This window comes from Triturus cristatus, chromosome 3_1 (genome assembly GCF_964204655.1).
Source record: "Triturus cristatus chromosome 3_1, aTriCri1.1, whole genome shotgun sequence".
NCBI lineage: Eukaryota > Metazoa > Chordata > Amphibia > Caudata > Salamandridae > Triturus > Triturus cristatus.
In genome coordinates, this window is record NC_140583.1 from 843,263,367 (window position 1) to 843,335,455 (window position 72,089).

Sequence of the window (72,089 nt, forward strand, 5' to 3'; positions counted from 1 at the left end):
CAATAACTGGATCATTAGGTCGAGTACAATCATTATCAGATTGGTATGTAAAGATGGGCTATTTTAAGCACAGTGCTGATGCACAGAAAAAACAGCACAAAAGCTTACCAGCAGCAACCCTGAACATTGAGCGGATGGTCCAGGCCTATCTGGACGACCCAACAGAGGTGTACGTTGATCAAAACCCAGTGCAGTATTGGTATAGGAAAAGGTCTGAATGGCCACAGCTCAGCAGGCTGGCGATAAGCTATCTGGCTTGCCCTGTCGCAAGTGTCTCTTCCGAATGTGTTTTCAGTGCTGCTGGTTCCATTGTAACCTTGAGAAGGACCAGTCTATCTCCAAAAAACGTGGAGAGGTTAACAATGATCAAAATGAATCAGCACTTCATACCACCGAATTACACAATGCATGAATCAACAGAGGAAGATGAGGACAGCGGCTCAGGTGACGGAAGTATTGTGTCAGATGATTACCTACTACTGGAAGATCCCCCAGAGTTTGAGGACGAGCTATACTTCCCTGACAATTAGGCTCGCACTTACTGTCTTCCTCCCTTTTTTCCCCCTTTGTTTGTGTCTGTTGTTCCGGTTATAAACTTGTGAATCGCAACAAATGCATTATCACCGTCTTCTACTCTTCTAATTTAAGATACAAGTTTCAGGTGTCTGCCATTTGACACTACAGTCCTCAGAATCCAGCTCCTCCGCTCGATCATACTGCATCTCCTGCTCAATTCCATTTCCCTCATGAATGATGATTGGATGATGGTAACAACAAATTCAAACTTTCCTCGTCCTTCCAAAACAAGTGGACCATGAATCTGATGACTTCTATAGCTAGCCTCCTTCAGAGCCGAGAGAGACTGGCCATTAACTGAAAATAAGATGCAACAGGTAATGATTGATGCCATGCATTGGCCGCAGAATCGCAGACTGAATGATGTAGATTTTGTTGTGTGTGTTGCGCATGAATTGATGTAATTGTGCACTGCCACTAATCAACTTTCTACAGAACACACTAATTTTCCCCTTCTTGCAAACAAGAAATGTGTACTTCTCCTGCATCTTGGTGATACATTGCTTTTAATTCAATACAGGAAGGGGAAACATTCAATCTGCGCAATGCAAATGACTGTGACTTAACAGTACCGTCCATCATGATGATGGCGAAAGAGACGGCCTGCAGCGTTAACGAGATGAGATGCAACAGGTAATGATTGATGCCATGCATTGGCCGCAGAATCACAGACTGAATGATGTAGATTTTGTTGTGTGTGTTGCGCATGAATTGATGTAATTGTGCACTGCCACTAATCAACTTTCTACAGAACACACTAATTTTCCCCTTCTTGCAAACAAGAAATGTGTACTTCTCCTGCATCTTGGTGATACATTGCTTTTAATTCAATACAGGAAGGGGACTCACTCAATCTGCACAATGCAAATGACTGTGACTTAACAGCACCGTCCATCATGATGATGGCGAAAGAGAAGTCCTGCAGCGTTAACGAGATGAGATGCAACAGATAATGATTGATGCCATGCATTGGCCGCAGAATCGCAGACTGAATGATGTAGATTTTGTTGTGTGTGTTGCGCATGAATTGATGTAATTGTGCACTGCCACTAATCAACTTTCTACAGAACACACTAATTTTCCCCTTCTTGCAAACAAGAAATGTGTACTTCTCCTGCCTCTTGGTGATACATTGCTTTTAATTCAATACAGGAAGGGGACTCACTCAATCTGCGCAATGCAAATGACTGTGACTTAACAGCACCGTCCATCATGATGATGGCGAAAGAGACGGCCTGCAGCGCTAACGAGATGAGATGCAACAGGTAATGATTGATGCCATGCATTGGCCGCAGAATCGCAGACTGAATGATGTAGATTTTGTTGTGTGTGTTGCGCATGAATTGATGTAATTGTGCACTGCCACTAATCAACTTTCTACAGAACACACTAATTTTCCCCTTCTTGCAAACAAGAAATGTGTACTTCTCCTGCATCTTGGTGATACATTGCTTTTAATTCAATACAGGAAGGGGACTCACTCAATCTGCGCAATGCAAATGACTGTGACTTAACAGCACCGTCCATCATGATGATGGCGAAAGAGACGGCCCGTTAACTTAAGATGAGAAGGAACAGGTAATGAATGATGACAATTAATGGCATGCATTGGACACCTGACTCTGAGCTATTGGTCTTTGTGTTTGCGTTGTTTGTTTGTTGTGCACAAAGTGATGTCAAAGTGTACTAGTAGTAATCTATCTTTCTGTACACAAAGAATGACTCAAGTCAGTAATATTTATATTTCTACTCTGGTTGTGTCATAAAAATTATACTTATACTGCAGGCCGATCTTCAGTCAGTAAAAGTATCAGAGATGATGATGAAGTCAGAAGGAGGATGTTTCAGGAGTGGCATAAAATGGAAAAGCCTAAAGGTAAACACGTCAACAACAACCACAGCAGACCCAAATGTCTGTGTAGAAGTTGAATAGAGTGTAGCGGTGGGATGACTGCAGTGCATTGATTTTACTAACTTTAACTGTAAAATGCTATGTTTGGAATGGATAATGTGCTTTGCGTTTGTCCAACTCTTTGAGAGAGAAAAAAAGGACTCTAAAGTGTTAACGTAGGATGTGCTAATGGTAAGCACTGTGGGCCTGATCTCTCCTGTTACTGTTGAAGGTCAATGCTGGAAACAGACTAGAGTAGAGATGATGCATATGCATACATGCCACCTCGGAAAGTGTTCTTGTTGCACTACACCATCACTTGTGCATTTGTTTTCACTTTCTTTCTCAATATCCCCTTTGGTTTTCAATCTAAAATTACAGGCCGGGCCTTGGCCAAAACTTTGTAAAACATTACAATGCATATTAATTACCTTACCAATCAATCACCTTTTTTTTCCAGCCGGGCAGTGGCGAGGCGACACACCCAAGATTGATGGACGAGAGGAGCAAGAGGAATGCCGAGATGCAAAAAACCAGTCCACATTTTTGACCAGGATAAGACAGTAACAGTATCCACTTTTAACTTCTTTTAAATAATTTGATTAATATCTTGTATACAATCTTTACAACAGTGTGTTTTTGGAGTTGTTATTATCAATCATCATTACGTTTGCTATGTGTTTACGATTTTTCACTACCAATATTTAAAATTTCTATTTGCTATCTGTTAAAGTATTAAGGCCGGAACAGAACAAGAAATAGAAGTGTATGTAATCCGGGTCTCATCATCATGCATGCATTGCCTTTTTCTCCCTTAACATATGGAATGGATATGGTATGGTAGTCTTCAATGATTGTCGTTTGTTTGTCTATGTATGCATACTGTTTTTCTATGTCAAACCTTACCCAAAATCCCCCTTCCCATCCATTCAACAAACCCTAACCCTCTTCCCCCGGGCTGTGTGACTTATTGTCGAGGTGTAACTAAATTAAATGTACACCAATACTTAATCACACACTTGCTGGGGCGGATGTGGTGAAAGCAACACTACTTCAATTTCAATGCAGAGCGATGATCTTCTTCTGCTTGCCCACCCATGAGTAGGATATTTCAGAGGTTATTTTATTTAACAAAGGAACATATACCTCAGCATGATTTGCCGGCATTGATTGGATTTGTTTGTTGTCATTCCTCATATACAGCACTAACTGTTAGACTGTAGGCATAGTCAAGTGACTCGAGTCGACAAAACTATAGTTTGTAACTCTGTCTAGTAGGCTATCCTCATAATAACCACCATTCAGAAAGTTCGAATCACAACAAATCCATCACCACCGTCTTCTAGTCTTTTTATTGCCATGTTGGAGGTGCAGCTGTCTGCATACTGAAGTCCACTACTCCGAGTGTTGCTCCTCCATCCTCCTGATTAGCCCTAAATCCATTTCCCTCAAGCCAGATGATGATTGGATGTAGAATAATAAAAGTACAAGCAACAAAATGTTGCCTCGTGGAGTCCCTCCAAAAGAAGTGAAACATGATGACTACTATAGGTATCCTCCTTTCCGAACCGAGAGAGGCTGCCCCTTAACTTAAGATGAGAAGGAACAGGTAATGAATAATGGCATGCATTGGATGCTGACTCCGAGAATGATCGGTGTTTGTGTTGTTGTTTGTTGTGCATGAAGTGAATTCATTGTGTACGATTATTATTTAATCTACACAATAAAAGTAACTCAAGTCAATGTTTCCCTTCTTGTTGTTTAATAACAAAATTGTACTTCTACTGCAGGCCGATCCATTGCATTTTTGAATATGGAATTTGGACTCACTATGTTCACTGCACTGCACACTGAGTTGGACAACACCATGATGATGACCACAGTGACATAATATCTTCGCAGCCACTCAGTAGGATCGGAGCTGATTGATGGAATAACTCAGGGCGTTTCATGAGTAGCAGAAAAGGTAAACAAGTCAACAACAACCACAGCAGACCTACATGTCTGTGTTGTGGTGGAGTCGAATGTAGTGGTATGATTGACAGCGGTGCATTGATTTAGTCAATTCATTTGGAAATTGCTATGTTGCTGTATATGTGCTTTGTCTGTCTCTGTCAAAATGTAAGCTAAATGGAGGTTGGGTCACGGGTGCCGTGGGCCTGCTCTGTCCTGTTTTTGTTGTAGGTTAATGCTGGAAACAGAGTAGACATGATGTATCCATGCCGCCTCTGAAAGTGTTCTTGTTGCACTCCATCGTAATTTATGCATTTCTTTTCTCCTTGATTTTTCAATATCCCTTTTGTTTTTCCATCTACAATTACAGGCCGGCCCTTACCCTGTGCTATACTGGGAAAAACAACTGACACTTACCTTACCAATCCGCATCCTCCAGGCAGGCAGTGGTGACACCCAAGATTGATGAACGGAGAGTCCATGGAAGGGAGGACCAAGAGGAATGCCGAGATGCAACTCCCCAATTTGACCAGGATAACATACAGTAACAGTATCAACATTCATCATCTTTTAAATAATTTGATTCATTTTTTATCTTCAAACATTACGACTGTGTGTTGTTGTTATTATGTTTGCTCTCTGCTTATAATTCATCCCTATAGCTATTTTTAATTTTCTTTGCTATCTTTAAAAGTAAGCCCGGTACAACAGAACAGAAACTGTCTGTAATTTGGGTCTCTCTGAGGGCAGACAGGCAAGGCAAATTACATAATATACTGCTGCCCTGTACTGTCTAATTGTCTAGTAGTAGTTAGTAAGTACTACTTATCATTAACCATCAAGTTATCATCATCATGCATGCATTTGCTTTTTCTCCCTTAACAGATTTATGGATATGGTCATCTGCCAAGATTGTGTTTTGTTGTTCGTCCACGCATAGTGTTTTTCTTTGTCAAACCTTTCCCCAATCCCCCCTTCCCAACCATACATCAAACCCTAACCCTCTTCCCCCGGGCTGTGTGATTTATATTGAGGTGTGACTAAATTAATTGTATACCAATATTTGATCACACGCTTGCTGGGGCAGATGTGGTGAAAGAAACACTAATTCAATTTCAAGGCAGGGCGAGGATCTTCTTCTGCTTGCCCACCCATGCTCAGTATATTTAAATTGCAAGTCTATTTTATTTCCAAAGGAACCTAATCCATCATAATTAATTTCCGGCATCGATTGGATTCATCAACATCCTCCTACACAGCACTAAAGGTTACGCTGACACAACTACAGTTTGTAACTTGTTGTACTAGGCTATCCCCGTCACCGTTATGTTTTATTTACTTCAGTCTACTCCTCCTCCCAGAGTCTCTCTCAGGCGACTGACTGTCTCATTTTCTTTTTTTGCCAATACTACTTTCAGTGTCTACTACTACCACCACAGCCATGGCATCTCCATTCTCTTGGGAAACCAAACCATCATCACCATGCAGCCATCGCTGTGCCTAACTTAAACATCAATCACAGGTTAGATAAGAAGTTTGGGGGAGGTATAATAATGGACTAGGAGGAGAGACTGACAGTACTAGTAGGACAAGTCACTCAGTGAGGGGTACCGCATCTATCTGTTTGTGTGTTACAAAATCGGCAGATTATTTAAATCAAACCCTGGCTGCGGCCCTGCAGCAGCAAGGAAACCATGTGACGTAAAAGAGTAACCCCCCCACAAAATATTAACAATGTATGCTATGTTTAAGTATTAATATAATGTAATACCCTAACAAAAATAAACTATGTAAAAAATCCCACAATACCCGCCCCACCCCTCTCCCTAACCCCAACCAATGTCCAAAACGAGAAAGTACAACCAATGTCCAAAATGTCCATAATAATAAACCCCAACGCCCAATTCCCACCCACCAAAAAAAGGATTAAAAAAGGGGCACTCCAACAGGGTCTTAAAGTTATCGACTGGCTCTTCTGATTTCCTTCTCCAGGACCTTGATCTTCTTCTTCAGCTCCTCTAACTACTCTTCTAGATGCGCATTTTGGAGGAGCATAAGGCGCGCATATGCTCTGATGGTGCATCCACAAGGGGGGGCAGCAGTGCTGGATGTTGAAGTGCGGCGGTGGGTGGCTGCTTGAACGCGGTGCCATACCACTGGAGGGGCCTGGCCGGAGCCCGGGGCATTGGAGGAGGCGGCAGCTGCTGCCGCCTCCTCCTCCTCCACCTCCGCCAGAACCACCAGCTGCCGGTATTCTTGGCAGATGGCCTTCAGCTTCCTGCGCTGGGCCATGGCTGCCAACTCCTTCATGGTTGGTTTTGCTTGGGAAGGAGGAGCTATATCAAGAAAGAAAAAAGACTATTGTAACCAATACTCTTAGCAAAACAGTAACACAAAATTAATTCAACACATAGTGGCACAGTAGCACTAGCAAGCACAGTACATAACATTTGTGGTATGTATCTATCCTCCCACTTCCTCGGCCTCTAACATTTGTGGGAGTTTCAGGCATTATACTAGCACTATGGACTCGAGTACACAGTACACCAGTCTTCTTCTTCTCTCTTGTTCCGTGAAATTACGTAACCTTGTTGTCAGCTTGCGCCCAAGACAAACATACTCGAGTCATGACGCAGACTCTCGTTAGTTTTATTTACTACTGTCTGCAGGTGGGGAAGCTCTTATTTTTCTATTACGGGTGGCACTGGCCATACTCTGTTACATCAAGGGCAACTGCCCAATTTCACTTTCACCCTGCCCTGACTACTACAAAAAGGCAGATGATATCTGATCCAATGATCATTGCTTATATTTGGGACGACATGAGGTACTTTGTTTTGATTGATTGTGTAACCAGACGATAGGCCACCCATGGCAGGCTGGCTCACACTGTCAAAAATAAATTAACATAGGTAGGGAGTGATCCTCAGAGTCGGAGGAAGGCGATGATAACTACATACATACACAATATATATGCTGTGCTTGAAAACTACTGTGAGTCAAGGGAGTATTCTGAAAACACAACTTATATTCTCCTCGGCTTTGCTACTCTGGCGCGGTTTCTTTTACATTCTCTTCAAACTAAGACTCTTCATCCAGTGACAGTCTTCACCTATGCTATCTATGATGAATACCACCCAGGTATCCATCCATTCAAAGTAAACGTCTATCATTCTTCTTAATCTCTCAACAAATCTTAGTTTGTTTCACCAACAGCAAACATTTATTCTTTTTTTTAAACCACCACCCATGCATCCTTCCTTCCTTGCTTGCCTTGGCTTTGAGTTTGACCCAAACACCACTGAGGATTCTTGCTATTCACCCATACAGTTTTACCCACCCAGGCAGGCATCTTTTCTTTCACCTTCCACCCATCCTTCAACCACCCATGCATCTGATTCCTATCAGACACCTATGCATGCATCCCATGTATCCTTCTCTGCCAGTCATAAATATTACTTCTCGCCCATCCTTCATCCTTCCACCCTTCTTTCTCTTTTCGTTCAACACATCCATCAAGGTCATCTGATCTGACTTTTAGTCTTCTCCATAAACCTTTCACAGCTGAGTTGAAGTCAGATAGAAGAGGCCATTGGTTACTCAACTCCCGCTGCTAATGCTATTGCTAATGCTAAGTAAAGGGTGTCTTCTTCAACCGTTGTTCACAACAACTTCTTACTTACTAAGTCTCAACAGTACAGTGTACACCCTTGCAGCGAGTGTAATGTCAATAAGTAAGGAATATAACTTACCACCGCCTGCCACTGCTGCTGGTTCACCCCCTGCAGCTCCTGCAGCTGCAGCATCTCCTGCTCCCTCCGAAATGGCCGCATCGCCATCGTCGCAGGCCCCGGCACTGGTGGCCGGTAGTACGCCAAGATAAAACATTACACATTTTTTAGATGCCATACACACCTCCCCCAATTTATTCTTTTTCACTAGCAAGATTGAAAAAAAGTTAATACATACATATGCAACATACATCACTAGTACAAATCGGGTACTAGAGTAGAGTAGACACTAGTAGTGTTATATGCTCCATAGCGTCATTCTAGTCTTTGCTAAGTTAGTCTGAGCCATGCAACCATTTTAGCTTTGTGTCTTTTATTTTTGCGCACGTTACCTCGCAGCTTGTTGTGTAAGACGCCTTTAGAGCCCACATGAGCTCATACTGCTACTGTCTGAGCGCTGCGTACAAGGTCAAAACACAAGCCACTTTGTTATGAAGTCCTGGTCAGTCCGTATTGATTAGCCATAACATGCTATACTTTTTGGCACGACTGAGAAATGCTTGCATTATACTAATGCTCACCATTTTTCTCATAACAGGCGGAAGATTCCTTTCTACGAACCAGAGCTTTGCAGAGCTTATGATGTAACCAATACTTCTAGGTTCTAAGATGAGGGATCCCCCAGAATTCGCTCAGAGATCTTCATTTATAATTTTATATAAACTATATTCCTACCAAGGGGAGGGTGGTTCTTCCACCACTGTTCAGTTATCATGATTTCCCCTTTTGTCTTCTATGGACTTGTAGTTGTAACAATGTTTATTGTTTTAATCTTATGCATTTTGCTGTTGGTGCTGGATCGTATATGGCATTATAGAAAAACGTACAGAGCTTGTTAGTTGAAAATAAACCTTTTGAACTTACATAGACTCTCTGGTATTTGGTGTGGACTTACACAAGTGAGTGAGAGAAAGGGTGTGCATTGCTTCCGCGACTCTGAGAGGTTGGGAGTGTTATGTTCTGGGCTGTATAATCATTGGGTATCTTCGGGGGGTTCGGGGAGCTAATGAGACACTATAGTGGAAGAGGTGTGGTGCAGCGGCCAAGGCGACTGACTCCGGAACCCGGGGGCACATGGTTCGATCCCTGGTGCCGGCAGCAGATCAGCCCAGCACCATGTGACTCTGGGCAATAGCTAGCTTAATCTTCCCGACGGCCCCCAGTGCCTTGACACCTTTGGGTAATTGTTTGCGCTTTACAAATACTGGACATTTACATTTACATTTATAGCTAGTCGGTCAGGGGATTGTGGTTTCAGAGGTGTGAGGAAGGTCCAACCTCCCATCACCAACGTTCTATTTTCTTGTGCATAGTTCTGTATGTGCAGAACCCCTACAACAGTAGTAGTATGTCCTATCCTATCAAAAATAGTAAAATATCTGGTTGGGCATTTTGTTGGTGGGAATTGTCGAAAAGCCTCAAGATTAAGAAGACTAGGAGAGGACAACCCAAAGGATTGAATTTAGTGGCTCGAGCTATTGGTGAATCTGAGTTTTATTTAAAACCTTTTAAATAAAGAGTGGCCAACTGGGCAAGCTTAGCTACAGAAAGACTAATAGTATTAGTACAGAGAGGATAGCAGGGATAACAAGAATTTAGAAACAGGTAGTCTAGATCGAAGAAGATTTTGTAAAAAGTAGAATTAGGAAACCGTTCGGAAAAAATAAGGTGCAGTAAAAGTTAGGGAAGTATAATTATTAATATTAACAACAGGAGGACTTACAGGGGCCAGCAGCAGAGCCCTCTGTAGAGGAGCGGTCCTGGCCATCAGCTGCTCCCGCCAACTCCGACGACCCCGTCTTCTTGCCCCTGGGTGCTGATCATGAAAGATGTAAGAAAGAAAGAGACAAACATGGATGATTGGTGTGAAACAAATAAAAAAAAAAAAAAAAACACTCAAAAAAACATTTATGGAAACAACAATTGTAATAAAATTGACCTATCTAATCTGGTCGGCAAGTATTGCAGGATTCGCAGACCATCTTGTTATTATTTATGAACACTAATCCAGTGTTCCATTCTGATTCCAGAATACTAACTAAGCCTAAGTACCACCTAACCTAGCCCACCTATTCCAGATGGGCCAATTGTTCACTAAGACTGCATTTCCATTTATTTTAGTCCTCAAAAATGCATAGATGGAGGACACATGCATACAGTTTTGCATCCAACTAAATTGTTTGTTGGTTGCTGCTGATGTTCTGCTAGTGATAAGCCTATTACCACTCACTAAACAAACTACAAAAGGTTCTACTAAGGACTGGGGTAAGCAGCACTCCTCAGCACGTGACGTGACAGAGGATGTGTCACACAGACCACTAAAAAATTACCAGCTAATACTAATAAGTAACTAAACCTATCAATCCACAACAATCTCTTCTTTTCGGCAAAAAAATATATTCGCAATAAATTGAAAAAAATATAGAATCAAGAAAACAGAGAGATAGATAATAAATAAAAAGATTTTTTTTAAAGTGTACAGAAACAAAGGATTGCAAAGATAGGAGGAGGATAGAAAAGCAGGCCCAGAACCATAGCAATAGAGTGAAAAATAAGATGGCCGTGCCCATTGCAACCGCATGGGCAAGTTCGCGCGATAATTCCCCCCCGAGCATGGAAAAAGTGTCGCGAACACGTAATACGCATTCCCGAACAGGAAATAATCATCGCGAAAGGGCGGGAGCATGCAATACGCGACCCGGAACAGGAAATAACTTCGCAAACGGGCGGGACAAGTGAAAAACAAGATGGCCGCGTCCATTGGCGACCGCATGGGCAAGTTTGCGAGATATTTCCCCTTGAGCACGTAAACAGCGTTCCCGAACAGGAAAAATACATCGCGAACGGCCGCAACAAGCAATTCCGCGTGCTTGCAGAATTCCGAATAGCTCTCAGTGATTTTTTACCGTTTTGTGGAACTTTGCGTAACGCAACTATGCAAATTCCGCCCACCCCTACTTTACAGTTTAAGAAATATTTGAGTATCATCTGCATACTTACTGCATGTGAGTTGAAATTCATTGATCATTTTCGGTAATGGCTTTATGTAGCTGTTGAAAAGTATGGCTGAGATAGTAGAGCCTTGAGAGACCCCTGCTTTTGTGAAATACGATTTGGATGAGAAAGGGAAAGTAAGGATGACACTTGTTCTGTTTCAAAGGCAAGATTGGTCCAGTCTAGAGAAGTCCCCTCTATGTAGGGTCTTTGGATTAGAGTGTCACTGTCAACTTTGTCAAAGGGCAGCTGAGATGTCCACGAGAAGTAGTGCAGCAACCCCATTCTGGTCAAATGTGTTTTTAAGGTCATCCCAGATGGCAATGAGGGCAGATTGTATACCTCTTTCTGGATGGAATTCTGTTTGGAAGTCGAAAAGAATTTTCAATAAATTGTCATATCTTGGTGCATATTGCTTTTCCTATCAGTTTGCCCAGGAAAGGTCCATTTGTAATAAGTCTATAGTTGTGGGGTTCATGTGGGTCCAGGCTTGTATTGTTAAATAATGGGTGAATGTATACCTTTTTTAAGTCTTCAGGGAAGAATCCTGTGGTTAAAGAATTATTGATGATTTTTCTTACTCGTGTGGCAGCAGAGGTAGTAAAAATAATGTTCTTGAAGATTTGTGGTGGACAGGGGTCAAAAGGACAGCTTGCTAGCCTGCTTGCTTGGACAAGATTCATAAATTCACTTTGTGATAGTTGTTTGACGGGATGCAGAGGCTGGATTAGCTAACTCTAGGAGTGGATTGTTGGAAATGGGTTGGTGCTGGTAGTTTTCCTTTGTTTTAAATAGGAGTCCAACGTGTCTGCTGTGATTGTGTAAAGATTTTTGCCAGTTTGTCAGAAAATTCTTGAGTAATGGGATGAGTTCCTTCTGTGCATTTCAGTTTATGAAATTCTGTGAGAATTTTATAAACACATTTAACATTTTGAATTCTGTCTGAATAGTACATTTTTGTCGAGCTTTTTGATTGTTGACTTGTATATTCTGTTAAGTTTGTTTAGGTGAAGTTTGTCTTGATTGCTATTTGTTTTGAGGCAGGTGTGTTGTGGCTTTGTAATTTGTTTTTTAATCTTTTTTAGTTCTGCATTCCTCCAACGCACCTTTTTGTTTTGGCTTCTTTTTCTTATGATAGTTAATAATCTCCAATCATACATGTTTTTCAAGTTTGTCCACATTGGCTCACTGGAAAAATGATATCCTTTGTTATGTGTCATTTTCTCATTTTTCTTCTCATCTCTTTAATGTATTTTGAATCAAGAAGATGTACTTTAGCAGATCTTTCCGATGTGTATTGTGGTTGAACAGACATGACATAGACATGCTTTCTTTGTCCAAGCAAAGGTTCTGTAGCAGAATGCGAATTGGATTTGGACATGAGAAGACATGTTTCCAAAATGTGTTATTCAATTTAATTCCAGAAGACTTTTTGTTTGATGGCTAAGAAGTAGTGCAAACTTGAGCTGGAGTGTAGGCCAAGCCAATTCCTAAAACTGGTGGCATATTAATATTTGCCACCAGGATTGAGCTTCTTGTGTTGAAATTGATCCCTGAAAGGTTTTAGAATTGGACAAATGAGCAGTGATTGTAGTTTGCTGGTAAATCACCTGTCAGAAGGAGACAATCAAGGTTTTGGTGGCTATAACGGTTAGGGGACTTTGCATTCATTGATGTTGTGAACTCATGCGTGGCCTACATGTGAAAAATATTCCTTCTTGGAGGATCTATTAGTGACTCAAGTAACAGTAATATGTAAAAACTAGGAGCATTGAAGCATACACTGTCTGTCGTAGGGTCAAAAAAATGTTGTTAATCAGAGGTTTAGCTTGGCAGTCACAGTGCTGTGTCACCTTATAGAACCAATCCAATGAGCTAACGAGAATGATGCTTTGTTAAACGTATCTTGTCAGGGGGTATGCCTAGGGCACTGATTTTGGTTTGAAATTGGTCTTTAATTTGCAAACTTGCAAAAATTGTGAAATTCTAACAAAGCCAGCTAAAGTTGCCTGGTAGATGGATATAACAAAAACAAAAGAGGATCACCTGATGACATTTTATAAGTTTTCAACAATTAGTCCATCATTCACTATTTTGGCAGATGAACCATTCACATAAAAAAGTGGAGAGGTTGCAGGAAGGTGAATGGAAATTTGCTTTCCAAGATAACGAAAGTCAGGGCAGAGGGCTGTGCTTTTTCTTATCTTGCCCCAAATATCTGAACCAGCTTCCATTACCTTTATGGACCAATCCATACTATGTTTTGCTCTTCCACAAACAAGGGGGACATGTTGTCCCCCTCTACCTGGACAGATTTGGGGGATAACAGCATGATTCATACAACCTCAATCAATGAATCATGGCGGATTGAAAGGAACTGACTCACCTCCATCACTCTGCTACATTGCTAACAGAATGTTAGCTAAATTATCTTTCCAACACAGTGTCACCACAGCCCCACCTGCCTCCATTATGTCAACTTCTCACCCGTTGAAGGGCAGCAGGACATGGTCTTCTAGTCTCATCTTTTGAAGATAGGGCAACACCTTTAGCAATGATCATCTCCCGTGAACTGCACAATGTTCAGTGTTCACTTTGATTCTGTCCAGAACAGATAAAACATTTCCAAAACTTCAGGACAGTTTGCGCCTATTTATCCAATCCATGCATAAAAAATGTTTTAGTTCTTAGAGTTGGAATGTGGGTTATTAGTAGTGCTAAATATATATTTACCACTGGCAATAAGACCACTATAGGGCTCAGTATAGGTCTTAAAAAATTATTCCCATGCTCAACTTTTGGTAGCTGTACTTCGAGCAGATAAGCTTAACTTCAAAGACAGGTATATAAAGCTTTTAAAAACAAGTATTCAGTCAATAATTAAGATACAACACACAATAAAATCCAACACTAATTTATAACAATAGGGTATATTTTTATCTTTAAAATGACACCCAAACAAAAAGAATCCAAATTAGGGAATCGGAGATATGATTTTTTAAAGAGCACTGTATAGCATATAGAAACCTATAGAGCCTATTGGGACATCTGGTCGTGCTAGACCAGGACAAAGCCAAAGTTTCAAGCCGACCATGATGGAGCCCTGCATGGCAACCCCTCGGTGTAGGTCCCAGTCAAAGTGTTTACTTTCTGACTTAGAAACTTTTCTGGAGATTTTCTTCCCGGGGTCCCTCGAAGCTCTCAGCCAATTCCCAGTCAAACTCTGGAAGTCAGACCTCTGGAGCTTTTCAGCAGGACGAACCTGGACAGCAGCCTGGCTCATGGTTGAGGGTCTTTGGCTTGGCTGGCCAGATCAAGTCGGTCCACTTATTGAGCTTTTTTTCAAAGTTGCTCCAAACTTCTGGAACTTCTTCCTCAGAGGGTCCCAAAGTGTGCACAACAAACTCCAAGGGTCTGGAAGCTCCAAGATGGTCCTTGAAAGTTTAGGACTTAAGTTCCCACAATCCACTTGGAAAAAAGCCTTACAAATCCACTGGTAGTAGTCCAGGTTGGGGATTCTTGGTGGTGATGGTCCAGGTGAGCTATGCTAACCTGTAGCTTGAAGGGAATCCACTATTTGGTCCTTCTGAAGCAGGTTTGATCCACAAGGCTCTAGTTCCTGATTGTGCAGCAATGGCAGTCAGTTAGGGTGCAGGGCCTGGTAGGTGCAAATCAAACTTTCAGCATAGGCCCTTCTTCTTCCTTAAGTTTCAAACAGCAGATCTGAGAGGCTCTGCCCCTCTCAGATACTTATTCCAAGTTCTCTGGGACAAGCAGAAGAGCACTCCTGTCCAATGAGGTGCAGGGCAACACCCCAGGGTATGAACGCTTCCTCCAAAGTGTGGCACTATGTTTCCCAGAGAGCACCATTTCCCCAAAATTCGTCATGGCTGATTTTCCAGCAGAGAGAAGAGCTAACTAAACCAGCCTACATGATGGTTCGTCTACATACACTCCCTCCCCTTTCAATCTGGAAATTCCTGCCTTAAGCCTGCCAACTGGCTGAGTTCAGAGGGTAGGGCTGTAACTGGACCTGACTTACACTGTCTGTCTCCTCCTCTCTTTGAAGAAGGTGTTTTATGACCCCTCCCCCTGCCATAGCATTCCTATGTAGCAGAACCCAGTATAGCTCCCTTACCCCCTGGGCTACGTATCACCTTATCAAGGCAGCCTGGCTAATCCACTCAACTCTAGCCAATCAGATCGGAGCACTAGAGGGCTGAATGTTGGCTTACAGACAAGAAAGCCCTATAACTTCTTGTCTGTACATTTCAGGATAAATTCAACAATACCATATTCTTTGAATTATATTTTTATCACCTCCTCGACATTTGTTATTATTTAATAACTTCTTGCCATGTTAACCAATGTGGCTTGGGATCTGCAATGAGGAAAATGAAGTGGGCAATTTCTTCAACATGAAGGCTTATAAAACATCTTTTATAAGGACCCTGCCTATATGTACAGTAGCCCTCGCCCCTGAAAGACCTAGGGATAGTTGAGGGGTTCTGAATATGTACAAATATTGCAGATCCTTACTCCACAGTGCTCCTAGCACAAAAGTCAATGTTGGGATGCACTTTACCGCCATGTTGGTAGTAAAAGGTGCAATTTCACTAAACCCAGGGCATTTAAAGCTCATAAGGGTCCTACTTATAAACACCTGTCTCCCCCCACCCCTGGGACACCTAGGGGAGACCCTGGGGGTTCCTAATATGCCCAAATATTCTAGTTTATCAATTTTAAGTGCCCCATAGATCTAACTCGAGTTTGGGCACAATTTACATTTTAAAAGCAATACTGCAACACAGGGCTGCTTTTAAATTGACCTCAGGCTTCAGCAGTGCACGCATGCAAGTGCAGAAAAGGTGCTGGCCTTTAAACTGCCATGCCCTATTATATGCTAGGGTCTTAGAGGTAGTTTTAATCCCCCTGCCCTACTATGTACTAGTGCCTTATAGGGGAGGTCATGCCAATCATAGGGGCACCCTAACTCATAACATACCCTAGTGTATGTAGGTGTTTTCACTGTGTTTTGTCAATATAGCACTGTCCCTGGGCCTGGTTAGGCAGAGCCCAGGGGCAGTTAGAGCCAGTTACCACCAGTACCAGTCAGCAAAAAAGGTGGGGTGCCCAGGGCACAGGATGATTTTACAAATCTTAGGGCCCGATTCTGATCTCGGCCGGAGCGGCTTCTGACAGCATCCATGAGGAGCGACTCCGTCTCGTACGCACGATTTCCGGCCGACTCCTACTGCTGTACGAGCATGCAAGTATGATGCGAGGATATCCTCGCGGTCAACGGCTCGTACTCGTCTGCGACGCCGTCCGGACGACTCCGACTTCTTCGCCGCGCACCGCGCAATGGGTCCGATTCCCGAGCGACCAAGTACGATGCGCGGGTCGAGCAGCCGGATCGACTCGGACCCTCTAACTCGAAAAAGCTCTGGTAAGCGGACATTGGGGATCCGTAATGGGCCCCCTTTCACCCAAGGCCCTACGACTCGATCACTGGGGGTGTCCCAAGGGTCCCCCCTACACATGCATGCATGGTGCAGGAGGTTCTGAGGCGTCCCCGTGACAGGGGGTGCCCTTATCTGAGACGTGCGTTTTTTGTCTATTGGAGCCTATGTACGCAACGTACACCAGGCTCCCATAGACTTCAATGGGGCTCCGAGCACTCGAGGCCATCAGCGCTGCAGCACATCGTACTCTGTCACTCGGAGCCCAGGTGCACAAGTCGGTCGGAAAGCTCTACGGGTGCGAGTCGGCCATAGGGCTTTTCCAGCAAGATCGAAATCGGGCCCTTAGTGTATAAAAAAAAAATTGTGATAGCTTTAAATCAGAACAAACGTGTTCCCCCACAAATAGATCAACAAACATGTTTTTTTAATTTGTTATTAAAATGAAGAAAAAAGAGATAATTAGAGAGTTGTGCCGCCATATTATCATGCAAAGCTGAAATTTGCCTGAGGTGAATGCAATCTTTAACATACCCCCACTTCTATGTGCTGGCAGGTTCACAGGAGGTGGTAGGATTCCTCTCATACATCTAGCTGCTTTCACATTGCTGCCAAGCGGCATGGTCAAATCATGCACATTCAGATCACGTTTGAAAGGCTGAAACTGCTTTGAGTGCAAGTTCAGATGGAATTAAAGCAGGAATCACTGAGCATACATTAGGTGAGCATGTTTACAGTGTGATCTTCAAGGGAAAAGAGCAAAATGTCGGACTGACCTTGCCGCCGCTTAATGTATTGTTTGAATGAAAATGATTGTTGCTTTTTCAGGTTCATTTTAGGATGAAGTTTGAAAACGTGGCTCTATCATGAATAATATAATTTGAATTGTTATTTTACTTATTTATGGAAATCTAGATTAATGTTGCAATTCTAGACATGTTTAGAAATACGTTCTCAAACAGTCCCTTTTTAACAGCACGTAACCGCAGTTAATTTTTTTAACATAATAAGATTTTTAAAGTGCACATGTCAGTCTTCTTGGTTTTCATGGTAGAGCCTAGAAAGACGATATCAGAATCCGTCTAATGTTTTGTTTGCGATCATTCAATAGAGTATCCAGTGTATGTTGCCTGTATGGATCAACATGTGCAATTAGCTTTCTTTCAATAATCGAAGTTCGATGCATTGTTCGAAAAGTGACCTATCACTTAGGACTCACTAACAAATTGTGTCTAAGACAAAGTGGTCTTTCAATAATGGGGCAGTTGGTGACACGTTTCCCTCACTGTTGACGGGCATCAAATCAAGCATAAATTTAAGCTACAGTGAATATGGTTTTCTATGGTTTGTGTTTTTAGGTCGAGCATTCGAGACCTCTTGTATATACTTTAGTATATACTTATTAGGTCGAGCATTCAAGACCTCTTGTATATACTTTAGTATATACTTATATGTGTATGTACTTTGTGGGCTCTGGAGATCAGCCCTAGGACTTGTCTGCTTTCGCTTAGGGACTTTTTTTTCTGTTCAACTGCTTGTATTTAACCCCTTCCACGCGCTGCAAATTCCGCCGCGGTGCGAGGGGGGGTGTGGCTGGGCGTGGCGCTCAGGTACTAAGGACGGCTCCCGGCCGTCATAAATCACAGTGGGTGTGTGATCATGACGGCCGGGAGCCGTCCGAACTCCTCCCACTAATTAATTCGCCCGCACAGGCGGGGAATTTGCCGCGCATGGGCAGAGCGGCAACGGTCGGACGGCTCCCGGCCGTCATGAGCACACGACTACCGTGACTCATGACGGCCGGGAGCCGTCCTGAGCAAGGAAGTGGTTAACTGTCTTGATAGAAAACAACCAGCAGAGGTCAGTTAAATACCAGAATTGCTTTCTGCTGAGGTACTTTCTGTTTTTTTAATTTTTCTGGCAACTGCCTCTATTTAGCTTTCTTGTTAGAAAACGACCAGCAGAGGTCAGTAAAATACCAGAATCACTTTAGCATTCACTAGATTCCAGTCCATAGAAATTGTCTTCCACAAGCACCCATAGACAATAATATTTTTTTCAAATCTTGTGTTTTCAGTGAAAAGACCACCGAAGGCCCTGATTTTATATTAAAAACAGAGCTTTGGACTATACCATTTCCCACTGAAAGGCAATATTTCTCTCCATGTGTTCCCATACCTGGCATGTCTCACAGTTTGGTGCTTACTTTACCCCCATGTTAAAGAACAGAAGATGTTTCAGGCTAATATGCTGCATAGCTAAATACATATAAGGTCCCAAAGGCGAGACCGAGTGCATTGCAAATGCTTGTTTTATATGCAGTTTGTCTGTTGGTGTTACTTAAACTCTGTTTTCAGCCATTATGACTTGTATCAATATCACAGCAGCAGGTCAGCTTTGAGAGTACTTCTCATTAGGTCTTCTTAAGGTTACATCGTTGGAAAAGTAGATAGGGCGTGTGTCCCTAACAGGTCTGCTGAATGATATAGACAAAGCCAAATGGTATCCAATGTGCTTCATGAACAAGAGCCGGGTCTGCAATCGGTGGACGTTTGGAATGTTATATTCAGAGAGTGATTCTGGCCGGAAGTGCATCTGGCACGAGTCACTGTACAAATGACTTCTCTGATAGGTGGAGAGGTTAATTCTGAATGCTCCCTTCATCAGCAGGGCTACAAAGCTTGCCGATTGTATACAATATGTGGGGGAGGGATCTTCACTGATTCACGGGTGCTTGAGGGTTCAGAGACATTGTAAGTAAGGTTTGATTGGAAGGGCTGGGTATGCTTATAGATTGCCTCGAACGGAGTTAAAATAGCAAAATAAACTGGTAGCGCGTGTCGCCTCGCATATGTAGAAATATTTATTTAAAAAAAAAAATGCTTAACGGCATAACATGGTAACGGATGACGACTTTCAAACAGAACCCGCAGCGGCGAGATGTTATTTGCGGAATCAGTGAGTGTTTGTTAGAAAATGTTTTGAAAAATGGCAGCTAAGTTGGCAATTGTAATCACCCTGGAAAGAACATTCGATTTTCACAGCATGTTTCTCTGGAAGAGCTGAGAATCAGCGAAAGGTTTAATGAGGACACGGCTGGTTTCCATCCTCCTTGAGAAATCTCTGAATTAAAGTGCTCACTTCGCGGTTGGTATACGTGCACGCGTGGCTGTGCTGGACTTCTTAGCCAGTACACTGCTTTATTAGCTGAGCAGAACTCCCGGCGTCGGCGTGAGGGTCATACATTTACATATTGGCGGTGTCACGGTGTGACAGTGCATCGACGTTTTATTCGAGCTCAGACTTATAGACCTGTTCCTCTGCAGTGACCCGTGCAGCCGGGGGTTAAGCCAGTCTGGCGGAGCCTCGTGCACGGGCCTTGATTGCAGCATGTGTGACACCCCTGGGATATTACAAGACGCAGGCACCAAACTCCTCATTATGGGGTTCGAATGATGCTTTACATTGTGATGACGCGTTAGCATTCTTACCGTTATTTAACTTGTGTTTGTGATCGTTTCCAAATCTAGAAAAACGGGAGAACATGTCCCTTTTTGATGTACATGTTCCTTCAGTACCCTAATGCGAATTCCCTTGGGATGTATCGATGTAAGAGGGGCGGATAACCTATTCCAGCCACACAATAGACGTTGGCCAAACATACCAGCCGGTAACATATGCACAGCCAGGGGATCAAAGGTTCAATCTCCAGCAAGGTCACACTGGTGTTGTTGCCCTTAAAAGACCCATAAAATGAAAGTATATCGTAATTGGGTTAGTTAATATCAGCATATACATCACTTCGGACGTAGACATGTTATTAATACTCAACAACATTTAACAGCTGTGAAATAAGGCATCGCAGCATATGAAGTTGTTCTGTTCGTGATAAGTCGAATTTCATCCATGGTGCTTGTCAAGATGCCGAATGCCTTTGTCAAAAATACGAAGAAACTGACAGGGATGAGCATGGTCAATGGGAAAACAGAAATATGGGAAATACTAGAAGAGGCAGCAACAACCTTGCTGGATAGTGTATCCAGTGTAATCTAAGCACAGAGGAGCATTACAGTAACTTCTACCAGGAAACACAACCAAAACATTCTTAGTGTTCATGATAATTTTTATTCTAAGAAAAACATATGCTAATATACACATTCTAGCCAGTACAGGTGTGGCTATTTTTGTAGCACAAAAAATGTGACTTCAAAACTCATATTTCACAGGACTGATGTTATGCCCACGAATTAATTTCCAAGCCTAAAATATGTAATAGAATTCCAGTGAGTTATGGAATTCATCCACTGGAGACCTAGTTTCAGTTTCATTTACCCCCATCCATCTCATTAGACTCTAAGTATTACAGTTGTTTTCGATACTGACAGTTCTAAACCACATTGCCGAGGTTCAACATTGCCGTTTGTTTAATCAGAATCTCTTCATGTACGCTAAACCAGTGCTTAATTTGTAAAATATGAAGTGCAGGTGCTCAAATCTTTGTCGGAGGCCACACCTACTTTTCTCTGGATACACCCACTTCCTCCATTGGCTCCACCCACTTTCTCTATTAGCTCCACCCACATCCTCAACTGGCACTGCGAAAAGAAGGCCATTACCTGCAATTTGATGGCATTTGCAACACATGCTAAAAAGCATCTGTATATTACTGGTGACTCCCTGGCATGTATGACAGCTCCCTGCTAGTACTGGCAGCATCTCACCATGTGGAAAGGCACCTTCATGCCACAGAGAGCATCTAGTTCTTTCAGCAGCCACATTGCATTATTAACTACTAGATGACAGGAGAAAACCACTATAATGCTGGTGGCCTCATCCTGGCACATAGTGCAAACCTAACATTCCAAGCAGCATCTTCACACATTGAGCAGCGCCCTGACAGTGCCAAGAGATACAGAACGGAATGCTGATGTTTGCGACTCCACCCTGATCCTATTGGTGCCGGCTATTGGAAATCATTGCAGCAAATCGGACTTGATGTTATCTTCTGGTATTTTCTCGGTCAACTGACAGATCGGAACATTCAGAGACATTGACCCACCTACACCTCAGACAACAACACAGAGGCATCTCCACACCAACGACAAGCAAGCCCTGTGCAGGCTCTCCATCACCTACAATGAATCAATGCACACATATTCCCCCACACAAAAACGCCTCAACCCTCTACTGAAAGGTACCAGAGTAATCAGCCATTTGATCCATAGCGTTTCATGCCAGACGTCTGCTGTTTCTAAGCGCTATTAATAAAAGAAGTCACTATTACCCACTTTAACAGTACTCAATATCCTGACCTTGGAGGCATTGAAGCAAGGTCTGCCTTAACTCAGTGCCTCTGGATCTCTGTGTGTGTCAGACTGGCCTCTTCTCTTTTGTGAAATCATAAATCCACACTTCTGTGAATTTCAGGCTGGCTCTTCATGTCACCCGCTTCCCTCCCCCCCCTCAAGTGTTGCACACAGTCACACTGCGGCCTCAGTGATGCTGCGAGCCCCCCTGCCTTCTACCGGGGCCGGGCACACTCTGCGTCTGCAGCCTCAGTGTGGTGATGTCTCCCTGCCCTCTGAGAGTCTTGCCCGGGCCGGGGTTACTACTCAAAGCAGTTTGTTAACGACAACGCCACCACACCTGAGTCCGACCCGAGAAAGGGAAACCATCGGGATCGGGCCACGGAAACCTAATGTGTGCGCGTCTGTGCGCACCAGCCACCTGAATTATCCAAACTTCTTTGGTACATACACTCTAGAGAAAGGTAGGCTTAGGCTAATTGCAGTTAGGGCTATTTCTGCATTTTACATACATTTGCGTTAATGTTTCATGCAGTGAGAAGAAGAACCTGTTATTGTGGTTGTCCTTAAAATTCCCTTTCCATTGTATTCATTAATGCAGACTTTGCAGAGACTGCGCTGCGGGAATCAATTTGAAAAGTAAAATATATATTATTGCAGCATAAGCATCACTATCCGTGTTGCGACAACGCCACCACACCCGAGAAAGAAAGTGAAATCATTACCATCGGGATCGGCTGCGCGCACCAGCCGCCATGTTTGGGCAAGTCAGCAAGCGGCTGGGCGGGTAGGCTAGGGCAGCAGGGCCTAGCCCTAGTTTTACTTATTCCCGCAGCCTGCGCAGGCCAGTACAGTACAGTACAGCGGCGCCAGTACGATTATACCGCTAGGGCCGGTGGGCCTTCAGCAAATCTGATTCTCTGAATGAATGAAAACATAGATGCATTGAATGCATTTGCATACTACTATTCCTAATAATCAGTAATATATTATCGTATCTTATGGAGCTGCCTCCCCCCCGTCCCCCGACACACACGCCGGTGATCTTGCAATCGGACCAGTCCCTCACTCACACTACCAAAACTATAAATACAGCGTTGTTTTTTTTTTGCGCGGTATTGGAATGGCTAGTAGTTAGTTGGCTAAGCCGCTTAGTTAGCCTTGCTCACTCAGTAGTTTACTAACTAGCTCACTCACTGTTTTATTTAACGTCAATCCTTACCGTTACTCGTGGTGGGCGGTCCGACTCAGTGAATAACTGTTTTTTTACAATTAGGCTGCCTGGTGCACATCGATGCCTGCCTGCATGCCCTGCACACAGGCTCAGCCTCAACGTCATCTGTCGGGGGCAGTTCGGGCAGCGCCGGCGGCCCGCGGATGTCTCAACAATGGAGGATGTCCTGGTTAGCAGTGAGCTGCGGTGGTTATGCTGGGGCGTGGCGCACAAGTGGTCACGTGAAATGAAAAGATCTACGCACGCCGCGCGCTGCGCGTACAGCCCCTATCCCCTACCCGCTATAAGAACAGAACAGAAACCAATTCCAGCCCGCCCCTGGTGCCCCAATAAATCAGTGTGTGTGTCACACAGTACTACTGCTGCCGCCCGTGTGTGTACTGGCCCCGCGGCCGCCCACCTTCAAGCAATGCGCACGCACAGTCAACTGGGCACGCACGCACTCACCGTGAAGTAACCAAGGGCTGCGGCCGCCATGATCACAAGCAAGCAACTGCAACATACATCATTTATTCTCTTGGACGAATGGAAGTCACCGAAGGCAGGCAGACAGGCAGCCTCAGGGCAGCTATTGTTAACCGCTCGCTGTGACCTGCATGATTGAACACGCTGAGCACAGAGTATTATTACAGTCAGACTCGGTAAATTAAAAAAAACATTAATGTGCATGTGTGACGCACGTGTGAGATGCGTAGACCCGGCCCTGTCAATTAAGTGCCGGTGCTAAGCACCGGAAAGCACCGGCACAAACTAAGCACTGCGCTAAACTATGTCTGACCATTCTAATTACAAGCAGGGACAATTGCTAGACACTCCTTGCAGAATGCAGCTTGAATATATGTCACTCCTACCAACGAACTGTGCGTCTTATTGCAGCAAAATGTATCTTCAATAAAACTCCACCTTCTGAACAACATGATTAAACATGTTATTTTATTTGTACTGCAGATAAACAGTGTTGTCCTTATCTACACACTGCATGTTTATGGGCTTTTAATGCACAAAAGCAGGGGGTTCCCAACATTTATTTCACAAGAATGTAATGCTGTTTTACTGCTTCCAGATGAATACAGATTTAGGCCCTGATTTAGATCTTGACGAGACTGCGATGGAGTGGGCTTTTTTGGCGGTCTGCCCACCTGCCTAACTGGCGGTCCGACCGCCCGATTTAGATGCTGCATTGCAATGAGTGAGAAGACTGCCGTGGTTCTGCGGACTCCGCCAAGACTTTGCACCCGCCCCTTCAGCGGGATGGGCTGCAGCAGGCTGCGGCGGTACTCCAGCAAGGATTCCCTCCTTCTTCAAATTGGCGGAAAGTAACAAAAAAGGTTGAATACTCACCTTTTTCGGGGTTCAGGCTGTGGTGTCCTCCTCTTCTGCTTCGTCCAGGCCGCCCTGTCCTGCTGCAACTTGACACAACAGACCTGCACCCCATTTTGACAGACTGGAAGGTACGTGGTGGTGGGTGCGGGCATACATTGCATGATGTGTGGATGTTGGTGGGGGATGTGCAGAATATACACATAATGCACATATCACATATCCCACAGACACAGATGTACACATACACAACATAGATTGATTTTATTAAAAAAATAAATGTCACTTACCTTTCTCCCTATCGCGACAGTTGCCCCCCCGTTCAGACTTTGCCACCAGGACACCGCCAACCCCACAGGAACATCCAAATCGGCTCGGCTGTACCCCTCCGTCAAGAAGGTGGGAGGCTCACCAGCACAGAAGACCACCAACACGGCAGTCTTCTCTGTGTTGCATATGCATCTAAATATGGCGATTGGAAGACCATAGACTCGACAGAGTACTGAGGACCGTGACAGCGGCGGCCCATTGGCAAGACCGCCAAAATTGAAATCAGGCCCTGAATCCAACAAGAGGCACAGACTCTCTCTGATTTTCTTCCTTCTCTTAATTAATCTATAAGCATGAAGGTATGGTCTGAAAATATGAATTGTAAATGCCCAGAAAGAAAAGAAAAAAATGCTAAGAAAATGTAATAAGAAATATAAATTGGATGAATAGGGATGGCTACGGTTAAAGGTTTGTATAGCTTCAATGTAAAATTTGCCTTGTAAATTAAAATAAACTTCCTAGATTAGTATTCTTTTAAATTGGTAGCAATTGAACTGATAGTAAATGCAGGACAAAAATGTTTTTTTCTTCTTGCTTTCCTTCCACCTTTTAAACTTTTTATGAAAACATGTAATCTGTGTAACACACTTTGATTCAAAATATGACATTAAATTGAATTGCACTCTAAGCCCATTGGGCATACTTACAAAAAAGAAACAGTGCAGCACAGCAAGTCACCTTGCTGCATTTCACTGCGTGACAGGGAACGGGCCATAATACACTGTATTTAAGGCACTATGGTGCATTCCTGCCTTTTCCCCTGCACTGCTGCCCTTTTGGCAGCCTGGTGCCAACAAAGACACCATTGCACCATTGTGCAAGGATGTCTGCATTGCATGCAGGTTTGTTTTTGTGCAGGAAGGGGCACCTTCCTGTGCAAAAACAACCCTAAGAGGCATATTCCTCTTTCTGCACTTATTGCAGAATGCAGCACTCACAGAGAGAGGAAGTAACAAGGAGAAATAAAGATATTTTTCCTTGTTCGCTTCTCCTGCGAAGACGCATCTTTTGGTGCATTCCCAGATCTACCAGTTCTGGGAATGTGTAAAAAAAAATGGGAGTTGCATGGGAACACTCATATTACGGCCATGAGAGGCTTTCCCAGGACAGAGTAAGGCAATGCAGCACTTTGCGCTGAGTTGCCTTACTCCAGATTTATGGAGCCACTCAGGATAATGCAAAGTGACCATGTGTGGCTTCATAAATCTTACTAAAGGTTTGCATTACACATTTACCACCTTGCATGGTGCTAACACGACGCAAACCATCTTGTAAAGAGGCCCTGTTTTTTTTTAAATATTCTTCTTATTTCTTGTTACTTAAAAAATGATATAGTAGTCCATTATATTGACAAAGCTTGACCACAGGACTATAGAAATGCATAGCTCCCAACTGAGTGGACAGTCGACCACTGCAGAATATACCCTTCAGCCTTGTGCAGCAGAAGTTGACCACTGTTTCTGGGAGTATGTAAGAATTTTATACCTAGTATCCATACTATTCACACATTACACAATTGGTTTTATTACTATTTTGGGGTTAAAGAAATAAAAAGTTTACAACTCTGACTTTGATGTTTCTTGATATACATCTTATTTTTTATCAATAATAGAACGTTTTAAGAAGAGCCCTTTTGTGTTAAGTTTTTTGTTGTTTGTCAAATGTTTGTTTTTCTTTTTCTTTTTGACCAGAAACGTAAGTCAAAATGTCCACTCCAACACAGGAACAAAAATAGAATGGACATTTTCGGGAGAAGCAAAATAAGAATAAGGATATATTGTGGTCATTTACCATCTTTATTAAAATTCTCTTATTCTGTTCACAAAGGCTTAATGTCATACCGTCAAACAATCATGAAAGGACCATATTCTGCATGGTTCCCCACAATCTGTTTCGCTGGATTTAGAAACCTGTGCAATTTACCACTGCTAAACATGAATAATGTGCCTGTTATTCCACTTTAAACATGGTTAAATTGGCTTAATCTAATTGACTGATTTAACTTGCCTATAAGTCTCTAGTATATGGTTTAGAAAATGTATCCAGGGCCTGGAAGATAAATGCCCCTATGGAGTGCAACACCCATTATGTTATGTTATGTTATGTCGGGTATTGATAGAGCGCGCGGCTACTCCAGGGAGTGTCCCGGTGCTAAGAATAAAGAACCCACATCCGAACAACAAAGAGATGAATCAAAATGCCAGACAACATGTCAAAATAACCCTGTTTGACATGCAGGAACCTCTGCTTTTAAATATATATGAGTATACAAGACAGTGATGTAAGGAAAGCTTGAATTATTCTCAGCCACTGGTAATCACTCTGGGACACAAACCAATCCACCGTTATTTTGCAAACCCTACCACCTTAGATTGGACGCAGCTATATGCAAATCAGTCTTGACCCTGCTGTAATAGGAACAGTCCAGCCCAAACTGCCAAGCCAGGTCTTTTCTGAACAGGAACACAAGCAACCCAGGAGGAATGATTTCGCCCTAGTTATGGGCTCATCAGCTGGGTACAGAATACCTGTCCCACTTAGGGTGACACAATAAGTATACTAAACAGTGATGGAAGGAATGCTTGGTATAATCTCAGCCACTGGTAATCACTAGGACCACATCCCAATCCATCGTTATTTTTCACACCATGCCACCTCAGTTTGGTCCCGCTATATGCAGATTAGTCTTGACCCTGTTCCAATGGGAACAGTTCAGCCCAAATTGCCAAGCCAGGTACTCCCTGACCCTGGAACACAAGCAACCCGGGACTGCTTTTGACCTGGGTACAGCTCATCAACCGGGTACAGCTTGGTTTCAGTGACACAGAGTGCACAAGACCCACATCTGGGCATACCCGACACACGTAGGGTGACACAATATGTATCCAAAACAGTGATGAAAGGAATGCTTGAATTAACCTCAGCCACTGGTAATCACTTGGACTGCATCTCAACCCAGCGCTATTTTGCACACCATGAAACCTCACTTTGGAAGTAGCTATATGCAAATCAGTCTTGACCTTGCTTCAATAAGAATAATCCTGCCCAAACTGCCAAGCCAGGTCTTCCTGAACAAGAACACAAATAACCCAGGACCAGTTTCACCCTAGTTATGGGCTCATCAGTTGGGTACAGCTTGGTTCTAGTGACACAGTGTGCACGGGATCGACATCTGGGGATACGCATCCTGCTTAGTACAACACAAGTATACAAAACAGTGATGGAAGGAATGCTTAAATAAATCTCTGCCGCTGGTAATCACTCAGGCCGCTTCCCAATTATTTTGCACACCATGCCACCTCAGTTTGGATCCGGCTATATGCAAACCAGTCTTGTAAAATAATGATGGATTGGGATGTGGCCCTCAGTAATTTCCAGTGGATGAGATAATTTCAAGCATTCGATGCATCAGTTTTTTTTGTTGTAAACGTTTGTATACATTTAAATATTTATAAGGCATCCCTAAATACTTGTTGTCCACATTCATATTTAAAACTGGAACATGTCTGAAATTAAAATTGGCATGTTTGGGGGGGCGTGGCTTGCTGCCGAGCGCGATGGTCGCCGCCTAGAGAAGCTCTGGGGACGAAGTCGCTTCCCCGAACAATCCGATATGTAATCTGGACAAACTACTGATCCAGAGGACCCGCAACAAAATCGAGGCGCGGGTGTCCCGAACGAGTGCTTTCACGGTGTGAACTTCGTCCATGACGCCGTTCGGACCAAAGGACGAGGAGCGGCCTAGAAACGCACCGGGAGCCGGGGACTGACTTGATCATTGGATCCGGCAGCGCGGCGCTCTGCTACGGCTTTGGGGGGCGTTCTGTGCGGACCCGGTGGCCGCTCCTAGCGGCGGCGGAAGAGTGTGACCTTTCCTTCAGTCGTCCCCCCCCCTCCCAGTGGGGCCAGCAGGGGCCGAGAGGAGTGTTGTGGACAGCTGGGAAGCTCTGTTACTCGGACGGTGCTGTGCTGCTCGCCTGGGACTAACTGCTGGCGAGGTGAGGGCCCAGAAGAGTGAGACAGGCGCCCACAAGGGGAAAAGTGCTGACTACTCCCATTAAGGTCGCAAGGCTCCACCAGCGAAGTGCCCGCGGGTGGGGGAGCACGGTTCCGATTGCCTGGTGCCAACCGTTGACGGCCTGGTTGAGTCGGCGTGTGCCCTAGACGCCGACATTGAGGACAGCGTGTGCATGCAGGGGAGGCCCTCCACTGGCACTGTTGGAACCTCGCCGTGGAGCACTGAAGCTGAAGGGTGCTGGACAGCTTGAAGCCAGACATCGGCGCTGACTCTGCCCCCCAACGCTGGCGCTGGGTGGACTGGTGCGCAGCTATCCCTGAAGTGACTGTTTGAAGACCCACAACCTCTGACGGTGCCCGATCGGCGTGGTGTGGAGGCACCCGGGATCCTTGTGTGCCTGACCGGAGTGAGCCCGTAGCCTCAGAGCCTTCCAGGTGCCTCCGCGGCGGGAAACCCGACAGGTCGCACGAGGGACGAAAGCCCTGTGGCTGGCAGCGGTGACTACCGACTGCGACAGAGCTCCTCATGGAAAAATGGGAGGCAGGGGCCCACGCGCGAACACCCAGGGCAAACTAGAAAAATATGCCTACTCAAAAGAAGCACCGGCTCCAATGGTCAGTAAAGATTCGCAGGAAAAAGCGTCGAACCATGGAGAAGCAAATAAGGTGACGCTCGATGACATTATGACCGCACTCACTCAGGTCCAGTCCACGGTGGGCACCATTTCTACTGATGTGTCTTTCTTAAGGGCTGACTTTCAGAAAATGGCGGCGCGAGTCACGGAGGTGGAACACACAACGAAATCCCTGGTGGGAGATACGACCGCACTGCTTCAGAGGGTGACCCACCTTGAGGCCGAGAATAAAATTATGGCGGCGAAGCTCGATGACCAGGAGGGGCGCTCCCGCCGCAATAAGTCCGCATTACGGGCCTTCCCGAGAGTGAAGGGGGTCCGGCCCTGGACCTTTACATTGAAGAATTCATCAAGACACGACTTCAACCGAGGGGGTTATCCACCTTTTTCTCGGTTGAAAAGGCGCACAGGGTGCCGGGTGGCAGGCCTAAACCAGGGGAACCCCCCAGGCCGGTGTTGGCCCGCATCTTTAACTTCCGTGACCGAGATGCCATATTGCAGACAGCAAGAGTGGCCCCACCAATTCGCGTTCATAACTCGCTGATCTCCTTTTTTCCGGACTTCACAGATGCCGTCACCAAACGCCGCAGGAGCTTCCTTGAGATAAAAAAGGATCTCCGGCGTAAGGAAATTACCTACTCAATGCTATTCCCGGCGAGGTTACGAGTTGTTGCCGATGGCAAAACGGGGTTCTTTGATCACCCGGAGGAGGCCCGAGAATGGCTTGAGGGGTGGCGGCGAGTGGAAGGACGCAGGCGACCAGAGAAACACCAGCAGCGGCGACGAGTGGAAGAGGGCTCCGAGGATCACGAACAGGCACGGGAAGGAGACACGGCGCATGGGGCGGGGGCTCAGAAATGAGAAGAGGAACCATGGCTCACGCATATCGGCAAACACAGAGACGGAAGACAATGGTAGTATAATGCTACCCAGGCCGTTGGACGGTGGAGGCTCCATGTGGTCCTCTATACACATTAAACGGGTGGGTGAGGATCCACTAGTGCAAGGTCTACACGGCAGCCGCAGAACGGTCTCACAGAACAATGGTCCTAAGGAAGGGGATGGACTAAGGTGCTCATCGGACTTCTCACCCCGAAACGCAAGTACTGTTACTGGGAATGGGTATGAAGCGCTCTGCAAAGTTGGGGTGGCGAGTAGTTTTAAGTCCGTCTAGCAGGGAGGCAGGCTGGGGGGTGGAGGGGGTGGTTTTGCTGTTATGGTTTGGTTTTCTTTGTTCACGTTTTGTATGCAGGCACTTGGGTATGACATGTCCTCAAATGGGGGTGGCAGGGACTTCGCACACGCTCATCCGCCCCATTGACTACGCGTCTTGACGGTCATGGCTATATCACACTCGCTGTCTACTGAGCGGGGGCATATGCCGGACACAAAGGTGAGATCCCTAAGACTAATTACGTGGAATGTGCGTGGCCTTGGGGATAAAAATAAGATGGGTCTGGTGCTGCAATGTCTTAAGCGAAGTTCCCCGGCTGTTGTCTTACTGCAAGAAACGCACCTCACTGGGAGTGCATGTTGGGTGCTAGACAGATGTGGGTTCAAGATGGTGGCCCACTCAGAGTTCACGTCGGGGTCCAGAGGGGTGGGTATCTTGGTACGTAAACAATCACCACTCATAATACATGGAACGAAGAAGGACGCAAATGGCCGCTTCGCGGCTCTGGTGGGACAATGGGAGGGACACCCTATCAACATAGTGTTGGTCTATATTCCCCCGGCGCTATAGGCAGTTGCGCTTCCGGCCCTGAGTGACTTCCTCTTTGATCTCCCGGAAGGAGAACTGCTGATTGGAGGAGACTTTAATGACGTGGTGGACGGGGACATAGACCGGCACCCTGTGAGGGAGCGGGCGATGGGGGGGTCACGTCTCGGGGGCTTTCTGGAGGCAATGGGGCTTGTGGACGTCTGGCGGCAACGGCATCCCATGGCACGTCAATTTACTTTTCATTCTGCGGTACATAATAGCTTGTCGAGAATAGACTACTTTGTAACCTCCTCGGAGAGCCTCAAGCACGTAGACACAGTTGACATTCGGCCTAGAGGTATTTCAGACCACTCGCCAGTGGTCTTAACGTACCCGTATCACCAAGGGGGTCGGCGGCGAATATTCCCCATATTCCCTGGATACTTGAGAGTTCCCAAGATCATGAAATCCATACGTACCTCGACACAACAATACTTCAGGGAAAATGACGGGTCGGTCCACTCCCCGTCCACCCTTTGGGAGGCCTATAAGACTGTACTCAGAGGGCAAGCTATCTCTTCTATAGCAGGCTATAAGTGAGAACAGCGGCGGGAACTCACTGCCTTGGAATCGGAGCTCCAGAAGGCTGACACACAGCATTCGCAAAACCCGACTCCCATCACGGCCCTCAACCTGCACCTCCAACAACAACTACATAGGGAACATTTGAGGGGGATGACCGCACTTAGACTTTCGGCAACGAGACATAAGGTATATGAGGCCGGCGATAAAGCTGGGAAGCTTCTGGCGTGGCTCGATAAAAGGGAGCGAGACAGAAAGTGGATAGCGCAGCTACGAATGATAGATAATTCAATGGACACTGACCCACGGGCCATAATACATAGGCTAGCGCTGCACTTTCAGCAGGTGTACACATCACTGTCAGCGATGGCAGTGGAAGAGGCCCTGACCTGTATCAAGGATATTGCAATGCCCAAGCTTGCACCTGAGACAGCCCTTACACTAGAGGCGGATCTGACGACAGAGGAGCTACAGGTGGCAATTGGCTCCTTACAATCCGGGAAAGCGCTAGGACCTAATGGAATCCCCGTAGAACTTTACAAAAGGCTGGCGGGGACAGTGGCCCCGCACCTGCTCAATATGTACCGGGACAGTTTGACGAAGGGAGAACTCCCGCAGGATCAGCGTGTAGCCGCAATAGTGGTGATCCCGAAACCCGGGAAGCCTCCGGAAGACTGTACATCATACCGCCCCATTTCCTTAATTAATGCTGAAGCCAAAATATTAGCAAAGGTCCTTGCGCTATGGCTTACTCCGCATCTCACAACCCTGGTTCACCCAGATCAGTCAGGGTTTATGCCTAGTAGAAACACAGCGTTAAATCTGAGGTGACTGCACAGAGTGATGGCCCGTATACCTTATCTTCAGGAGCCAGCAGTTATCCTGTCATTGGACGCCCGTATGGCGTTCAACATGGTGGAATGGCCCTTCCTGTTTGCGGTTCTGACACACTTGGGGTTCGGCCCAAAGTTCTGTGCGTGGGTATGTCTACTCTACACAAAGCCACTGGCCCACGTAGCGGCTAATGGGCACATATCCAATGACTTCCCACTGTCCCGAGGCACACGTCAGGGTTGCCCACTGTCGCCGTTACTGTTTGTGCTGGTGCTGGAGCCACTGGCGGCATGGATCAGGTGGGAGGCCCAGAGCCGCGGCCTGCGATGGACAGCAGACTGGGAAGATCATATATCGCTGTATGCGGATGACATTCTGCTTTATTTGACCTCAACCAGGCGATCCATCCTGGTACTAAATTTATGTGACCAGTTTGGTCGTGCGTCGGGCTATACTATCAACTGGTCCAAATCAATACTTTTTGTGCCTGCCACAGCTCCCAGAGGACTGTCCACTGCAGATCTCGGTGGCGGCGTTCCGATATTTGGGAATCTACATCACGGCGGACCCGGATGAATTCTTTCAAAAAAATCTTATGCCTCCCCTGGAACGTCTAAAAAGAGATGCCGCCCATTGGGAGACACTCCCCCTAACATTGCTGGGGAAGGCAGCGCTTTTTAAGATGATGGCATTGACAAATGGGATGCAATTGGAATATCGACAGTGGGCGATAAGTGGCATAAGGGAGGAATAGCCACGTTCGAGCACCTCCGGGCGCAATACGACCTGGCACCCTCTGAAGGCTTTAGATACCTGCAGATCAGACATGCGCTGTAGGCGGCCCTACCACCCGGCACCGAGGTCCCTGAAGCCACCCCCTTAAAGGATAGGCTGTTGACAGACTGCATGTATAAGCGAGCTACCTCTTTCACATACCGAAAGTTAGTGAACAATCTCCCAGACCCCAACGGGGCACTCAGGGGAAAGTGGTCACGAGATGTGGGCGATTTCGACGACTCTCAATGGCGGGAGGCGCTTGCCTCACTGCGGGAGGTGGGGATACCGTCTAGACTTAAACTAGTGCAACTAAAAATTTTACATAGAACTTATTACACTAGATATATCCTACACACAATAGGGTCGGCACCTCATCCGTACTGCCTGAGACGCTGTGGGGAGGAAGGTACTTTCCTTCATACCTTGTGGGAATGTCCCAAGATAATGGAATACTGGGTAAAAGTGATGAGGACTATATCACAGGTGGTGGAGATATCGTTGGCTCCCGAGCCTAGGAGATGCATTCTAAATGTGTGGGAGCCGAACGATCTTACACGCCCAGCACAGGAATGGGTAACAATGGGGATAATGGTGGCAAAGCGCAACATCGCACAAAAATGGGGTGCGAGAGAAACACCGTCGCTTACCGCCTGGTGGGGGGATCTTGATGTGGCCATGGTGGCCGAGAAAGCAGTGTTTGTAAATCGTGGCTGCCCGAGGAAATGGAACAAGGTGTGGGGGGCCTGGAATAAATACAGGGGATACATTTGTGAACCCCCCGACATAGGAGCAGAGGAGGACTCAGACACTGAAAACGGAGGGGAGCTGGAAATGTAATGTGAAGAGGGTTCTCATCTGTCGAGACATCTATGAATCTATAACGCCAAGTGCCATAATTTCCAACAATGCAAATGTAATGTTTATAAGTATTTGGTTAATGTATTTGAATTGTCTGTGCCCTGAATACAAAAATAATAAAAAGTTTTCCCCCCAAAAAATTGGCATGTTTGTCCAGTGAGTAGACCCCACAAGCTATTTTCACTGGCAGGGCTATAGTTGTATTCTACAAAATGTCAAAGTACAGATTATAAATTTTAATCTCTAATTTATGACTGAAAATGGCTACAAAAGTCATTAAAGAACTATTTTTCAAAGTAACGTAGAGAATTAATTAAAAGTAATTTAATTACATTTTAATAAAAATTCAAGTTGCATTCATTTATAAAATGAAAAATGGTTGTTTAAATATTGTATAATTACATAATAAATATGTTTTATGTACAGATATTTTTTAACATTAAAATATATTTATTTATATTTTCAACTATTTTAAATACTTTAATTTACTTGAATATTATTTGCTATGGGGTTTTATTTTAAGTCTCTATCTCCAATAATTTCTATGGGAGGCTGTCGTGGTGCCAGTTGTTGGCCTTGTGTGGTGCTGGACTTACTCCAGCTCCAAGCTGCAGTAATTTACTACTATTTAGGGTCTCCTTTTGGATGTAGTTACTTTAGAAGTGCAGTTTGTGAATATTAATGAGGTTACCCTGTTGTGAGTTAGTGTTTGTCCCTCCCTGAACCCTTCCCTAACCATACCTAACCCCTCCTTCTCTCTAAAACACTCTTATTCAGTAGTAAGTATCCTCCTTTTTCTAGCCACTCCCCTAGTCTTTCCCACATTTACTACTAAGTTATAAACTTACATGTGTGAGGATCTCCCCTTAGAAAAGATAGGCGAGATGGAGGTGAGGATTTGCACTTAATAGTACTATTATTGTGCTAAAAACGTACTACAAAATGCAGTTTGTGAATAGTCCCCTAAGTCTAAAGGTAAAATCTTTGTACGGGATGAACTAATTTGGTTTATTTGACACATGTTGAATTTTAGTCTGCCTGAAATCTCGACTAGGTCTCAGTCTGTGGCTACCATAAATCTCATCATTGCCGCTTAGTGGTTTTTGGGCAATACTTTTACTTGAAGCTTTAAAAATTAATATCTCTGGTTACATTTAATGGATTTTCCTTAGTTTATTCTCAATATGGTAATTAGTTTCTACTCTTTGTTTCTAATTCAGTTGGAGATTTTAATTGTTTATTGTTTTGAATTTATTACTGGTTTGATAAGGTGTACATTCGTTACACCTTGCCCTAAGTTAACCTTGTCTGCTCTGTGACAGAAACAGCCTCATAAATCCGAAAAATAGATTTTTTTAAAAGTCTGGTAAACTGAAAAAGAAAGGAAAATATTAAAAACTGTTGGAAATAACAAAATATACATTCCTTAATTAATACAAAACATAAAAAATGGGAAATGCGACTCCACAGGAGATGCTCTTCAAGAGCACTCTTTGGTGCCTGCAAAAATTAAGACATTTTATATCTTTTCCCACTCCCACCAAAAGAACTTCAAAATCATACTAATTTACACAAATACTCAAACAGTGCAGCCCCACATGTTGGTAATCACCCCAGTAAAACCATTAATTACTAATAGCTCACACCCATACATGGCTTACCCTAAAACATCAAATATGCACTATGCTAATACTAATACAAACTATCCGACATGATTTCAAACAATGCATTAGACTAAAACTAACTTACAAATAGCCATCATATTTAATTCAAATGTTCAGAAATAAAGTTTCTCACTTGTTCCCACAGAAACAGAAACTGCCACCACCTTCCTCAAAGTTCTTTGGGTAATAAAATCAATCAATCTGTGGGATTTATAATGCGTGGTTTGTCACCTCGGGGGTCTCCAGGTGCTAGAGGGATAAGTGAGTCTGGGTCGGAGGGCGTATGGTGGTTGAACAACCATGTCTTGAGCTGCTTCCTGAAGTCCTTCAGAGATGGGAAATTGCCCAATTGGATGGGGTGGTCGTTCTAGGTCTTGGTGGCGAGGTAGGAGAAGGAGCGACCTCCGCAGTTGCTATGACGGATGCAGCGGATGTGGGACAAATCTAGGGTGGATGATCAGAGTTCTTTGGTTGGTTGGTGAAATGTCAGGTGATTGTTGATGTAGGCAGGTCCGGATTTGTGGAGAACTTTGTAGGCATGCATGAGGAGCTTGAAGAGGCATCTTTCCTGGATGGGGAGCCAGTGGAGAGCTCTGAGGGGGGTGGTAATGCTGGTTCTTCTGGGGAAGTCAAGGATGAGTCTTGCTGCCGAGTTCTGGATGGTCTGGAGTCAGTTCAGGAGCGGTTTGGTGGTTCCAGTGTACAGTGCATTGCCGAGTTGAGTCGGCTGGAGATGAGGGCTTGGATGACTGTCTTCCGGGTTGAGACAGGGATCCAATGGAAAATCTTGCGAAGCATGCAGATGGTGTGGAAGCAGGCAGAGGAGACAACGTTGATCTGTTGCTTCATGATCACGTAGGTGTCCAGGATGATTCCGAGGATGCGTGCATGGTTGGTGGGGGGTCGAGAGCAGAGATCCTCCATGTATCGCTGCAAGGGGAAGGCTTGCTCCCGAAGATGATGACCTCAGTTTTGTCCAAACTTGAGTGTTAGGCAGTTGTTCTTCATCCAGGTGGCGATGTCGGTCATGGTGTTTTGGAAGTTGGCTCTTGTGGTGTCAGCATCTTCTCTGAGGGATAGGATGAGCTGGGTGTTGTCAGTGTAGGAGATGATGTTGAGTACGTGGGTGCAGGCGATGTCTGTCAGTGGCGTCATGTAGGTGTTGATGGAGGAGACCTGCGGGACGCCACATGTGGTGGAGTCTGGTGACAAGGGTGTGGTGAGAGATGGTGTCGAAAGCTGCCGATAGATCAAGAAGGATGAGGGCAGCTGTACCACCTAGGCTGAGGAGGCATCTGATGTCGTCCGTTGCTGCTATCGGGACAGTCTGAGTGCTGTGATTGGGCTGGAATCTGGATTTGAAGGGGTCGAGAAGGTTGTTTTCTTCAAGGTAGTCTGTGAGCTGGCAGTTGATGGATTTTTGCAGGACTTTGGAGGGCAATGGGAGAAGCGAGATGGAGTGGTAGTTTTTTGGTTTGTTGGGGTTGGCTTAGGGTTTCTTTAGGAGGGGCTTTACCTCAGCTATCCTCCATGAGCTGGGGACAGTGGCTGTGGTTATGGAGGTGTTGAGGAGTTCTGCGAGTTAACATCCGATTACTACACTTCCCAGGTTCTAGATGTGGTGTGGGCAGGGGTCCCTGGGAGATCATGAGTGGATGGAGTACATGATGGAGATGGTGTCTTTGGTTGAGAGCTGCTTTCCAGTTGGCGATTCAGTAGGGGTGGGAAGAAGCGATGGTTTGGGTGTCGAGGTGGTTGAGGTCGGTGGTTTGGGGGTCAAAGTTGCTGTAGATGTCAGAGATCTTGTTGTGAAAGTAGTCTGCTAGAGTGTCACAGAGGGCTTGGGGGAGGTGGATTGTGTTCTCAGTGGCAGAGGGGCAGGAGAATTATTTGACGATGCTAAAGAGTTACTTGGTGTGGTTGGTACTCACCTTGATATGGGTTTTGAGGGCTTCTTTCCTGGTTTCTCTGAGATGATGATGATAGCTGTTGAGGGCGGGTCTGTAGGACTCGAAGTTGGCGGGGTCTTTCTAGTTTCTTACAGTGGCGCTTGAGCATCAGTAGCTCTGGAGTGGTGGTCTGCTGCCGGTGGTGTTCTTCAGGGGGGCAATGGTGTCAGAGGCCTTTGAGAGACAGTTCAAGAGGTTTTGAATGCCAAGTTTGAGGGTGTGTGAGGGGACGGGTCTTGCTTCTTTGAGGGTGGCGGTCCCCTGGTGTTCTGTGACTTTGCCCCAGTTGCGGCGGGGGTGGGTGGGAGGTCTCGTCAGGGCATCTTGCGGGCTGTCGATTGTGAAGTGGAAGATGCAGTGGTCTGTGCAGGACAACTTGATGGTGTGGGAGAATTTGGCTCTGTCGTTGGTGGAGAAGATGGGGTCCAGTGTGTTTCCTGTGCCTTGCATGGGGGCTGTGAAAAGTTGTGAGAGGCCGATGATACTCATGTTTTACAAAAGAGTGGTGGAGTTGGTGTCAGTAGGGTCTTCTAGATGGAATTTCAGGTCTCTCAGAAAGATGTAGTGGTTGAAGTCAATTGCCAGTAGGGCGATGAAGTCAGGGATGGCCCTGCAGAAGCTGGGCTGGGGGCCAGGGGGTCTGTAGGCGAGGGTTCCTCTGATGATGGTTTTGGCATCTGGTTTGACTGGAAGTTGAGATGTTCCATTATAGGTGTTGTGTCGTTGTCCAGGGCAGTGCAGTTGTGGGAGTCCTTCTGGGTGATGGCGATGCCTCGGGCTGTGGATCCAGGGGTCCTGGCACTGGGCATGGTCCAGGCATGCATGGGCACAGAGGGCTTACCTTTGGGGGGCTGGTGGTACAACCATGCAGCGGCCTTCCTTATGTAGCTGTGGGAGGTGGGAGGGGCAGTCCCAGAGGCAGGAGGGCAGGGGCTGGGTGGGGAGGAGGGGACCGCATTGAACCGGTTGGCAGCGGATAAGGAGCATGGCAAGGTGGGTGGGAGGGTGTAAGCAAAGAGACTGGGGGCGGCAAAGGCTAGAGAGGAGGAGCAAAGAATAAGTGAGGAGAAAGGTGGGCAAAGATAAAGAGAAGGAGCAACAGAAGAGAACAGGGGCAACAGTAAGGGAAAAAGAGGAAGAGAGAAAGGAGGGCAGAGATAAGAAGGAACAATGGGAGAGAGAGAAAAGTGAGAAAAACAGCAGGCACAGGAGAAGTGGAGTGTAGAGCAAACTCCAAGGAACCACAAAAGCAGGGGTGGGCAGAGTTGGCTGAGTGGCACTAAGCAGAATTCCACGGAGTTGCCTGAAAACTCTGTGGAATTCCGCTCCGCTCTGCCCTCCTGCCGCCACACAGAACTCACCTCTGCTCAGCTGGCGGTCCTTCAAAGCTCCGGGCTGCCTGCCTCCTCAGCACAGGAGGATTCTTCTTCTCCTCCTCCAGTGGGCTGTAAAATGGAAACCTCTTCCTGCAGGACTCGCGAGGACTGCGCATCAAGGAGTTCGCCCAACCCACCAGCGAATCGACTGACATCCCTCCCTCACAAGAACTCTGCGACAAACTCAACACCTTCTTCCGCCACAAAATAAAAAGCATCTACGACAACTTTGAGGACGACAACCAACACATAGAACTCCCACCAACCACCCCCGACATCCGGAAACGAACGATAGACAGATGGACAGTCCTCACCACAAAAGACACTCTTAAGACCATGAAGTCAATCCACTCTGGGGCCCCCACGGACCCATGCCCCACCACATCTTCAACACCATCGTACCCATGCTCCGGCACACCATCAACTGCTCCCTGGCGACCGCTTCTTGCCCCGAGGACTGGAAACACGCCAAAGTCAACCCCCTCCTGAAGAAACCCTCGGCTGACCCCACCGACCTCGAAAACTACAGACCCATCTCCCTGCTCCCGTTCCCGGCGAAAGTCATTGAGAAAGCCATCAACAGCCAACTCACTGCTTTCATGGAAGAGCATGACATCATCGACTTCTCCCAATCCGGCTTCAGAACAAACCACGGCACGGAAACCGCACTCCTCGCCGCTACAGACGACATCCGCACCCTACTGGGCAAAGGAGAAGCAGTAGCTGTCATCCTCCTCGACCTCTCAGCGGCCTTCGACACGGTCTCCCACTGCACCCTAATACGCAGACTTCATGATGTAGGGATACAGGACAAGGCCCTAAACTGGATGAGATCCTTCCTCTCCGGCAGAATGCAGCGAGTCAGACTCCCCCCTTTCTTATCACACCCCACACCAACGACCGGCAGCGTCCCTCAGGGGTCCTCCCTCAGCCCGACGCTCTTTAACATCTACATGGCATCACTCGCCCCCATCGTCAAAACCTATGGACTCAACATTGTGTCATACGCAGACGACACCCAACTTATCCTCTCCCTAGCCAACGAACCCAACATCACCAGACACAACTTTCGAGAAGGCATGGAAGCTGTAGCCAAATTGATGAAAAACAGCTGCCTTCAACTAAACACCAACAAGATGGAAATCCTCATCATGGGACCCAACCCCAACGCGTGGAACGACACCTGGTGGCCCACTGCCCTCGGAAGCCCGCCCACCCCCACGGACCACGCACGCAACCTAGGAATCATCCTGTACTCCGAGCTCAAAATGGACCGCCAGGTCAATGCGGTCACGTCCTCCTGCTTCCACACCCTCCGCCTCCTATGCAAGACCTTCAAATGGATCCCCCTTGAACACAGAAAAACAGTCACTCACGCCCTGATCACCAGCAGACTTGACTACAGCAACGCACTCTACGCTGGAATAAACAATAACCTCACCCACAAGTTACAGAACATCCAGAACGCCACAGTAAGACTGGTCCTCAACCTGCCCAAACACACTGCACTGTCTCCCCATCGAGGCACGAGTCACCTTCAAAATGCTCACCCACGCACACAAAGCCCTACACGACACCGGACCAGCATACCTGAACAGCCGACTCCAATTCCATGCACCCCAGAGAACCCTGCGATCAGCCCAGCTCTCCTTTGCCATGGTCCCACACACCAGAAGAACCAGATCGGGAGGCCGCTCCTTCTCCTTCCTCGCGGCCAAGGCATGGAATGCCCTCCCGCTTCACCTCTGACAAACCGCAGAGCTTCCCATCTTCGTAAGAAACCTCAAAACCTGGCTCTTCGACCGACCCCTTCCCTGATGGACTGGAGCCTGCACCCCGCCACCCACAGCGCCTTGAGATCCTTACGGGTGAGTAGTCATGCTTAATAAACCAATGATTGATTGACTGATTGATTGATTGAGTCCTGTAGGAAGGGGAATCCATTTTACACCCCACTGGAGGAGGAGAAGAAGAATCCTCCTGTGCCGAGATCCAGGTAAGGGGAGAACAACTTTGCAGCATGGGCTCCACTCACCTGTGTCAGTGTGGAGAAGCAGGGAGCCCCAAGGAGAAGCTGTCATGAGCGTCCCCGAGGAGGTGCTGCTGAGGGCACAGAAGGTGGACCCACACCCCTGGGATAGGATGAGCACCCAACTGGGACTCGAGACTCTGTCTGGCTGCCTGATGCTGCTGCTGCTCTCGGGCACCCCGCTGGCCGGTTGCCTGCTGCTCAGCGCTCGCACAGCCGAGCTGCAGGGCAGGGTCACTGCTGTGGAGGAGCAGGGGTGACTGAGCAGCATCCCCAGGGAGAAGCCGCCCGCTGTCTGACCAGGAGGTATGGGACCCATGCAAGAGTGCTTGCTCTGCTGCAGCCCAGACTCGACTGACTCTAACAGGAGGTTAGTGAACTCCAAACTAGGGGTGGGTGCAGGGGGGAAACTCCGCTACGTCGCGGAGTCAGAGTTTTTTGGCAACTTTGCACTCCCAGCGGAATGCAGAGTTGATAAAACTCTGCAAACTCCGCTATCAAAGTGGAGTTCCCCACCCCGGCTTGCACAAAAGAAGGAAGAGTAGTCACAGAGGCAAGACGCGAAATACAACAAGAACTCGGCAGGAACCGGGCATGAACCACAGCGGCTCAGATGGAGGGCCGGGAGCGGTGTCTCTGTGCTTTAGCAGTGGCGGGGGAGTGGCTGTTAAGACCAAGTAAATGAATAAGATGACCCTACAATAAACATAGGGCCTGATTTGGATGTCAGTCTGTAAGCCTCCAACCACTCGTTGGAGGCTTACCGATCCACATCCTTGGTTTGTTGGGATTACGATGTCGGTTTCCGACAGCCTTTCCATGTCGGCCTTTCCGATATGGAAAGGCTGTTGGAAAGTGACTTTGGGGGCCCCCCATCCCTCCAAGGCCTCTAAATCCCTGCACTGTGTGGTGCCTGCCACAAGGTGCAGGGATTTACAGAAAATCCAATTTCTCTATGGGAGTTTGTGCTGTGGCTGGTGTCAGACCGCCGCACAAGCTTCAATAGAGAAATGGGAGTTTGTGACCGCATCATGTGCGGTCACATCACAATTGCGGTATCGGGACTGCCGACTGGAGGTCGGTCGGTTCGCAACTGCAGAGATGTCGGTCGGAGGCAACTCCAACTGACATCATAATGAGGCCCTTAGTGCTGCAAAAATTGAGGCAAAATAAAAATGAAAGTAAGGCTAGCAATACATTGCAATCAATGTAAAAATGTGTAAAAAAAACGGTAAAAGAGCAGCAATTTTGTTAATGAAATTTGCAATTTGTTTAGTATTTTTTTTTAAATCTAATGAAATATTGTTTAATATTTTATATTTATTTAAAAAAACCTAAAGTACAAATATAATTGTAAAATGAGCCTGTTAATTCTAAATTATGAGTCAGAAACAAACTTTTCAATTAATTTAATACAATCATTATTTTTGTAATGTAACAACAAACAGTCAGCTTCAAAAAATAATTTAATCAGGACGTGGTATAAAAATGAGTACTCTATCTCCAGTCCAACTGACTTTGAAGACTGTGTATGGGGAGCAAATAACCTATTCCAACTATAGGTCCGTGAAGATTTGGGGAAGTACATAATATGTAAGGGCTATAATAATTTTTATAACTGCTATATGACAATTGTTGTTGAAGGTGTATAATTTGGAGGTGTGGGAATAAACCTAGCTATTATAATTCCAACAACAAACTGCTGGGCAAAGTTCATAAAATGTAGGGGATAGCTGTACTAGTCTAACTCCAGTCCAACAAACATTGAGGATTGTGTTTAAATTGGTAAAGAGAAAATATCTTACTCAAGCGTCAAACTGCCAAACATTGTTGTAAATGCTTAATTTGGAGAGAAAAATGTACTATTCTAACTCCGGGGCAAATAACTTTGGAAAAAGCTTATAATTGGGGAGGGTTGCTATTTTGCCTCCAGCGCTCAAAATATTGGAGAGAGAGCATCATTTGGAAGGGTTAGATTTATTCTTCTAACTCCGATTCAACAAACATAGGGGAACATTAAAAAAATGGAGCGTGCTTGAAAATAAACTCTTCTGACTACAGGCTCCAAAACAATTGGGAAAGTAGATACTTTGGAGGTGTAAGATTTACTATTCGAACTCCAGTCCAACAGAAATTGGGGAAATATTATACATAGAATAGGATGTCAAATATATTATTTTAATGCAAACCTCCCAAAATATTAGGAAAGTGCATTAAGGGGTAAAATGTACTATTGTAACTCGAATCCCGCAAACATTGAGGTAAGTGTACAAATGCATGGAAAATGTGTTGGAAAACATAGTATTCTAACTCAAAACAATCTAACATTGAAGAAACTATGTAAGTTGGAGGAGTTTGATTAACTATTCTAACTGCAATAGAACACATATTGATGAAAGTATATAATAAGGGTAGGAAATATATTATTTTTAACTCAAAACATAAATATTGTTTACATTGTATGATTTGAATACACAATACATTCATAAAAATACTGAGAAAAGTCAATAAATTAATATTTCCAAAACCTAATCCTCACCAAATTTCACAAATATACATAAAAATGATATTATTTTAATTTGTAAAAATAAACCTTGAAAACAACTTAACCTACTCATTTATATTTTAAACCTTTGCAACCATCAAACAATATTTGAAATGAAGCCCCAAAAAGGAAATCTAAATTTAACAAACATTAAAACACGATCCCTCCATTTTGCCAACCCCATACCTTTAATATTGCAAGTATACAACCAAAAATGTACGAACTCAACATTTTCCTAAAATTAGACAAAAATATATTTCTTGAAATAAAATACATATTAATCACCTAGAACTTAAATTGTTATTTCATTTAAATTTTCACAATTTTATAACTTTAACACTGTCCTGCAGAACATAACCAGCCACACATTTAAAAAAAAATAACATTAAAATATTGAATATAAAAATAAAAACATAATTGGAAATGAACCCCTTAAAAAAATCTAACATTAAAACACTACACAACCAATCCCCAAATAAACCCTTCAATATCTGATATATATAATTTGTCTACCCCAAAATACATGAACTCCAACATTTAGGAAAACATAACATATTAAAAAATAGAATAGAATAGAATTTGAAATCAAAACACTAACAACCCAAATGCCTAAAACAGCACACAACCTTTTTTAATAACAAAAAAAGATATATTACCTACCAAAAAATGACACCTGAGGAGAAGCATATTTATAAAACAACATAAAAATTAACATTTGAAACATGGCATTAATGGTAAGTTTAATAAATACGACAATATTTGAGTAAATAATATTAAAACCAACAATATTATTTACACACATAGAAAAATGATATACTTGCCTTCAAAGTCATTTCCCAAATATTTTTGCAGTAAGAATAATTTTACCATGATATTGGGTCGTTACTCGAGTACCTTTCACAAAAGTAGATTTGCATGTTTCACTCACTAGAGTAGAGAACCTTTTTCCCTCATAACTACGACCCTCTTTAGGAGACAATTGACAATTTTCAAATATACTAGCCTCTGCAGGGGTGCACATTGACTACTCAGGCAATCAAGAAGTGAATTCAATACAATTTCTCAGAATCCAATCCTTGACAAAGGAACACTTCTTTTTAGGTTTATACTTATTTTTTGTCTTTTTAAAAAAAAAATTCTGTTAAGGCTGTTTTGTACAAACAAACTATAACACAAGAGGTGAAAAAGAAAGAAATATAATTAAGTATGAAACTGCTTGTTTTGTTCTTGCACACATTGCCTAACTATGCTTGTGTTTTTTTCATGATACCAATTTTGAGTCTTGCACTTTTTGCACTGAATGGCCATTCTCCCCCTCTCAGGGTCCACATCATCTTCTGTGTCATGCACTATTTTTCCCATTGAGGGAGCTGGGCCTTAAGTACTGGAAGACTTAATTTTTGATACCTCCAGGCTTTTCTTGTCATTTAGCTGCCATGCTGTCAATATCGGAAGAGGGCTGTTGTCCAAAATTAATATATTTTTTTTTTCTCAGCACAGCGCATTTTAGCAGAGTTTGCAAACTAACTTGAAGGCATTTAGTTTTTTACGTGGAGGATGGAAGAAATGTTCCTATACCCAAGATTCCTCACTGATTTCTGTCTTTTTTGTTAACTTTACTTTTTCGCAATATTTCCTCCACTAGGGAAGCTTTGATACCGAAAAGTGTGCTTCTTTTTTTGGCTGCCTTGCAATAACATCTTTCTTTCTTTCTTTCTTTCTTTCTTTCTTTCTTTCTTTCTTTCTTTCTTTCTTTCTTTCTTTCTTTCTTTCTTTCTTTCTTTCTTTCTTTCGGAATATGCTGGCTGGCTATTTGCCAGCAAGGCCAGTGAGTCTATTTACTAGCTAGGCCAGCATGTCCACTTGTGGTAGGGTTGGGAGGGCTAGTGCAGGCTGTCTGTTTCTCTTGGTGACCAGACTGGATCAGGGTCCTGGAATGCTAACCCTCTCTATCGCGCCTTCTCCCAGAGCCTTAAATATCATTCACTGGAGATACTCCAAAAGCAACCTTTTCTCACTGCAAACCTGTGTCACAAAGGTAAGTCATGAGATGATAACTCATTTATACAACATCAACCTATTTCGTCCTAAGCCAATCCCAGATCACACATCATCCACACCTTTCCTTCTTACCCTCCTAATGGTTGGTTCAACAATGGCCTACTGAAAATGTGCTTCTAGGGCGAATTGCCATTGAAATTAAAGACCTCATCCTAATTGGGCAAATAAGTGTATTCACAATTACTGAAATATGATTTAATGTGAGCGAAGATCTGGCCATGTTCGAAACAACTCCCAATGACTATTCTGGGTTCTGCTCCAACAGCCTTAAAGACAAACATGGTGGTGGTGTTGCCCTATTTCACTAATTGTACCTTATTATGTAGATACCCGTTTTATTAATATCATAGTGCTTTAAGGATTCACCTTCAGTCATGTGCTGTTATGCAGCATGTACACACTGCCACACACATTGCCAGCCACACTCTCTATTCAGTCTTTTGTTCTTCAAATTCCATTAATTCCTTAACAGCAATACCTGCATCATGTTTTGGCCACTTATTAATATGATTTGTTCTTCCTCCCTCAATCTCCTATCACTACTACAAGCTTCTTATTTACTTCTAGCAACTGGAAAATCCTGCACCCAAATTATTTGTTTGAATTTTGTAGCCTTTGCATCAAACGTTTCTACTCCCGTTATTAGACCATTCACAATTACCTAAATGCATCCATGCTTGAACATGAATTTCATTTTGTCATAAAAAATTAATCTAACAAAAAGTAACATTGTTCCGATGGTTCAATCATACTTCTATCTTAAGAGTAAAGTAGGCCTGGGTGGTGAACTCTGCTCTATTAGTGGAGTTTTCCGCACTCTGCGCTCTGTGGATCATGTGGACTTCCGAAAAATGTAAGTTAGTGAGCGAGGAAAATCCAACGTTAGTCAACCTCCCAGTGAGATTTCTCAATGCAGGTGGTCGTGACCGCTCATGTTGAGAAACAATCTGTTTGCATTGAGGAAGCTGCCGCTTCAGTAGAAAATCTACTCGAGCAGCAGCAGTACCCTCTTCTGCTGCGCATGGAGTAGCACTCATCCGGCATTAAAAATCAACACGAATGGCGTGACTTAATGCACTCTGCCACTTGTGGAAATCCACGGAGCGCGGCAGAATTTTTTGGTCACTCTGCGGAGTCCCACGTAGCAAAACTCCACGAACACTGTGCAGGCCTAGCTTAAAGGTATTAAAAAGTGCAGAACTTACCTGCAGCTCTGCATAACTATCCAACCATAAGAATGAGCATAACACCACCCTGAGACATTAGAAATTCTCTATCCAACCATGTTGTCAGAACAACTATCCTCTTGCATTAGGTGCTACTGTGCCAAAAGAAATGCTTAGTATTCTAAAAAAAATCCCCTTTTTAAGAACTAAGGGGGTCATTACGATGGTGGGTGGCCTGCCGTTGGCAGTCCGCCCGACATCCCGGGCCGCGGTCCGACTGTCGCATTACTATATTGGCTGCCAAAGAAGTGCAGAGGTCGGAGGGTAGGAACGCCGCCTCCAACAGCATCCAAGATCCTGTTGGGCGGTGGTCATACTCCTATCACTACAATGGAGGAGATGACTGCCATAGGGATTAGGATGTCCCTTTCCAACTGCCTTTCCACCGCCATTAAAAGGCAGATTGAAATGGACTTTGGGGGCCCCAAGCAGGGCCTCCATCCCCCATGGGCCACTACTAAGTGGCATGGGGCGCACATGTAGTGCCCCCCCACACATCAATCCACTGTGTGCCAGACCCCACATGGGGCCTGCCACATGGTGCATGGATGTGCACAAAGTGACTTTTTCTACTGCAGCTTATGCTGCGGCCCTTTTTCTGGGCCACAGCACAATGCTCAATAGAAAAAGGCATTTTATGACCATCTGCATGGCGGTCGTATCCTAATAGGGCAGACAGGACCTCCGAATCATTGTCGAACGGTCACATGCTCGAAACGATGGCGACCATCCTCGCCTTCCAACCTACGTGTCTCCTTGTTTAATGGCAAAAACTCTCTTGTTTGCAAGTCTAAATCCAACTTAAATTATACCCATCTTGCCTTAGCCTTCCTTCCCAACTTATAAGTGGTCCTATGTCCCCGACAGAACTACATAATTTGATCTCCCAATGTAGATCTGATTCTCACAGCAATCTCATTCAGATACATGCTATCCATTTCTTCAGCTATTCTATTGTTCCAGATGTGATCCCCATTTGATCCCCATACTGAACAACTCTTTCCTATCTGGTCCAATGGCAGAGGAAATGCAATGGGTACATAATAGATTTTGACCCAAGACACCTACCAACATTTATAATAACACTCTTCTTTGACAAGATTTTGGAAATTACTCAGCTCCTTCTTGACTCTCAGGCCATTCCTGATGATGCCGAAAGTGTGAAAACATACCTCTTTTTGTATGATCACCCCATTTTTGCAGACTCCTACTGCTGATTTGTGAGTTCCAAGCAATGGGGCACTGCTGCTCATGCACCAGAGTATGGGATTTGACCCATAAAACATGATGGAATCGGCATATTTTGCTTTCCAGTAAGGCCATAGTATATTGTGTAAGAAAATGCACCAGTGGCATGGTAAGATACAAGTCACCTGTGGACTGCAGCACATGTTGTGCCATCCACTAGACTAACAGAGAAAACATGACTTCAGGCCTAGCTGTGTAGCCCAACCGCTGCATCTTTTAACCCTGCCTCTGAGCCTTGCAGAGTAACCCTTTTTGACAGAAAACAAAGGCGTTTGGAAAAAATATCGACTTTTCAATATATTTATACCAGAATATCATCCCAAGAATATTGTGATGGTAGGAATATCGCAATTGAGACTATGGTTTTTTCTGTTGTTTTTAATATTGTTGTTAAAAATATAATTGTTAAAAAAAAAAATTGAAAATAATATTGTCTTTCTGATATTTTTTTAATATTGCTAATTTTAGTTTTAGTTTAATTATTTTTGTGTTGTTTTTTATAATGTTTTTTAGTTTAGTATTTTTTATGGCAAGTTTATTTGAATATTAAAGGTTTAAATCTTTTTCTTTTCAAATCTGTTATATTGAAATTGCAAATTAAAGCAAGTACAACAACGAGCCAAGAGGAAAGTAAGAAGGAGAAATAATACCATTAAAGAGAAAGGGAGGAAGGAAATGGGAGGAGAGAAGGCAAATGCAAATCAACATTCCCAAAGAGCACAGTTGCATGTCTCACATCAATAATGCATGGGAAAACATCATGCATGATCGAAAGCATTAAACCGTGCAGAGAAGCTAATTGATGCAAGAAACAATAGAGGAGAGAAGCAGGAGAAGAGGTAAAATGTCACCCTGAAAAAGAGGGGAGACCCCAATAGAAGAGGTGGAAGAGGGGCCATGGAAGGTCGCTTCTGTGCAGGTGTCGAGCACAGTATGAGAAGTCAATTACACGCTGTCTCTGTCCAGCCCCCAAAGTCCCTCCGCGCAAGACGGGAGTATGTTATCTTCAAAGAGGTGTAAGGTCCAAAGTTTCGGGGGCTGGAGGTTGGCATGCTCAAGTGTGCAGAAGTAATCTACTAATGGTTGCTAGGTGCTTGCAAATTTAGTCTTGCGAAGGTGAAGCAGCGCCGTAAGAAGTTCCATTGCCATAGGCAGTCGGGTAAACCACGCGGTCACTGGTGGCACATCCACCATCTTCCAGTACACTGCTATTGTCTGTTTAGCAGCACCAAGCATGTGCAAGATTAAACGCCAATCTGCATGTGTCATAGCAAGAAGGTTCGTAGGTTTGAGTCCCAAGATTAGTAAGGTCAGGGCTTCAGGTATGGGGTAGCCAATCACCTTTTTAATATGACTGAGAATTGCTTCCAGTAGGTGGCCAAGAGTGGGCAGTGCCACCAATTGTGAAGAAGATCCCCAACTGCGCTCGTGCAACGCCAGCAAAAGATGGAGAGTTAGGGAACATTTTATGTAACCTTTGGGGAGTGTAATATCATTGCGTCATGACTTTGTAACCGGTTTCTCTCTGGGGCATGCTACAGAAGACCTTTGGTATGTCACGCCATCCTTGTTCCCATTGTTTAGGGGTGATCTCGTCAGGACTACTGGATTGCCATTGCGACTGGTAGGTAAGTGGAGTGATCTGAGGGGCATGTTGAAGCACTTGATATGTGCGGGATATCAATCCAGTGGATCCGTCAGAAGAACGGACCAGCAGTTCAAAGGGAGTGAAAGGACGAGTGACTCCCTGGGCAGCGGACAATGTCTGCACCCAGTGTCTAAGCTGGAGCTATTGCAGTCTCACGCCCTCAGAAAGGTGAAATTCCTGTTTGCATTGATCAATAGACTTGAAGGTGTCTCCCATGAAAAGATCCCTGAGTATTCTACAGTCTCCTTCCGACTAGGCCAGGAAGGAATGGGGTTGCAGGGCGGGTGGAAAGTGTGGATTACGGGCAATAGGGGTGTTGGGAGAAGGAAAGGAGGTAAGGCCCCTGGACAGTGCAAGTTTGTCCCATATTTCCAATACGGTTTTCGTAGGTATAGCCATATACGCACTACGCAGTCAAACATCCCATGGAAGCCAAGCAAAATCCCACAGGGGTGGGCATGCTACAACTCTGTCCATGTGGAACCAGGTTTTCTCACGCTCCCGCACAACCCATTCTGAGATGTAGCGTAAGTGTGAAGCCCAATAATATTCCAGTAAGTTAGCACACATCATCCCCCCGGCCCCGTGGTAACATGAGTAATTTATTGGAAAAACGCGATCTCCTCCCTTCCCAGATAAAGGTGGTAAGTTCACGTTGGAGGTGCTGGATTTGGCCTTGTGGTAAAGTAGTGGGCAATGTTTGGAATAAGTATAGTATTTACAGCAGCACTGACATCTGAACCGCTTTCAGACGCCCCAGCCTTTATATAGGCAGGGATTTCATGGTTCGTAAATCGTCCATGACTGCCGTTTTACATTCCTGCCAGTTCGCTTGCGACCACATACTGAGAGTGGAGGTTAGATTAAGTCAAAGATATCTAATGGAATGAGTAGCCCATTGGTATGGAACCAGGGACTGAAGTGCCGGGATTTCGGTTACAGGAATTGTAAGGTTTAAGGCCCAGGATTTCGCCTGATTGATTTTAAGGCCCGAAGCAACCTCGAAAGATTGCAGTAAGGCATGGAGCACCAGCAGAGAAGTATGCGATTTTCATAATGTAAGAAGGAGGTCATCCGCGAAGGGGGATATTTTGTGGTCTACTCCTCCATGAATGATGCCACGAATGTCTGTCCATTGATGGATCAGTATGGCGAGAGGTTACATTACAAGCGGGAAAAGTAAAGGGGATAAAGGACACCCCTGTCTGGTACCCCTATGGATATGTATAGGACCCTTAAGTTGACCATTGACCAGAACCTGGGTTTGGGGAGAGGTGTAAGGTGCCATGATCCTAGAAACCATTGTAGGCCCCGGCCCTATCTTACGCAGGACAACCCTTAGGAAGTCCCAATCCACTCGGTCAAATGTTTTTTCAGCATCAAGTGACAACAAGCACGCAGGTATATCGCAGTGGTGGGCCTTCCCTACCAGGTACGCTATTCACCGTACATTGTCAGTGCCCTGTAGGTGCCGGATAAAGCCAACCTGGTCGGGCTCAATGAGCCCTGGCAAATGGGGGTCTAGGCGTTTGGCCAGAATTTTGGTGTAAAGTTTTAGGTCCGTATTCAAGAGTGCAATGGGGCGAAATGAGGAACACAGTGTGGGATTGTTACCCATCTTGGGGAGAAGTGCAATTTCAGCTAGGGCCATAGAACTGGAAGGGCCAGTAGTGTCTGTGAAGGAGTTGAAAAGGCCTAGCAGCTGATCTTGTATTTATGGAAGAAAAGTGCAAAAGAAAGAAACCGGGAGGCCGCTCGGGACCAGGGATTTGCCAAGAGGTAAGTCTTTCAATGCACTGGTAAGTTCATCTAGCGTGAGCGGTTCTTTAAGAAGCTGTGCATGTTGCCCATCTATCAGGGTCCACTTTCACTCCTCCAGGATCGCCTGATTCCACTTTGGGCCAGGGCTCTCCTGTGCATAAAGAGAGGTGTAATAGTCATGGAAGGCTGCTAGCTTGGCTGTTTCGGTGGTAGCCCACGTACCATCAGTCAGTTTAAGTTTCGCAATATGTGCCTTTGCTGCCCGCTTCCGTAGGTGGCGCGCTAACACTGTTCCCACCTTAGCCCCTCCTTCATAATACTTCTGCTTCAATGCCAGCAAGACTTGCTCTGCCTTATTGGTCCTTTGAGCTTGTAACTGGCCTAGAGGCATAGCAAAATGTCGCTTATGGATAGCCAGGGAATGATCCTGATCTAGTTGCTTGAGTGAATTAATATCCTTGGTCAATTTATCTTCAAACAAACGGGTTTCCCAGGCCCGAGCTATCACTATGGAAGTTATTTGACCCCGTATAGTGGCTTTAAAAGCATCCCAGGCCACGGGGATGGTGTTTCTGGAAGATCATTAAACAAGAAATATGATGTGATAGCCTCTCGGATTTCAGCCACATCTACTAGATCGTGTAAGACGTGAGGAGGAAGTCGCCAGTGGGGTGGGTGTCTCGAGTGATGTATCGGATTGTGCAACAGCAGTTCCAAGTGAGCGTGGTCCGCAATGGAGATATCCGACATAGAGACAGATAGGACATCGCATACCAGGGAGTGAGAGATAAACAAATAATCAATGCGAGAATAGGAGCGGTGAACATGCGAGTAGTCTGAGTAATCTCGTGTATCAGGGGAGTGATAGCGACAGGAATCCAGAAGTCCTAGATCAGTAAACATTTTCTTTAAGGAAGCGAACATGGCCCCAGCCCCCTGAAATGTACTAGCACTACGATCCAGCCCCGCATCCCATACCAGGTTTAAATCTCTCCCAAGTATAAGCTGATGATCATTTTGTGTTAACTGTTCCTGTAGGAGGTCTCTAATGAAGAGATCCTGTGCTTGGTTGGGAGCATAAATGTCACAGAGAGTAAGTGTCTGTACTCCAACCCGGACCACTAGTTTGAGAAATCTACCCTCCTTGCCTCTCATAGCTCGCGCGGCTCCCTGACAAATGCCTGCCCTACAGAGAATAGCCACCCCAGCCGTTTTCGTAGGCGCAGATGCCCAACACTGAAGGAGGTATTTAGGGTGGGCCATGCGGTGTGTGTCCTTCCGCAGGAGGTGTGTTTCCTGCAGGAAGATAATGTCAGGGGTTCTGTTGCAACAAGTAGCGCCAGATCTGACGGCACTTGCCGGGGGCATTGAGACCCTTCACATTAAGGTAGAGAATATTCAGACAGGGTACAGTGTTCATAGCAAATACCAAAAATACCCATCCACCCTCAAGCACTGAAGTACCAATGCAGAGTCCAAGGCTTCTCAACCTCCACCAGCGGACCACCTGTCAGAGATGACAACACAAGGGCACACCCCAACATCCAACAATAAGTAAGGTGGATCCATTACACAGGGCAGCAGACAGAGGCAAGAAATCAGCACAGCCCCAGTGCGATAACCCTCCCTCCCTCCAACAAAGGCCAACAAAGGCCAACAAAGGCCAACAAGTCCTATTCCAGTCCGAGAACAGGCTAGGCTCAATAGCACAAGCCATTCCAGACATTTCACTCTCTTAGGAATAGGAGATGGGGGTGAGTCTCGTTAAACAGAACACAACTGCCAGACGGGAGGCACCAGCCCGCCGCCAAGCTGTAGCCAAGGCAAAAGGCAAACGATTGCTGCATATGAGGACTCACCGCTGCCCCAGCGGGGAGCACCAAGGGCAAAGCTCGGTCAAACCCTCCAGCACAGAAGGTCCTTCAGACTGCAGTTGCTTGGGAAAGGGTGGGAGACTTCTCACCATCCATAGAACAGAGATGGTGAATAATGTCCTGCTTGGCTTGAGAGGAGGACCGTTCCCCATGTTTAGGTGTTCGTCGCTGTCTGAGCGCTCTGGCCCATTGCTGCCTTGTGGGCTCCCTGTCCAGGGGCAGCAGGCGTGAAGGGCTAGTTGGCGTTGAGGGGACCAGCAGGTGGAGCAGCTGGGTAGCTTCTTGAAGAGAGCGTAGAACCCAGCGTTTAGTCTTCCAGTTGAAGATTAGAGCAACTGGATGTCCCCATTGGTATTGAATACCAAATTCACAGACCTTGTCTGTAACAGGTTTAAAGTCCCTGCAGCACTGGAGCATGGTGGGTGCAAGGTCTTGGAAGAGCTGGATAATGGATCCTTTATAGGACAGTTTGATTTGTTGCGCGCTGCCTTTAAGATTGCCTCCTTCTCCATGAAAAAGTGAACCCTGGTTAGTATGTCAGGGACTAGTCCAGAGCATCCAGGGGAAACCGCTATTCGGTGTACCCTGTCCAGTACCAGGGGGAAGCGTCGACATCTCCTCTGATCTCATGGAGGAGCTCTGCATCAAAGGTCATGATGTCTGAGCCCTCTCTGCCCCTTTAGGTACGCCTCGGAGGCGCAGGTTGTTAAGCCTGCTCCTATTTTCCAAATCCTCCTGCTTTATTTGGAGCTCGATGTGTTGTTCTTCAAGGAGGGCTAGTCGTTGCCAGGGATGCTCCTGATCCTCTGTGCGGGCATCCACTGTCTTCTCAAGGTTGTTCACCCTTTCCCCAATTTCTGTTACATCCTTTCTGAGTTCCTTGATACATGTTTGGACCTTGGATTTGAGGGATCCAATTTCCGACTTGATCTCCTGCAAGAAATGACTCGTGAAGGATTGGGTGAGGGGATCCGAAGGGCCATTAGATGGGGACGCCATAGTCACAGAAGCTGCAGGACCAGGTTTATTCCACAACGATGTAACAGGATTATCTTTCAAAGTCACAGTAACTTCTTTCCCAGCTATGGTGCGTGGCATGAACCTTCGGACAATAACACTCACGGTGAAGATCTGGATCTGGAGAGTGGGGCAGGAGGCCCAGCATGCCCCAGGGTGAAGGGTCAAAGTGTTTGCAATAGAGATGAGAAGAACCACTGGGGCGGTCAGGGGTGCCCCCAAACAGAAAGTGAGGCTGGAAAAGGAGAAAGGCAGTGATTCCACCCCACAACGTCTACAGCCCCTCCATTCTCCTTTCCACAGAGCGTGTAGAGGAAAAATGTGGGCAGGCGAGCAAAGAGTCTACCTACTCGCAGGGTTCCAACAGCCACAGAGCCTCTCCAAGCTGTCACTGATCTCAGGCTTCTCCAGGCTGCCACGGACCTCTGCAGGCTAAATCCTCAATGAAGCAGGGGCAAAGCATCGAACAGGGCAGGAAGACTTCCCCCAGAGCGTCAAACATGTGCCACAACAGAGAACCATGGCAAGGAAGGCCCTCCGAAGTGCCACAGCCACTCCAAGCCCGCACCCCAGTCAGCAAGGAGGCCCCAACGTATTCCAGCCAGCTAGCACCATCAATGAGGTTGTAGTGGTGCCATGAACACTCTTGCTCCACCGGCAATATTGCACTACACAGAGATATATCAGTCCGGCAGAATCCCAGAGCAGTAGGCGCAGGTCCTGCATTGGGAAGTGCCATCCCAATGCACCGCGGGGGAGAAAGAGGCAGTGGCCTGATAAGGAAAGGTCAGGGCCTATACCCTGAAGGAGCTTCCAGATGTGAAGAGCAGCAGCCCCAAGGGAATGGCCAGGCCATGTAGAGCCTCTGGTTACGTCACGCCACCCCCAGTACCTGCAGTTTTGATGGTGCGGGCCCTTCAAAGCCCCGGTGATGTGCTGAACTGCCAATGGGAGAGGCCGCAGCACATGTGTGCTTCAGCCATGGAGCTTCCCAAGATGGCGGTCAAGGGCTCTCTCCCTGCAATGTGCCGCACGCCCTGCGTCCCGAGGTGCCAGTCACGAGCCCCCGCTCCTCCACCCAGGGGCACACCCCGGCCTCAGTTAGTGCAGTGGGACGTTTCAGACGCTGCTGGCCATCCCATGAGAATGCCCACGCCCGCAGGCCGTTCTCTGGGGGCAGGACAGCCAAGATGGCAGCCACGAGCACCAGCTCCAGGCCCCAAAGCCGAAATCGCAGTTCCGAGCCTCAGCAGCGCCGTGCTGTGCGCTCGGAAGACTCCTGGGCCCCTCCGGTGTCCAGCTGGCCAGTACAGGGATTCCAGTAATGCCCCAGTGCCGTGTTTCAAGCTATGTATGGCAGCAGCAGGCTGGAGCTCCCTCGGCGCGCGTCTCACTCCATGCATAGCCACACCACGCCCCACCGTCTGAATTTTATTAATGTACTATATAAATAATTTTATGGAAATTTAGATTTATTTTAGCATTTGTATGGGTTAATAGAGAAAAAGGGTGAGGACATTTTTTAAGATATATATATATATTGAAGTTTGAATTAAAAAAAATTATTTACAGTTATTTACATTTACTAATGCATGTTATATATCGGAATATAGAAATTGCTTTTTTTCTGATTTTAATTGTGCTTTAGTATATTTTTTAATTTATTTGAATGATATTAAAATGTTTAATGTATCTGAATGTTGCTTTGTATTTGTATGTTTAAATATTATACAAACATATTTGTATTGTAATACTGTTTTTTACTTTTTATGTTAAATTTAAAATTTGTAATTATATTTGGAATATATCACAAAATTAATGATGGTTGATAATTATATATTTTATGTTAATCATAAAAAAGCAAAAACATATATTGAAGTTTTTTTATTAGAATAATGTAGAAACCATCTTTTATAAATATAAATTTAATTAACATTCAATTTTTATTATTTTTATTTTTTCTTTATATTTAGTTTGCAGTTAATATTTCTAAGTGTGAAATGTTTGTTCAGTAAAATATTTAGGGAAAAATTGTATAGTTGTTAGTGTTAATAATGCATGTAATTTTATTGTTATATCTGAGCCTAACTATAATTTCACTGTACCCTTTGTTTTTTTCACTGATTTTCTAAGACTTTGTAAAATCCATTTTCTAACTATAACGTCCCTGTAACCTTTGTTTTTTTCAGTGAATACATATTCCCTACTGGTGGTCGCCAGTAGGTAGTTATAGTTAGGGCCTAGTTTCCATAGGGAAAGCATTTTTTAACTTAGCTATAACTTTTGCATCGTTTGACCAATAATGAATTTTTCCCCAAAAAGTGTCACAGTGGGTACTATAGTTATGGAAAGTTTAGGGGTGATCCATGCAGTGGGGACTGAGAATTTGAGTCACGAAATAAGGTTGTGTTTGAAATGTTAATTCCCATAGGAACCTTTAGCCACACCTACAGCCCGAACCACTGAATGGATTTACACCAAATTTGGCAGGGAGGTAGATGTCGGTTCAAGGAAGTGCCTTTTGCTTATTTGGTGTAAATCCGTTTAGTGGTTGTTGAGATATTGATATTTCTGTCCGTGGATATTTCGCGGTAGTTTTGTAATGAATTGCGAATGCACACACCAGCTGGAATGTTCTGATTGGCTGTATGCAATCTGAATAGAAAGTTGAGGTCACCCTTTTTATCTATCTGGAACCGTTCCCGGGACTGAAAATCTGTGTGAAAGCCCACATAAGAGGTTAGGGTGGAGATACTCTGACCCCATGGTTGTGAAATGGGGGTTTTAGTGACACTATTTATGTGTCCCAAATTGTTTTTTTTTAATTGCGTGCAATATTCATGACAATGCCATGAGTGCCTGAGTGGTCTCCAGTGTACCATCACGGGGAAATTGCGACTATCAATGTTGTCGCGAATATTGGTGGAAATACAACAAATATATAACTTTTTAATGTGGTGGTAGTTATTGAATTTCTGCTTTTGCTTTCTGCGTTCGTGACATAACCATGGGGATGACGATTACCAACATTATTGCGATATTCGGCCTCACCGTGAAAACGGAAAATAGGTTTTAGAGCTGGTTGTTCTAGAAATACACTAGAAAAACATGAGTTTGAAGTGTACAGTAATAAACCCCTAGTGTGTAAAATATTGTATTATGTGTGAATATATGTGTTTTTACTTTATAGAAAAGGAGCAATCGTCGCGGTTAACGATGTCATCGCGACATCCTGAGTAACCACAAAAACGGAAAATAGATCTGGAAGATGGTTATTAAAGAAACTTAGGGCCTCATTATGATGTCGGGTGGAAAGCCTCCTCCCAACAGTTGGATTCCCCAAGACTATGCCAGAACCCTTCCGACCAACTCGGTCAGTTTACGATCCGCCCGACCAATTATGATGTTCGCTGTCAGACCATAAACCGCATGGTCTTTCCGAATCGGTTCAGACCGGCTCTCGGAGAATTCTTGTTGTTCGGAACCACTTCGTACAGCTCTACGGATAACGTTTCTGACTGAGCCATTATGATGCCGGTTTTCAACAGCCTTTCCGAGTCGGCCTGTCCGACACAAAAAGGCTGTCGGAAACTGACTTTGGGGGCCCCTGGCAGGCTCCCTTCATCCTGAGGACTCTAGTTTGCGGCCAAGGGGGTACTTAAGGGACCCCACTGTAAACCCTGCACCTGTGTGGCAGGCACAATGGGGTGCCTGCGACAGGGTGCAGGGTTTTCCCCACACACCCCTTTTCCCCATAGAAGTTTGTGTTGTCGGGCAGAACACAGGCTCCCATAGAAGTCAATTGGACTCTGGCCGAGCAATGTTCGATCGCATCGTAATCGGTTGGGTGGAACCGCCGACCAGAATTCGGTTGGTTCTGATTCCAAGACGGAGTCAGGCAGAAACTTTCCGCCCGACATCGTAATGAGGCCCATAGCGTACCAATATGAGTTTAAACATGCTGCGAAAGATGTATGTACATAGTAATACGTGTAGTGCAATGTGCAGAATAGATGTTTTCACATATTAATTTTGGATGTGTTGGTGGCCATTGAATGTCTACTTTTGTTTTCTGTTATCGCGAGATGTCCGAGTGGGATCGCAACATTGTCGCAAAGATTGTCAAAAACTAAAGGAAAAAAACCTTTAGAAAAAACCTAACAATATTTCGGGTATTAGGGTGGCTCTGACAAGAACCGTTGTGTTGGTTGTGTGTATATGGCTGCTATACGTAAGACCGGATGCAGAGTTTCATGTTACTTAGAAACACCCTGTTGCCTTCATCTGTAAAGTGCACTCCATCGTTTCTATAAACTCCCTGCATGTCAAAATGCACATTGTTGTTATAGATACAGCCCATGTGTTGGTCACAGTTTTATTAACATGTTTCCTGGCTTTGTCAATTTATGGACAGAATTGATTTGACCACTTTCATTTTATGTCTTTGGCATATATTAGAGTACTATAAATACCAAGATTGGGGAGTGTAGAGGTAAAGCCCTCCACGGACATAGTAGGTGGATACGTCCTCCACACAATATCAGTTACAAAACAAAAGGATCCACCTCTGGGGGGAAAAATAAAAAGGGGGTGGAGAAGAACCTGGGTTCAGATATCTAGGATGGTGGAAGGTGTGTATCCTACTGTGGTTGGACACACACTGTGTTTGTTTAAATACCCCTCACACACCAGAATGGCCCTTGGTGTCATGCTTCATCATAGGGGTCTTCCCGCCCCGCTGCGGGACGGGGCGTGCTACGACCTGCGACTACGCGGGAGCACTGATAATGTAGTGCTATGTGTGATGCAAGAGGGAGGGTCTGAAGTGAATGTAGGTAGGTGTATTAAAAAGGACCTGGCCTCGTTAGACGTAGAAACTTTAATAGGTCAAGGGAGGCTGGTGCTGTTAAAAAGGTGGTGCAGAGATGTCTTGCGTAATGTGCGGATACTCCTAGTAGGTCAACATGTTTCGATGCAGCAAGGCATCTTCGTCAGGGCAAGAACAAGATCCCTCCTGTATAGATAACGTGTGCTCTAATTAGAGACTATTGATATAAGTGAAAATGCAATTAATAAAGCATTAGTATACAATACCTAATGGTATGCTTTTTTTGGTGTCTGAAAAAAAGAGAAAAAAGAGAAAATGGTAGCTGAGTGTCCCAGGAAACATAATACGTAGTACCTGCAAAAATAAGCGGTGCGCCACATAGTGACAATAAGTGATGTCTATCCATAAATCTAAAAATGCAAAAAGAGGTGTAGTGACCTGTAGGGGAAAAGGAACAATACAAGACAATACACACATGAAACAGAAAACACACACTCTATCGATTGGTGAGCAACTCTATGTTGAAAATAAGGAAAAGGTTGCGTAAGTCTGATACATACTTATGTATATGATAGAACGATGCCTCATGAACCTCTAGAACGGGTGGATAGGGCGAGGTAACTCAGTGCTGGCAGGGGAAAAGGGAGAAAGAGAGTCTTTTACCTTCTCCATTATGGTTATGATGGAAACGAAGAGTCCGCTTCCCGAGACGGCTGTGCCGTACTTATGTGCCCCTTGAAAACCCTGGCTTAATGTGAGTCCTTCCCGCGGTTCCGCTGTACTGCAGGGAAGTGCTGAAGGCACTCTATTTATGCGGACACTAATTAATTGGAACTGGAGAAGTGGTATCACCTGGATCGTAGTGATACTTCCGAATGCGCGCCACCCCAGAAACTAGAGCGCTAACCTCACTTGGTTGCGGGTTAGCGGAAGTGAGTATTCAAAAAGCATGTGGTCGCGGCAAAAATGAGATACCACAAAATCATCGTAATCTCCTTGAATCGGTGCCGATGAGCACGGTGAGAAAGTCAATAAAACATGGGATGAACTTTTATAGAAAAGTATCTGTATATAAGGAGAATGGCAGTTAATGGTATGTCGATAGCGTGAAAGGGGGGCGGGGAATGGCCATGATACAAACTGACTCTTCTAATAAGCGGTCGATGCATGTAGCCGTCCCAGTGACATAAGCGCTGGTCCGTTGGTGCTTCTTATGATGTTAAAAAGGTTAAAAGGGAGCTAGAGTCAAGCGGCCAAATAAAATCAAAAACCCATTATAAAAATGAATCGGTCCGCTGGACCCTGGTTTTCCTTTACCTGAAAGCGTGAAAAGGGGGCGGGGCAGCGCCGTAGTACAAAATTATTATTCTAACAAGTGGTTGATGTAAGTAGCGACTCTATGCAGCTAGCCTGTCGGTGCTTCTTTAGATGTTGATAAGCTTTGTTGTGCGTAGCAGCCAAGTAAAATCAAAAGCCCATTGAAAAAATGGAAAAATGAAACGGTCCGCTGCATCCATGGCGAACATAAGAGCAATATTCGCTGTAAAAAGAGCACAACAAAGATGGCAAACCACTTCTTAACCACGAATCACAGTGTGGATGACCTTAAATGGACAGTCATAGAACAACTCAACTCGGAGTATGGTCTCTTCGAAAAAGAGCAACGATGGGTGTTCCGTTTAGGCACACATCTGACCGGCCTCAACGATGAGATACCTTGGTCACAGCTGAGTTAGTACCATTACTATTCACCATTGATGACACTTGATCAGGCTGCTTCGTCCTGCTTTGGTTTCCTTTCCGCCCGTCTATGATCTGTGACCCCGGTCACTAGTCTTACCCCTATACTATTTTCCATGTAAAAATCAGGATCCAGCGGACCGTTTCATTTTTCCATTTTTTCAATGGGCTTTTGATTTTACTTGGCTGCTCTGCACAACGAAGCTTATCAACATCTAAAGAAGCACCGACAGGCTAGCTGCATAGAGTCGCTACTTACATCAACCACTTGTTAGAATAGTAATTTTGTACTACGGCGCTGCCCCGCCCCCTTTTCATACTTTCAGGTAAAGGAAAACCAGGGTCCAGCGGACCGATTCATTTTTATAATGGGTTTTTGATTTTATTTGGCCGCTTGACTCTAGCTCCCTTTTAACCTTTTTAACATCATAAGAAGCACCAACGGACCAGCGCTAATGTCACTGGGATGGCTACATGCATCAACCGCTTATTAGAAGAGTCAGTTTGTATCATGGCCATGTCCCGCCCCCCTTTGCACGCTATCGACATACCATTAACTGCCATTCTCCTTATATACGTATACTTTTCTATGAAAGTTCATCCCATGTTTTATTGACTTTCTCACCGTGCTCATCGGCACCGATTCAAGGAGATTACGATGATTATGTGGTATCTCATTTTTGCCGCGATCACATGCTTTTTGAATACTCACTTCCGCTAACCCGCAACCAAGTAAGGTTAGCGCTCTAGTTTCTGGGGTGGCGCGCACCCGGAAGTATCACTACGATCCAGGTGATACCACTTCTCCAGTTCCAATTAATTAGTGTCCGCATAAATAGAGTGCCTTCAGCACTTCCCCGCAGTACAGCAGAACCACGGGAAGGACTCACATTGAGCCAGGTTTTTCAAGGGGCACGTAAGTACGGCACAGCCGTCTCGGGAAGCGGACTCTTCATTTCCATCATGACCATAATGTAGAAGGTATAAGACTCTCTTTCTCCCTTTTCCCCTGCCAGCACTGAGTTACCTCGCCCTATCCACCCGTTCTAGAGGTTCATGAGGCATTGTTCTCTCATATACATAAGTATGTATCAGACTTACGCAACTTTTTCCTTATTTTCAACATAGAGTTGCTCACCAATCGATAGAGTGTGTGTTTTCTCTTTCATGTGTGTATTGTCTTGTATTGTTCCTTTTCCCCTAAAGGTCACTACACCTCTTTTTGCATTTTTAGATTTATGGTTAGACATCACTTATTGTCACTATGTGGCGCACCGCTTATTTTTGCAGGTACTACGTATTATGTTTCCTGGGACACTCAGCTACCATTTTCTCTTTTTTTCAGACACCAAAAAAAGCATACCATTAGGTATTGTATACTAATGCTTTATTAAATGCATTTTCACTTATATCAATAGTCTCTAATTAGAGCACACATTATCTATACAGGAGGGATCTTGTTCTTGTCCTGACGAAGATGCCTTGCTGCATCGAAACATGTTGACCTACTAGGAGTATCCGCACATTACGCACGACATCTCCGCACCACCTTTTTAACAGCACCAGCCCCCCTTGACCTATTAAAGTTTCTACGTCTAATGAGGCCAGGTCCTTTTTCATACACATACCTACATTCACTTCAGACCCTCCCTCTTGCATCACGCATAGCACTACATTATCAGTGCTCCCGCATAGTCGCAGGTCGTAGCACGCCCCGTCCCGCAGCGGGGCGGGAAGACCCCTATGATGAAGCATGACACCAAGGGCCATTCTGGTGTGGGAGGGGTATTTAAACAAACACAGTGTGTGTCCAACCACAGTAGGATACACACCTTCCACCATCCTAGATATCTGAACCCAGGTTCTTCTCCACTCCCTTTTTATTTTTCCCCCTAGAGGTGGATCCTTTTGTTTTGTAACAAAATATATTAGAGTACACCAAGACAGTGTGATTAAAAGAAACATCAGTTCTGCAAGGTTTTCTCTATTAAGATTTCCAGCCCTATCCTAATCAATGTGCCTAGGTTATTGCCACCACAGTGCACAATCATGAGGTGAGGAGCTTGGGAATCCACAATGAATTTAACCAAAGCCATCAACTGATGAAACTTTAACCCTTTCTGACCAAACCAAGTAATCTGCACATTTGGCAAACCCAAGTCCCTGTCAATTACTCCATGTTTTGCAGCCCCTTTAGCCCAATAGATATAGCTATGGCCTACAATGCATACTTTAAGCATTTTGAAGTGAAGGAGCCATAGTAGTGAGGAGAAGTCAGTCTGGAGTGTAATGAGGTAGTTTTCCAAATGACAAACAGTTAAAATGGAGAAGGTTTTTTTTCTACAAAAAATATATATTTTATTGGATGTTGTCAGCATGACAGTGAATACAATTAGGTAGTATTTTACATGCCTGAGCAAGAAGTCTTATTATTGGCTGCTGTTTAAGAAAAGAAGGAGATACAGACATTGATATGCTTTTGAATCTGTGGAGTTAAGCACATCTGCTGTATCTTATTTGGAAGCAGTATGTTCCCTTTAGAATGTGCTGTGAACTTGTGACCTACTTGTTCCACTGGGTTGCTAGGTACACTGAGCTTAGACTCTATTGGGGGGGGGAAGGGTGTTAAAGAGACAGAACAGTTTTTAAAAATTGAAGAGTGATGACACAATGTAAGTAATGGCAAGTTTTCATTTCCAAATCAGGACTATGTAATAAACTATTGTGCTGTATTTAAATGAAAAAAAAACTGAAGCTAAATATTGGTTTGGACTTCTGTCTTTTTGCAATTTCTCCGCGATGATCGTGAAAACGTGCCTACAGAACCTCGCTTTGAAAGAGGTTAACAGATGCTAACTATTCACAAGTATAGATGCAGTAGTCTAAAATGAAAGACATTATTTCATTTGCTGCATTTCTCATAATGATAGTGGAAAGTTGAAGAGGTTGACATTTTAGAGTTGCTTTGTATGAGAGTGGTGTACCATTATTGTGCTTAGTTTTTACAAATTGTAACAGTGTCAAAACTATTCAGCAAGAGCTAAAACAACAAGATAATCTACAAAATTCTCTGGTATGCATGTAACTTTGTAATTATTTTGAAAATGTACATTAGAAATGGAGATTTATATGGGAGTTTGATTAAAAGGAGTATCACAGTGATGAGAAAAAATATATGAGATGAACTGTATCTATTAGAGGGTATGTGTTAAAGAGGTTAGTGTTGAATGTTTTGTGAAGCAATAGAAAAATGAATTAGTGCCTCTTTATTACATTGTGTATTTTATTGAAAAATAACAATATAGTGCAAAGTTGCAATCAGGAACTAAGAATGCTTTAAATGCCTAAACATCATGTGCAGAATAGATACATCTGGTATTTGCATTCTGGGAGTTGTATTACTTTTAGTAACATTATTAAACAGGAATAGTGTAGTGAGGAATAAAAGATGAAAACATGTTGTCCACCGGTATATGAATTAGAAAGAAGTAATACTTGTTAGGTATGTATTGGGAAGTGTTTGTCAATGTGGTTTTTAACTTATATGACCGCTTAGCATGTGCTTAGATGGTGAGATATGGCTTTTGTGCTTGCACATAGCTATGTATATGGTGAGACTTTTGAGTTTACTTAAAGTTGCTGAGAGGTATATATTTTTGGAAAGATGGTTTGAAGGTGTAAATCCATTAAGAAATTGCATACATTTACATGGTGATCTGTGTTCAATAAGGCTGTCTATGGTGAGTGTTGTGTTTTTCTTTAAACATGGTTTGCTTAATATTGAGAAGGATTAATAGTGCAGAATGCCTCAAGGGTTCTTGTACTAGCTTAAGTTCGAGTGTAACTTTTGTTTGAGATATGCTGAATATATGTTTTAGAAGCAGAAGAAGTATCTGAGAAATTATGTAGGTATGTCATTTGCAAAAGGTTTTGTGCTTTTAAAAAATTCAAAATATTGTTTTCCGTTTTAGAAACTTACTGATGCATGTGTAAGCACAGTAACAAAGCAATGTATGTTTCTAGAGAGCCATGTATGCAATTATTTATCAAGTGTGATACCTAGATTTCACTCACACATAGCTTAGAAGAAAATCATATATATAGTAAAACAGGTAGTTTGATACTGACAGAAGGAGATAACCAATGAGTAAGAGATATAGTGACAAATGTTATGTATCTAACAGCAATGAAGGTACTTTCACAGTCAGTCAGGCAGTATTCAGGCACTCATGCAATCACCCAGCCAATACTCAGGCAGTCATCAAATCAGTGATTTCCTATCCATGGAGTTATTCAATTACCCAGACACTACACATGTACTCTTGCAATCTGGCAGGCAAAAATTATGTAGTCATTGAACTATGCAGGCACTACCCATACCTCATCTAATCACCTAGGTATTAACTATTGAGTTACACAATTAACAAGGCTGTAACTATGCAATCATTATAACATTTGCACAGGACCTATGCAGCCACCTAAACACCCACTTACAACCCATGCAATCATTGAAATACTGAGGCACACACATGCAATGATAAAACACCCAGGCACTACGTAATTAGATGAGTGCATGAGTAGAGCCTGAGTGTTTCATCAGTGCATGCGTGTGCGTCAGTATTTCAATGACTGCATGGGTTGTAAGTGGGTTTTAGATGGCTGCATAGGTTCTGCGCAAATGTTAGAATTATTGCATAGTTACAGCCTTGTAAATTTAGTGCTAAATTAAAAAAAGTGAATAAGAAGGAAAGATGTAGTGAAACAGAAAGAACGAGTTGAAAGATTAGTTGATAACATGGCCACCCTGCAGCCCCAGGGACCGCCACCTCCCTGGGGGTTATATTTATTTTGGGCGGGGCCCCCAGACCCCGGGCACCGCTACCTCTGCAGGGCATCAATAATGTAAATTAAGTGTGGGGGGCTCCACCTCCCCCCACACTGCCCCGGGGATCACCACCTCCCTGGGGCACTAATTATTCAAATACGGGGGTCCGTTGCGGACCCAAGGACTACCACCTTCCTGGGGTTACATACATGTTTGGAGGAGGGCCACGCAGCCCCCCTGCTGGAGCCCTCCATGGCTCTCGGGACCGCCACCACCCAGGGCCGGCTCCAGCAATGTTCCGGGTTGCCCACCCCCGGACATTGCAGTTTGCTATAACAGGGCGGGAGCACGGCTCCTGCCCTGCCATGGCAAACACTGCTTTCCTTCATGGAGGCGAGAGCAGGAAACCTGCTCTTGCTTCCATGAAGCAAAGCAAAATAGCTTTTAGACAAAGGCAGCTGCATGTCAGCAGCTCTCTTTGCCCAAAATCAATGCCGGCTCCCGCAGGAGGCAGGGAGCCGATAGGGACCGTGGGGGCATTGGAGCCTCCCCCGTGGTCACCAAAGTGAGGCCAGGCCCCGGGGCATGGGGTCCCTGGGGCCCCTGGGGCCAAAAGTGGCTCAGGGAAGGGGGGCCATGTGGCCTCCCACCCGTAAAAAATGTTTTAATTTTTTTTTAAAAGAGGCAAAGCTCTGGGGGATGGGATCCCCAGGGCCGAAAAAGGCCTCAGTATGTCACTGACCATGTCATGACTGATGTAATATGTGACGTCATCAGCAGTGCATTGCGGGGGCGCGAGTTATAGTTCGCTCACCTAACTAGAACGGCCGAATTTCTCTGGTTTTATACGAGTGAAATGTCAGCCTAACTATAACTGTTGCAGGGATTCTGCTTATGCACAGAACTATGCACAGGAAACCAGGACCTCAGTGAATTGTGGTGTACCAAAAACTCACCTCAGAACCCAGAACCCCTTATCCGACCAGCATCAGTGTCCCATTCGTTATCCGAGTTTTATCTCGGCGGTCCCAATGTATAGACAACCCAGAACAAGCGACTTAGTGTATTTCTCAGGAATGGTGGGAATCAGAAATACCTGTTCGTAATTATTCTCATATCAGCCCACAACAGAATAAACAGAGACACGGTAAAGTTTAAAGAGTTTAGTTTATAAACCTTGTGTCCTAAGATGCAGTACTTTGGCTAACATAAGCAGACAAATGATTAAAATCAAAACCATCAGCATAGTTACAATACCATAGAAAATGAAAGGAGTAATCATACTAAAATGACAGTGGATCTCAGCCACCTTCCTTTCGCTAGCAAACTAATATTATTATTATTTGATAAGTAAAAGGTCTCTAGGCTTGAATGGGGAACCCCATACCGTAAAGATCAGCTCAGTGAGATCACATCACAGGATCAGCTAGGCTCTGCTCCTGGGAAAGCTCTTCTTCCGAATGTAATGAAAACATGTAACACTGCAATATTAAAAGCACCTGACTTTCAGGTATTTGCAGCTGCGTGCGTGTTATGGCTAAATAGTGGGCCAATCAACCTGAACCCAACAACATGCACCGTCTAGCGACCCAGACTGTTTCTTTACACGATGTACAGACCAAGGTCGCTGCTCACTGTTTGGGATGTGAACAACAGACAGTTCTCATGGGAAGCAAAGTCGAGCAAGCATTTCTCAATTTAATAACATGTGACTACAGTGTCGTGTGCAAAAACAGCAAAAGCGGCAAGATGGCTTTCTAACATCTAACGCGGTTGTGCTAACTTAGCATTGTACATATATAGATAACGATCTTCACTACACCCCCCCTTGATCGGACCACTAACCAGTAGGGGCGCACTTGCAAGAACGCAGAGTTCAAGTTTGATAGAACGGAACCAAGGGCATGAACTGTAAGTCCATATAAGGTAAGTGAAAAAGTTCGAAGAGAAAAAACAAAGAAAAAAATTAAAAAGGATCGATAAAACCATTTAAAGGATAAAAAAAATCATTGAAGGATGTATGACGAAATGAAGGTGCAAAAAAGTCAATCCATCAATGTATAAGCACAATAAGTTGCAACAGCTTCCAAGAGGAAATCATTGGAACGTTCTGCAAAATTATCTGCCATCCAGTTCAGCACGGGAAAGGAACATACATGCTCTTTGATCACCGGAGCCTCCAGCACCATTCGAGGACAACTGGCGTGCTCTTCAAGATAACTTCTCGCTAAGAATTCAGTTGCAGCCGTTCCGATGTCCCAATTCCCAAGGACTCCATGTGCTGCTCCACAGGCCATAATCCCAACGCCAGAACAGTCCAACTCATGAGCCACTAAGGGGCTCATCAGCCGATCATAATCCGGGGCAGGAGACACCGAGTTCGACAGACACAAATCCAGAGCCCATTGGAATGGACAATCTAGGCAATGAAAGACGGGCTGTACACAAGTAAAGTAGGGAAACCGGAAGGACAATCCATAGGCTATGCTTAAAGTGGCCAGTGGTAAGGTGCCATAGTATTCAAGCATCCGGTTATGAAGATGTCACAGCCGGGACCTGCTGTCGCGAGATGCAAGTTGTGCATCTATAGCGTAGTGCGCAGATCAACAAAAGTACCCCAGCTACGAGGGCGAGAAGTAAAGGGAGACCTCCGAAGACGCTGGAAAAAATAGAATGAAAAAATGCCGGGATCACACCAAAAATAGTTTGAAAGGAGGTCACGAGGCCGGAGCCCACAATTTTAAAAAAATGAGCCAGGCCACTTGTTGACGAGGCATTAAAGATAGTCTGAATCAGGGTCCCAAAGGAAGTGGGAGATCAGTATTCAAAAGCGCTTGCACCTCAGTGCGCGTGTTTGCTACGTGAAGGACAAATGTGTCCCGGGATGAAGTCAACGCAACTTCTTTTTGAGACAATAGAGCCCTTATTCTGCTAATCTTGTTGAACTCTGCTTTCAAGGTTGGAATGGAAGGCCAGATGGATACATCGAGCCGTCCATGCGGGGGCGGGCAAAGGAAGTTATTACAGCAAACTACTCTCTGTGATACAGTCACTATGTAGGGAATTCCCACTAACATCCCACAGCAAGCTTCATTATTCAATAGCAAATAACTACCGTTAGCAAGCAGCGTAAAAGACGGTGTTATAACTGGCACAGGGATCCCTTTCAGGACACAAGCTAAATTGGGGGCGTGCACATTACATGCACCATGCAATTGAATATGTCTACACACTACAGAGTGATCTGGAGTGGAAGTGCACTCTTCACCTTTTAAGTATACCTCTTTTCCGTCTCTCACACATCTATACGTGAATGGGAGTGACCAAACTTCGTGCAGGAAGGCAGTACCAAGTTGTTCATATCTGCCAAGGGCATAATGTTTCATGCACGAACTGAACTTAAACAGAGGGAACGGTAATGTGATCAACCCATGTATAAGCCACACAGCGGAATTTAATTCAGCAACTTAGAAAGGTAAAGGTTCTAACTTTTCAATGTGCAGTAATGAGTATGTAGCATCCTTCATGGATATTAACTGTTGTTTAGCAGTTAAATTAAAAGGAAGGAACAAAGATGAAGTGTTCATGTAATCCCAAGGGACCTTCCCAACCTTTAACGTTTGCAACGTCCATGCAAACTGCATAATAGAACGCAATTGATTTTGACCATGATACAATACAGACAAATCATCCTGCACAATGTCTACCACAGATGAAACAATATTGTCTAAGGTATAAATTCTGGAAGACAGGGTGTTAATGCTATTATATATTACAGCCAATACCTTTTCCATATTGGCTTGATCAATAGCACGTAATCTGGATGCAGCCTCAATTTGTGATAACTTCCAAACTTCGTTATAAACAGCATATACCCATCTTGTGGACCTGCCTACCGCAGGACCCTTAACAAAATCATTCAAATCTATTTTTTCGTTTAATCGTGCTAAATGAAGTTTTACAGATGCTAAAGTGGAATGTTGCAGCCAAGATTGGCATAACTTCCCTACCGAGTAGGTAGTTACAGTGTGAGAAGATTCAAAACTGGGGTCTACACGAACTTGTGTATACCCCTGCGCTAAATCCAGAAACCGATGTTGACAGGAATCTGAACTTGTCTGCCACACCAACCACCCTTCTGGATTCAATTCAGAAATATTGAAGGATGTGTTTGAAACGTATGTCTGCAACGCAGCAAGGGACAGATCCGTATGATTACCCCAATTTGGATAAGCAACCAGACCCGGAATGGAGGGAGAATTTAATTTTTTAGAAGTTGCCAATCCAAAACAGGTAGTCAGAAAAATTGACGAATTTAAAAATAACATGTGATTCGGGATAAGACAGGCACGATGCAAAGCTTCTGTTCCCTGTACCTGCCATGGTTTAGAACCCCAAACCGATTTAAGATCGATAGTAGCTTTCCACAGATCATATCCTCTGTTAGACCTGTCAGCCCTTTGGGTGGTCCCTCCTCATCATTATTTATTTTGTCCCACTTTTGCCTCAAACCCTGTTAGTATTTTTCCTTTTTGGGAACCACCAGACTTTTTAGTGTTGATGCAGGGTCAGGGAGCCATTTTCCCTACCCCTGGAACTTCTGTCTGAGGGCCTGAAACACAAAATGGTGGCCACCCATTGTCACCTGAGACATAGCTGGAACCTACTAGTACCTTCCAGAACATTCTAGAACCCTGTGACAGTGTGAGGCAGGTTTAGAATGTTGGGAAGCCAGCTCAGAGTTGGCAGTTGGAGTTGGCAGTTGGCACCTGACTGGTGAAGGGAGAGCAGCACAACACTGAAGGAGGAAGAAGTGAGGCAGCAGGGGTGGAAACTTGTGCCTGGAGTGGGGTTCAGAAACCTACCCTTGATACTAGTCCCTACTGACTGAGCCCAGCCTAGAGCCCTGTGTGGGATAAAGTCAAGAAGAACCAATTCAAGGACCTGAACAGCCGGAACAGGCCTTGAAAGTAAAGAACAGCAAGTTCCTGACCTGTCTATTGGTATCTTCCTGGAGTCTGACGCCGAGAAGCCTAGAGACCTGGGGCCGGAGGTGAAGAAGCGGCGCTGACTGGAAAGCAGACGTCGTACCCGGAGCCGCCAGAGGTCGAGAGAGGGCGCCGACGGAGGTCGTGGAGACACCAGAGGTCGAGGAGGAAGTCACCTGAGGTCGAGTGTGCGGCGTCGACGGGGGAGTGAAGTCCGCCCTCCGGAGTCGCCGGAGACCGAGGTGAATCGTGCCGGAGGTCGGGAGTGGAGATCGCACTCCGGAGTCGCCGGAATCTGAGGAAAGGAGCACCGGAGGCCGGGAGTGGAGATCGCACTCCGGAGTCGCCGGAACCTGAAGGGAAGAGCACCGGAGGTCAGGAGTGGAGGTCGCCCTCCGGAGACACCCGGAAGCAGGGAGATCGTGTCCCTGTGACGCCGGAGACTGACATCGAATCGAGGCTGCCCAGCGACATCGAGCCGAGGCCGTCTGCCGACATCGATCCGGAACCACCTCACGGCGTCGACAGGAACTGACATCGAGCCGAGGCCGTCCGCCGACATCGATCCGGAACCGCCTCACGGCGTCGACAAGAACTGACATCGAGCCGAGGCCGGCTAGCGACATCGAACCGGAACCGCCTCACGGCGTCGACACGACTCCGGCGGAGTCGGAAGTTCATAAAGAGGGCAGTAAGTGGAATAGAGGGCGCCTAAGGCCCTGTGGAGCCCTAAGAGACCATCCTAGGGGCTAGAGAGGTGTTAGGACCAGCCTGGGAGTGCCAGGGGTGGACTGAGACTGATACAGTGACCTGTGTGAGGGGTTGTGTAGTTTGGGAGAGCCAGATTCCTAGATTGCCCTTGATCTACCTCAGTTTTAGCCTCAGCCTTATCCAAGCTAGGTGAGACACCCTCAGGCCATCCACATAACCACAAGCTGTGATTGGGCCAAATCAACCCATAGTACCTCACAAATGTGAAAGTGTACTGATGGCTTATCTTTATTGAGAGTATTGTATTCTTTGTATTTATCCTATTTATTGTCTCACA